This window comes from Osmerus eperlanus, chromosome 7 (assembly GCF_963692335.1).
Source record: "Osmerus eperlanus chromosome 7, fOsmEpe2.1, whole genome shotgun sequence".
NCBI lineage: Eukaryota > Metazoa > Chordata > Actinopteri > Osmeriformes > Osmeridae > Osmerus > Osmerus eperlanus.
The window spans coordinates 5,531,935-5,602,433 of NC_085024.1; the positions used below are offsets into that span (position 1 = coordinate 5,531,935).

Below are 70,499 nucleotides of genomic sequence, written 5' to 3' on the forward strand. Positions count from 1 at the left end.
GATGTCATTTAGAACCAGAGTCTGCGCAATAGTGATCGGGTGGTGGAGGTATCGAGGTCCCACCCATACACCCACCCTACTCAAGCACACAAGGCCCTAACCCCTTTTTTATATGGTCAAATAACGAATTCAAAACAATCTGATCCGAAAAATGAGCACTTGATCAGACATCAGTCTGAAAAGATTTACCTAAAATGACAGAAAACATCTTTGGAAAGAAATATTAGACATTTAGATGTTTTTGTTTGGCTCATGTCCTTTCCGCTAAAATGGAGGGGACGGGTCTAATGACCTATACTAAATCCAGCCACCAGGGGGCGAACGAGATGTTTTGGCTTCACTTTTCAGAGCTGTTGTCCATTCTTTTTACAGTCTATGGTAGAACTCTTTAAAAGTGTGAATGAATTATTCCGCAGCGTTTATGATTTCAGATGTAATTTGTGATTACTGTAACTTACATCAGTGTACAATATACCTACCTAAAATACTTACAAATTTTTAAAAAAGAAACAAAGCTAAATATAGGCTACATGAACATTCATTAGCTGCAAGTTATACAGACAATCATAGAAACATATATTATACAATTAAGTTGCCTCGAGTTATCCACCACTATGCTACTGACAAAACATCATAGTTTTTTTTATACATGTGAGGTAGTTCCTTCTAACAAGCCCACTTTTAACTGTTTAATGTATTACACTTTTAACTGTTGAGTGTGAAATATAATAATTTTGTATAATATGTCATAATATGTTGTTTACATTAATCGATTCACATTGTGTCTCTTCAGTGAGAGACTTGCGCATTAACCAGGGCATAATAAGCCCCCTGTTTGGCCATCAGCTCGTTGTGTGTGCCCTGTTCAGACACCTGGCCATTCTGGATGACTGCTATCATGTCAGCGTTCTGGATGGTGGACAGACGGTGGGCGATGACAATACAGGTCCGGCCGAGTCGGGCATCATCCAGAGCCTGCTGTACAATCTGGGACGAAAAAGAGAGAGATAGAGAGTCAGAGAGAGAGAGAGAGAGAGAGAGAGAGAGAGAGACAGAGAGAGACAGAGGACACGTCATTGTAGAGTGTTTGTGGATCCAACTATGTGTGTGCAAATTTGCTCTCCGGCAAACCAAATACAAGCTTTTGCTTTGAGAGTTCAGGACAGACTCCTAGATGATACTCACTTTCTCACTCTCCGTGTCCAGGGCGGAGGTAGCCTCATCCAGCAGCAGCACCTTAGGCCGTCGGACCAGAGCCCGGGCGATAGCGATCCTCTGCTTCTGCCCTCCTGACAGCTGGGCTCCCTTATCCCCAACTCGCGTGTTGTATTTCTGACAAAGCAACATTTCTCATTCGTATGAAGTCGTACGAACCTAACCTTCGGGATGATGTTTGACTGTTCTGATAACGTCCTATGCTGCGGCATGTCACATTGTGTCACATGTTTACCTCTGGAAGGCCGAGTATGAAGTTGTGGATGTTGGCACTCTTGGCCGCTTCCTCGACCTCCTCCTGAGACACCTGTCTGTCGTTGTCTCCATACTGGATGTTCTCTGTGATGGTGCAGTCAAACAGGATGGGCTCCTGGGACACCAAGCCCAGCTGAGAACGCAGCCAGGCCAGATTCAAGCTCTTTATGTCAGCACCGTCAGCAAACTGAAATGGGGATACCAAAAAAAGCGAGACGCGGACGATTCAATAGACGTTTGTTTCTTGCTTTGGCTAAAAAGTGTCTGCTAAATTCCTAAATGATATCAAATACATGTATTAAGAAAAAAAAAGGTCGGATCATGTTTAGGGGGCCTGTACTGAATGGCAGGAGATTCCCAACAGTGTGTGTGCTGTGTACTGTTCCTCTGATGGGGAGGAAGCGTACCACTTGTCCCTCAGCCGTGTCATAGAAGCGCTCCAGCAGCTGGACCGAGGTGCTCTTTCCACAGCCGCTCTCGCCCACCAGGGCCAGCGTCTGGCCCGTCTTCACAGACACATCCAGGCCCTGCAGCACCCTCACATTCGACCGCGTGGGATAGGCAAAGTGGACGCCGCGGAAATCAATGTCCCCTGTGAAGTCTGACTGGGAAAAAAGAAGCAGGCAGAGAAAGAACATCAAAGAAGCATCTAACTTATAACTATAGTCTATAAGTTATTATAGACTATATATCACCATAGTTATAGCATATCTTGTTCAATAAAGCCATGAAAGGCCCAAAATAGATATCATAGTTTTCCGTTTTTGTCATAGTTAATATGAACTAATGAAATGCTTGATGACGTTTGGTGAAGGGTTTTGTGTCGCTCACTGGCTTCTCCCCCTTGTCACTGTAGATGTCGATCTCTGGGCTCTTCTCCAGGAGGTCTAAGATTCTCTTCGCTGAGGTCTTGGCTTTTGCAAAGTCAGGAGCAAGAGAGGAAGACTCTCCGATATTCATGGCAGCAAACACAATCACAGAAAACACACTGCAAAACAAGAACATGGTTGTGGTTATCACACCCACAACTCTAGCTGTTGTGTAATTTTCAAGAACTGGTTGTACCAGAATACTTACAGGAATACATTTTCATATTCGGTGTGGCAGTGAGCAATTAACCAGGAGCCAAAACGGAAGATTGCTGCATTGACAAAGTAGGGGATGGCTTGGGCCAGGGCAAATGTTATGCCATACACAGGAGCTTTTATCAACCCAGATCTGCGGTGATGAATTGAAACATTTTATTGGAATCCTTTTTAGTTGTTTTTGGTACTCTGTCAAAATAATTATTCTTATAATGTCCATTACTTAATAAAGTGCAAACCTTACTCATATGGTTTACGCAAGCTCTCCATGAACTTGCGAAAGAAGACATCCTCTCGCGTCAAAGCGACCACTGTTTTGAAGTTTTCAACAGTCTCAGTGGATATCTACAAAACAAACATCACATGTAAAACATTTGTTTTCTCAGTCTCGCCGACTTGCTATCTAATGGGTTAAAACAGCCATCGCTACCTTCCCAGACTGCTCCAGCGCCCCCTGGTCTTTAGAGGCATGTCCCGCCATGGCCCTCATCTGGATGAAGTTGGCACCGATGAGGAAGGGCACGCAGGCGAGGATGAGGAGGGTGAGCTGCCAGCTGTGGATAAAAGCCACCACAATGGCTATGGTGAGAGCACACACCGTGCTGGTGGCCAATCCCAGCCTTGACCCGGCCGCCTACAAAATGGGATGTTGCCAGGCAGAAATCATTACACTGTACTGTAATTCATCCGAAGAAGCACCAACTAAAAAGATGCGTACAAAACAGGGACGTGAGTCAGTGCTGAGATTCCCGCTGCCACTCAAGTGATCTAATACATGTTGATCACCGATTTTATGACAGCCGGAAATGGTTCTCACCCCTTTAACCAGAGATGCGTCTGTGGCCAGTTTGGTGGTTAGGACTCCCACGGCATTCTCATTGTCATCAAACCAACTGATCTCCTAAGGAAGCAATCTCAGTGTCAGACAGAAAGAACTCACAAGTTGGTGTGTTTGTATGATTGTTTCATAAATACAGTGAATAGCTCTAGTCATTTAGAAATAAGTAATGCGCTTGGTCATGCCTGTCTCATCATAGCCGTGAACACCTGACTTCTCAGCCTCATTGTGAGAAGTTCGCCTGATTTACCAAACATGAATCCCTGGGGGAAAACACAGATCATGGATTTACCACACAAACTTTCTATACAGTAAATACATAATACAAAGCCTGTGTTATAAATAAATACACAATACATTTATAAATAAACAAACCTGTAAGAAGAATGTGACAAATGCAACCCCACCAATGAGTAGAAAGAGTAGTGAAAACATCAGGGTTCTTTGTCGTTTCACCTCTGGATCAACCTCAGCAAAAACCTACAGAGGATCAATTCAAGATCGTAACGTCAGGCACTAACATCAAACCACTGTCTTTTAATCCCCCCAAATGTTTTATTTTCATACGCATGAATAGGCAGACACCCACTCCAATGATTTTGGCAAAGAGGATGGCAACACAGGGATATGTAGCCCCTCCAATGAGACTGGACAAAGTTCCGACCAACAGGTAGGGCCATTCTGGCTTGTTCAGAGCCAGGATCCTGGTAAAAGGGACATCCACCACTTCCTTGTTTTTCTCCTTCTGCACATTAAATCATAACAAAAATATCAGCAGATGAACATTAACCGGAAAACGTTATTATTTGTTCTTTCAGTGAATGATATGTTGTTGGTCAAGCTTTGTCACCTTCTTTTGTTTTTTTCCTGATTTCTTTTTTTTGCTGTTCCTTTTGGACGACTTTCTCTTGAAGCTTCTGTTGATGACAGAGTTATGTTGAAACCCTCCATTTTGGGCCGTTTCCTCACCGATGATCTCCTCATCCATATCCGAGCTGTCAAAGGACGAGCCTTCATCAGAGGATTCTTCCTCACAATTTTCATCTGGTTGTCCTTTTGTCTACACAAACAAGGGTTGAGATGTCAATGTTGGGTTACATTTCATGTTGAGAATCTGCTGCTGTACACCATCTGTAGATGCTCAAGCCATAAACAAACAATTAACAGAATGTAAACTACAGCTCTCATGATATTCACCAACTGGTTAGGGTTAGAGTTAGGGTTACAGTTGGGGTTAGTCAAGAGTCATTTAAAATGTTCTAATAGTTTAGTATTTATTGAGCATTTGTAGATAATCTACAGACTAACTATCTAAATGAAGGCTACCCAATATTGTTATAAATTGTTGATAATAAAAAAGCATGGATGTTCCTTTATCTTTGATTTAAATGTTTTTTGAGAAGAACAATTCTGAGTGAGGAACAGAAGTGTAAAATTTGTAGTGGCTTTTTACATTTTACCCTTCTGTTCCTCAACTTTTGTGAAAAGGAAAAAAAGGTGTAGTGGTCTCTTAGATTTTTTCCAGAGCTGGTATACTGTAGTGTACCTGCTGCATGACTAACGAGTAGTAGATCCCCTTCTTGGCCATAAGCTCCTTGTGAGAACCCTGTTCCACCACCTGGCCGTCACTGAAGCCAGCGATCACGTCCGCAGTCCTGATGGTAGACAGGCGGTGGGCGATGACGATGGTGGTGCGCCCAGCCCTGGCCTAGCGAAGAGGAGGAGAAACGGTTCATCAACAAAAGATGATCGTCTGTAGATGACTTCGAAAACACACGTCTGTATCTTGGATGTTGTGTAATTATGGTCATCTAAAACACACGGTAGGATAGTGCCCGCATGCATGTGAAACACCACTGGGAGATTCACATGGACACGTAGGTTTTGAGACGGTCACAGTAGTGAGGTTTACCTTATCCAGCGCCCCCTGGACAATGGACTCACTCTGGGTGTCCAGAGCGGAGGTGGCCTCGTCCAGAATGAGGATCTTGGGGTTCTTGACCAGGGCTCTAGCAATGGCTATCCTCTGCTTCTGGCCCCCGCTGAGCTGGGCCCCACGCTCCCCCACCATGGTGTTAAGCTTCTGTGTCACAGCCATGGGATACAACACTTATCAGACGGGTGAAACCATGTATAGTCATGTTACGACATCTTGTGCTCCGTTCTATTTTCTCTGGTTATAAATTCACAAATAAATGTGAATAACAGACAGCGGGACCTTTGTTTTAAGTTGTCTTATTCTAGACAGTAGTTTAACCTTTGTGCTGCCTTCGGGTCACATGACCCAAAGGTTCATAACGAACCATCGTTGTGTTTACCCAATTTTACCCAAAACAAATACAAATAATTTTCTTTTAACCTTCGCAATGTGGGGGGTCTGAGACAGCCCGACGGTTAAAAGAAAATGCTCACTTTGTTTTTGTATGCGGTAAAGTTGTCGCAATACGACGGTGGGTCACAACGACTGATGGGTCAGAATGACCCGAAGATAACACAAGGGTTAAAAGGTCTTGTCGTTACTTCTTTTGTGTGGGAGCTGCTCCACTCACGTCGGGTAGCTTGGAGATGAACTCGTAGGCGTTGGCTTCCTTCACAGCACGTTCGATATCCTCGTCTGTGGCGTCCTCTCTGCCATAGCGGATGTTCTCAGCGATGGTCGTGCCAAACAGCACCGGCTCCTGGCTGACTATGCCGATGTTCTCCCTCAACCACTTCACGTTCAGGGAGCGGATGTCTTGGCCGTCCAGAGTTACCTGGGATCCAAACCATTCATGAGTACTTCACACACAGACACAAACATTCATCCTCCTCCCACAAGAGACCGCCAGAGCACTGTTTTACATTCCTCTACAGCCTTAAATAAACAAGTCCAACCAGAACGGGGGAATGCAACACAATCAGGTCAGTGGAGTTCTTTTGTCTCCCTCCCTCACAGCGTGTTCTGGTGCATACCTGTCCCTCATCAGGATCATAGAATCGCTGCAGCAGCTGGATGGTGGTGCTCTTCCCACAGCCACTGGCCCCCACCAGAGCTATCGTCTTCCCGTGAGGCACCTTCAGGTTCACTCCTTGCAGAATCTATGGAGCCAACCAACGTGTGATGTGACGATGTCAGCAAGGCATTCACAGAAAGGACGTTTGAATGTGGGACGGATGTCTTGCTGTGGTGAAGTAATTGCCTCACTTTGACAGTTTTTCTGGAGGGGTAGCTGAAGTGGATGTTTTTGAATTCAACGTCTCCCCTCACAAGGTCTGGTTTGTGGCCCTCCTTTGAACTGCTGTCGATGGGGCGGGGCTAAGAGACCACCAGCACATATTAATATGTGTTAATGAATTGTAAACAGTTGTAAATATTTAGGAATTGATTGATTGATTAGACTTTGATTGAAGTCAGTAGTAGTACCATGTCGATAGTTTTGTAGACCTCATAGGCAGCACCACGGGCTTTGGCAATGCTCTCCAAGTTTGGAGCACCCTGGCCTAATGAAAAAGACCCTATCATCACCGCAAAAAAGACCTGGACAATGGATCAAATAAAGTACAATTAGATTAGATGTCAGGCAATGTGAAAAGTTAACAACATCACAGGACTTGGACGAGGATGTCTGAGAGGAGGCTTACTGTGATAACTTTTCCAATTGAGTAGTTCTCAGGTTCGTCCACGGAGAGCTTTGTTCCATACCAGAAAGCCAGGGCATAGGCACCAAATATTATGAACTGGGTGAGACCCATAGATGCATTAGTGGTGATTGCCTTTTTAATGCCAAAGTTTTTTGCATCTTCCAGATTTTTTTCGTACCTAATAACAAAAAAGTATTTAATGGAGTAAGTCTGAGTTACCTATGGTGGTGAATAAAATATAGACATTTTAGGTCAAATGTTGTAATAACTTCTCCACAGCTTTCTTCTGTCCATTAAAGGCAACAACTGTCCTGATTGCCACGAGAATCTCCTCTGCCACTGCTCCTGCCTTGGCGTAGGCCATGAGCTCCTTACTGGTCAAACTGGCAAGAATCTGAAATTAAGCATCAAATAATCCATCACTGAATCTAAATTAATCTGGTTTTAAGGTAGCAGCTGTGAGACACTTTCAATCCAACCTCATATCTAAGTCTATTTGCTCCTAACACCTGTGACAAAAGCTTGTAAAATGGTTATGCTTTATGTAACATAAACGTTTGGGTAGAAATAAACATCTTTAACTTTAACTTCATTAACTAACTAGGGCAGCAAAGCTATTCCTGAGGTTGTTCACATTTCTCAATTGAACAAAAGAAATAAACACAAAGGGCAGTGTGGTTGCAAAAGATACTAATCCACAACCAGTGCCCACTGCAATGGTACATAAATGAATTATTGGGTCTTAGGGCATGTTGTTGCCTTACTTTGGACCATGCGGCAGCAGAACCCGCTAAAAGAGGACTGACTGTCAGGATGACCAGGGTCAGCTTCCAGCCAAAGACAAACCCGATGATGAACCCAGTCACAAAGGTGCAGAAGAACTGCACAAACACACATATCTTGTCGCCAAGTCCATCATTGATTGTGTTGATATCACTAAAAGAGGTACAAGCAGATGGAATGTCCCTTGCGATTAATATCCGTGTCGTGTTGCATAACAACCCAACATGATGATGGAATCAACATGTGACAGGTTTTCACAGATCACGTGATGCCATGTGAAAAGTGTACATACAGAATGTCTAGTATTGTGTAAATGATCATTCTGGATTAATGTCATATAGTAACTTACTCTGTAAGCCTGACATTTAGCACACCAATAGGGTGTGTGTCAAACCACGACATTTGTTGGTGTAAAATGGCATGGAAGTACTTCTCCCTGATCCGTTTGGTCTGTTTAGTGGCTGTTAGCAAAAACAGCATCACCTGAAAAGTCCCCAGCAGTAAGGCTGCACAACCAATTCCAACGAAGTAATATGCATGTCTGCAAAAGAAAACCAACCGTTGGTATACGGTTGGTAAATAACCTATGTATTTAAGATAATCATTGTTTGCACTTACTGTGTCATTAACGCCTCAATATCTACTCCAGGAATTGCAAGACACTCCGTTGAGTTCAAGATCTCAAAAGTAAAATTTCCTATTAAAATGGACAGATTCACAAAGGGACAACAATATAATTGCAATAACCACAAACTCTAACACAATAATCCCAACACTTAGCAAAGCTTGCATGGGGCACTGTAGAATATCTTTTATCACAAATTCAGCTGTCAGTCTCGGGCTCAGTCTGTCTACCTGTTAAATTCAGTTGTTGTCCGCTCTGCACAAAGCTGTCAGTCATCTGCCCAAAGATGACGATCATGAGGGGCAGTGCTATCCCGTGTAACGCAGCACACACTAGGCCGATGATCATTAGAATGATCTCCAGGGGAGTGGCGTAGCGGAACTATAACACATAACATACACATTTCCATATGGGGTGAATAAGATCAATATATGTGGTTATCTGTTCTTATCAGGGGCGATTCTAGGATCAGACCTTTAGGGGTGCTCAGCCCCCAATGAGAATGTGACATGAATACAGTGCTTTGCAAAAGTGCTAAACCCCCTTGCTAATAAATCCCTAATTTCACTGGATAACAATTAATACATTTATGTATTATTATGCAAATTATTGAATGAATGAAAAAACTATGAATGTCCCTTCATGAACGACCAGCATCAAATGATAATAAACAATAATAAACAATAATAAACAATAATAAACAATAATAAACAATAATAAACAATAATATTTTTCTATTATTATTATTTTTAGGGGTGCTGAGATTAAATTTAGGGGTGCTTGAGCACACCTGAAAAGAGTCGCCACTGGCTCTTATTTAATACACTGTGTGTATTATAGGGTATCATTTATAAGAGACTTACCAGCTGAAAAAATCCCACACTGTTAGCGGCCTCTTTTGTCTTTTTCTTCTTTTTCCTTCAAAAAGAACCGCCATGAAGGAAACACTTGTTTTCAATGAACTCATAACACGTTTTGTGTGGTGAGTTAGGGGTTACGACAATGACCACATCCAGTAGCTATCAGCAAAGTAATTCTCCGGCAGAAATTCATATCATTATATACAGAGAAATGCAGCAGCGCGCTTGACCATTTCTTACCCAAAGACACCCTTGCCCCTTGGCTCGATGCTGACTTCTGGGAGATCTCCATTTGCATCCTTGGGTGGCTTTTCATCCTCAGCAAAGGCCAAGTTTGGGTAACCATCCAATTGTATGGCTTCGAGGTAATAGTCAGTCATGAATATAAAAAATGTGTTTATTAAATTGGGTTTGAAAATTGGATTCTTTATGTTTAAATTATTTGTTCAGTTCTAGCTTGCGTTGTGGTGAAATTCTGGGATGTAGCCTACTTGTTGAACCGTTTGGCATCTCCTCTTTTGGAGTCAACAGATCAAATCGGAAACCAAGTATCTAGATAACAGTTAAAGTGGATATTTAAACACAATTGTCGAATAAAGTGTTATTTCATATACCTTAAATTAGTCTTATACCATGGTCTGGGTGAATAATCGATTCTGATTGTCTGATATTGTCCAATATCAGGTGATATTGGACACCTTGTCGGGCATTATCCCTTACATAAATGACTTGATTGCGTCATCTACAATAACAAACAACTGCATATAAATGCCTACCTGCAGCATCATTCAATAAAAGTAATTCTAATTTTATTTCCAACTTGTTATGAAAATGTTGTATGTTTTGGAAAATATACACATTTTTATAAAATAGAAGAACCTTACCTTTCATGGAATAAGTGATGCACTCTCGTTAGTTTGCATTCGTTATTATTTTTATGATAAACACTATTGCACACATCACCATTAACTATGAATTTGGCAGCTCTAAGTATCCTTAGAGGGCTGCGACAATTTATAGGGAAGTGTCAAGGCATTCATGTCGTCATCCTGACATGCTCTGGTGTCAAATATCTTTAAACGGTTCCGTACATGAACAGTAACTGGATGAGAGGTCCTTCCAAGGTGTCTTATTGGGTGTGACTGCGAGTCAACATTTTCCTAGAACACTCATTGCGGAGCAGAGGACCAATCAGAGTGAATGGGCCGTGACTCGAAGAGAGCAAGACATTATAAGCTGCGGCTAATAATTCTTTCATTATTTTTCATTATTTAATGTCGAAATGCTTATCCAAACAACGTCAATCCCGGCACTGCACTCAATTGGGTTATAAAGAGGACGTTGGCAGAATATGAACTTTGCAGAGTTTCCAGTTCACACACATATTTCTGTCATTATGAGCAGTGTTGGGAATAACGCCTTACTGTAACTCCACTACTTTTGGCGGTAACTAGTAATGTAACTAATTACTCTTTTCAATTAAATAACGCAGTTACATTACTGAAATTTAAATGGGCTCGTTAGTCGTTACTTTTTTCTTGCATGAATTCCCCAATTTCCTGTTTTTAATCTAATTTACAAGTTTACGGCGACGCAGTGTATGAATGAATCAATCCGCATTTTAGACTAGCTCACACAATGGCCGACAGTTCGGACCATGCAAGCTTTTTGTCATGGAAATATCGACATTATTTTTCCCTTGTCCAGATCAAGGGAAAAAATATACTGGTTAGTTGTAGTTTGTGTTTAGGTGCGAGAACTTTATCCACTGCGAAGAATAGTAATTATAATCTTCACAAGCATCTAGTAAAACAACACGCTTCTACAAAGCTAATCGTAAAAGAACCCAGTGCTAGCTCCGCTGATCAAGCAGTCGGAGCCACTTCATCAAAACAGCCGAGGCTTGATTTTAAACAGAAGTATTTCCAGTCTCTAAGCCAGGCAGAACTAAACAGACTGATTGCCAGGTATGTTGTCAAGACATGCGACCTATGTCAACATTTGAGTCCGTTGCCTTCAGGCAAGTAATTAGCAACATACAATGATATAACGTTTTACAGTTGTCTTGTCCCACTCTGTGCCACTGCAACACAAAAATATTATAATTATCTGTGTGCGTTAATTTGGTAATAGAAGCAGGAATTAAAAGTAACGCAAACGTTACTTTCTATGGAAGCAAATCGTTACCAAAATTCAAATGCAAATGCATTTCCAGAAATGCATTTGCATTTTAAGAATGTGACTGCGTTATTTGACTCATAAATGAAATTAGTAATCAATCATCCTATTTGCATTTTAATTTTCTTCTTCAAGAGTGCTCAATCTTTCACTTAATTAAAATGAAAAAGAAATAGACATTTGAGATTTAATTTTCAAAACATGCCCCAGCAAATAGATACCAAAATTCAATTTGAAATGTAAAATTTGAAAATTAAAATGCATTTCCAGAAATGCATTTTCATTTTAAGAACGTGGCTGCAAAATCGTGACCACAATTCATATGCATTTCCAGAAATGCATTTTCATTTTCAAGAACGTGGCTGCAAAATCGTGACCACAATTCAAATTCAAATGCATTTCTAGAAATGCATTTTCATTTTAAGAACGTGGCTGCAAAATCGTGACCACAATTCAAATTCAAATGCATTTCCAGAAATGCATTTTCATTTTAAGAACGTGGCTGTAAAATCGTGACCACAATTCAAATTCAAATGCATTTGCAGAAATGCAAAATGAACGAAAAAGCATTCTGAGCGGCGCAGCAGAGTGACGTCAGTAGCCGCTCTTCTTCAGCTCCCTGCTGACCGAGCTATCCATCTTGTTCGGTAGGGGGCGGTGTGCACATCTGCATTGCATTACATTGCAAATGTGCCGGGAAATTGATTGAATTGCCGGGTCTTTAGAGCAGCGTTCCCCAACCGGTGCCCACCGGTCCGCGGACCGGGACCGGTCCGTGAGTCATTTCGTACCGGGCCGCACAAAAAAGAATTAATAACATTATTTCCTTTTAATTGATTATCAGAGTCTGAAAGACGTTTTATTCTGAAAAATGACCTGATTCTCTCCTTCTCCGCGGGCCTTTTCCCCTGAGCAAAAAAGCTCTGCAAAGACGTGTGTTTACTCATTTTTTAGCAAGTTTGTGGGCTTTATTGAACGGTATCATGCGCGTCTCTTACTCTTGACACATGACAAGTGATAGTTACCACTCAATGAAGCCTGTTTGAGACAACAACTCTATCGGTGTTTTGGATGAAGGCTATCCTGAGATCGCCACTAAAGCACTGAAAACCCTGCTTCCATTTCCAACATCAAGCGGGATTTTCTGCCGTGACAGCAATCAAACAACATTTTGGAATAGGCCTGAACTGGATATAAGGAACGCACTTCGGGTGTCACTGTCGTAGCTTATAGGCACATACAACAGTGGGACTGACACATCGAAAGCTAGCTATTAACAATATAACGATGGAAAACCAGGCTAAGAAACTTAAAGATGGGTCAATTGAAAAAACGGCTTATTATTTTACATAAAACTCCAAAAACTATTTTTCGCTTAAATCAGCTAAACTAAGTGTGGAAGTCACTAACTAGGATCACATCAAACCCAGAATGTACATGCATTAGCAGCGCAGCTGTCCAGGGCCTATCTTTCCCCCCAGTCCGTTCTGCCGGTCCGTGAAAATATGTCTTACATGAAAGCGGTCCGTGACGCAAAAAAGGTTGGGGACCGCTGCTTTAGAGGACGCATCACAGACCATGGCGCTCCCTCAAATTGTGCAAACACTTAGAATTAGCTGAACAGGTAGAATCTAATAATATATTTGAGTCTGATGCCCGTGGCCGAGTAGAACAAGTCATAGAGAGCTTGGCTGCATACTCTGCCGTCACAGATTTACACATTGTTCATTGTTTGACATCAAGTTGCTCAGTCTGTGATGCGTCCTCTAAAGACCCGGCAATTCAATCAATTTCCCGGCACATTTGCAATGTAATGCAATGCAGATGTGCACACCGCTCCCTACCGAACAAGATGGGTAGCTCGGTCAGCAGGGAGCTGAAGAAGAGCGGCTACTGACGTCACTCTGCTGCGCCGCTCAGAATGCTTTTTAGTTCATTTTGCATTTCTGCAAATGCATTTGAATTTGAATTGTGGTCACGATTTTACAGCCACGTTCTTAAAATGAAAATGCATTTCTGGAAATGCATTTGAATTTGAATTGTGGTCACGATTTTGCAGCCACGTTCTTAAAATGAAAATGCATTTCTGGAAATGCATTTGAATTTGAATTGTGGTCACGATTTTGCAGCCACGTTCTTGAAAATGAAAATGCATTTCTGGAAATGCATATGAATTGTGGTCACGATTTTGCAGCCACGTTCTTAAAATGAAAATGCATTTCTGGAAATGCATTTTAATTTTCAAATTTTACATTTCAAATTGAATTTTGGTATCTATTTGCTGGGGCATGTTTTGAAAATTAAATCTCAAATGTCTATTTCTTTTTTCATTTTAATTAAGTGAAAGATTGAGCACTCTTGAAGAAGAAAATTAAAATGCAAATAGGATGATTGATTACTAATTTCATTTATGAGTCAAATAATGCAGCCACATTCTTAAAATGCAAATGCATTTCTGGAAATGCATTTTCATTTGAATTTTGGTAACAATTTGCTTCCATAACTTTCCCTTGTAACTAATTACTTTTCTATGCAGTAACTAGTAAAGTAATGCAGTTACTTCTGAAATAAGTAACTAGTAACTGTAACTAATTACACATTTTCGGTAACGTTCCCAACACTGATTATGAGAGAGATCATTAGAGAGAGATACTGCTTTAAAATTTGCATATAAAGTGCAAAATAAATTCCAATAGAACAATGAGGGTTAATGGAAAGGTGTGCCCATTGTTGGGAACACCACAACTGTCAATACAACATGCATTGGTCTTTTAGTGTGAAGAGAGTGAACTGCTTGTTCTCTGTAGTGTTATGTAACACACTTGGAGTTTAAGTTCAGAAGTCTGTGAACTCTCACAAACTCTGATGAACTGAGAGGCAATGAATTAGTCGATGATCAGGTTTATGCAAGATACGACATGCACATGTTTCTGTGTTAGTGTGCATGTGTTGTCAAGAGATGGAATGGAGATGTCAAGCCGTCTGTCTAGAATGCAGAAGCAGATGTTATCCGTGATAAAACAGGTTTTTCTATGTGTGTGTTGTGATTTCATTCAAAGATTAAGACCACCTGATGAACTCTGATCTACTCATTGCATAATAATACAATATGGCACATTCAAGATTTAAACAACTATTAGTCATTCTTATGTAATAATGTATGGAAAAACAATTTGAGTGCTCATTGTTTCATTTTTAAATCAATTCAAATAACATATCATACATTATTATACAGCCAATATTTCAGTTCATACTGTAGATCAGGGGTGGGCAAACGTTTTGGCTCAAGGGCCACATTGAGCTTTTGAAACCAAGTGAAGGGCCACATACTATATGCGTGACAAAACGTGAAGCCTTTGTTCTTTTTCACGTTGACACACAACTGCTAGTGTACTATAGTTGTACATATTGTGGGAGTCAGGTGGCTGAGCGGTGAGGGAATCCGAAGGTTGCCAGTTCGATTCCCGGTCATGCCAACTGACGTTGTGTCCTTGGGCAAGGCACTTCACCCTACTTGCCTCGGGGGAATGTCCCTGTACTTACTGTAAGTCGCTCTGGATAAGAGCATCTGCTAAATGACTAAATGTAATGTAAATGTAAATATGCTTGCAGAACAATTCTGTCACTGTACCATCTCTACCCTTGTAACAATCAAAGTCACAGCCACAAAAAGTAAGTGCAAACTTAAAAAAACGGTCTGTTTATGACAGCATATTAAGGAACAATTCTCATTTCACCTCCATTGTGAGCCATATTTACAGTTCTCAAATCATCTCAGCCCACATAAAGCACCACAATCTGAGCCAGTTATTGTATTTCTTGCTCTTATTGTATTACTTGTATTGTAATGATAATAACTAGAGAGGAGGGTACAATTTCTGGGGAAATTGTAGGGTGTGCTTGCTTGCGTCGGTTGCAGAGGGGTCCATTTTTTAATGAAATTTTTACAACAGATATTTCTGTAGGCTATATTTAATATAAAAATGCATACTTATTATTTATAAAGATTACATAGATTTAAAAGCATAATTTTTTTGCTGATCATTTACAACGCAAAATACTAAGAGTGAAGTGTACAATGAAATAGTTGTCTTCTCATTTCCCCTGCAAGAGGGAATGGTGATCGGCTTCATCAGCCTCATACTTGAATCAAAACGAATACATTTGGCAGACCGGTGTAAAAATGGTTCCTAATCTCTATGACTTAAACGTCCATTTAAGTTTTTCCTTCAGGCATTTAGCTTACTCATATTGCATTCATTCATTAATAAAGAACTACGGTGGCCGACATGTGCAAACGCCGACATGTACAAAACACAAGCAAATTAGGAAAACATCTTCATGAATTTGACAACACATGTCACACATTCGACATGCATTCAGCAAACGCGCTGCAAATACACACAACACAACCAAATACATAAACGCGCTGCAAATACATAAACGCGTTGCAAAAACGAAAGCACGCAAACCAAAAACGCTGCAAATACATAAACGCGTTGCAAAAACGAAAGCACGCAAACCAAAAACGCTGCAAATACATAAACGCGTTGAAAAAACAAAAGCACGCAAACCAAAAACGCTGCAAATACATAAACGCGTTGCAAAAACAAAAGCACGCAAACCAAAAACGCTGCATCCAGTTTTCACAACGGAAGTTGACCAGGCCTCTAGGGGGAGCGCTAAGTGGAACAGCTTGATTTTCGGCCCCACGGAGCGAAAGAGAGAGAGCATATGAGAAGTTTGGACCAACATCGAAGTAAAGAGGCGACACAAAAAGGTTAGTATTGATTTTTACATGTGGCCCTCCTCTTTTACAGTTTTTCAAAAGAGCAACTTCGATTTTGGTCCCATTTCCAAAACAAACTAATAACTAAAAGCTTTTTTGTTCCTCATGAGAAATAAGGCATATCTAATGAATTTCAGAATTTTGGGACAAATGGGATGCATCTGGCATCACTTTGAAAATGGGCAAATTGGGGCGTGGCTGTAGAGGTTTAAAAGGCTACCTCTGCCTAGACTGACATGCACCAACTCAGAGCATTGAGTTTCACATCCTCCTTATTGCACTCACTCTTATTCCCATAGCTATTGTGGTCTCAAACAAGCATAACTACATGTGGCCGACACATCAAACCACATTTTTAGTCAATAGGAGTCATGGTTCATACGAAGATATTTGTACATTTTCAAAATGTTCACCGTACATGGTGGACTGTATGGGTCACCACTGTATAGTTTCCCATGATAAATAAGGCATGTATAGTTTCCGACATTTTAGAATGATGGGGTGGAAATTCCATCACTTTGAAAATTGACAAGTGGGGCGTGGCCGTAGCACCTCCTATGGGTAATGGTGGGTCATTTGTAGTGTGGTAGTTACTCATGGCCTATATACTATCAATGTTTCAGGATTTTGAGGACTTTTTCTAAAATGCATTACCATCAAGATCCACAAGGGCCTTCACTTCAAGCCCACAATGTCCTGAAATGCTGTGTGTGCGTCTTGCCAAGCTTGCGCGTGTGTCAAGGGAACAGAATGTGTGTGTGAGAATGTGGAGCGCGCGCTGAGGAGCAGAGGGAGAGAGGATTTTTGGAAAAAGAGTTGGACTTTGAAAAACTCGTGAAACATAATCAGTGATATTAAAAAAAGTTGAATAGATATCAAAAAGCTGATTTAAAAAAAACAGTTTAGGGTTTTGTCAACATTTTAAAGTTTAAATGGTGGCTGTAGCTGAAAGATTGAGGAAGAAGAAGGATTTGAAAGTTGAAGAAGTTTAAGAGGATTGAGAGGATTTGAAAAAAAACTCAATTGGAAAACCATGTTAAAAATATTGAAGCATTCCAACAATAATATATATGTGAGAGAACAAAGGTTGTGCTCTTGCCGAAGGCAAGCACACCCAATAAAACTAACAATAACAATAGGTTTCCTCCTTACGGAGGAATCCTAATAAGATATATGTGAGAGAACAAAGGTTGTGCCCTTGCCGAAGGCAAAGCACACCCAATAATTGTAATACATGTTCATTGTCAGATGAATGGGGACAAAAGGCCTGTATCCAAGTGCATTGATGGATAGTTCTCACTGCAATAACCATCACCATAAAAAAAGCAAAAGGCTTGCTATGCTTTGCAATTTTATGTGCCACTATGTAGCTTGCCTTAGTTACCGATTCTTGAGTAGAGGTCTGTTTAGTAAAAATATTTTGTTGGGCTTTTAAGTTTGTGGCAAGTTTAGAGGCCTTGCTTGCCTTTTCCTGAGAGGACAGATTGCTAGCGTAGTTAGCATGCTTGCTTGAAAAATGACTGAGATTGTATTCCTTAAAAACTGCAATATTTTCTTGGCATATCAGACATACAGCCTTCTGTCCAACATTAGTGAAAAAGTATTTTGGTGTCCATTCTTCCTTGAACACACGACTTTCAGAGTCCACTTTTCTCTTTTTCGCCGCACTCATTTTTCATGTCAACGTCGTCAAGAATGTAGTAAAAAAAAGTAATTTTTAGGCCAAATATAATGACATTTAATTAGTTTAAAAAATGGCTTGTGGGCCGGATTGAAGGGCCCCGTGGGCCGGACCCCGTACTTTGCCCCCCACTGGATTTCCCAGAAAACCTTTGATCTAGAACCAAGGCTGGATTATGGACCGGGAAAATGGGGCCTGGGCCCAGGGGCCTGTGACCATTAGGGGCCTCAGGCCCATGAGACAATATAACATGAATCCAAAATGTAGATTGATTGTGCTTAAATATATGGACCCTTTAGCCAATCAAGTGACCCATGTCTGCCCTTTCAACACCTCAACCCTTACCAGAGCCCAAGACTCCACCTAAACTCATACCAGGGCCTCCCAGCTCTGCCTAAACTCATACCAGGGCCTCCCAGCTCTGCCTAAACTCATACCAGGGCCTCCCAGCTCTGCCTAAACTCATACCAGGGCCTCCCAGCTCTGCCTAAACTCATACCAGGGCCTCCCAGCTCTGCCTAAACTCATACCAGGGCCTCCCAGCTCTGCCTAAACTCATACCAGGGCCTCCCAGCTCTGCCTAAACTCATACCAGGGCCTCCCAGCTCTGCCTAAACTCATACCAGGGCCTCCCAGCTCTGCCTAAACTCATACCAGGGCCTCCCAGCTCTGCCTAAACTCATACCAGGGCCCCCCAGCTCTGCCTAAACTCATACCAGGGCCCCCCAGCTCTGCCTAAACTCATACCAGGGCCTCCCAGCTCTGCCTAAACTCATACCAGGGCCCCCCAGCTCTGCCTAAACTCATACCAGGGCCCCCCAGCTCTGCCTAAACTCATACCAGGGCCTCCCAGCTCTGCCTAAACTCATACCAGGGCCTCCCAGCTCTGCCTAAACTCATACCAGGGCCCCCCAGCTCTGCCTAAACTCATACCAGGGCCTCCCAGCTCTGCCTAAACTCATACCAGGGCCTCCCAGCTCTGCCTAAACTCATACCAGGGCCTCCCAGCTCTGCCTAAACTCATACCAGGGCCTCCCAGCTCTGCCTAAACTCATACCAGGGCCCCCCAGCTCTGCCTAAACTCATACTAAGGTCCCCTGACTCCATCTAAACTCATACCAGGACATACCGGGTCATAATACAATGGCGTATTAGGGCCATTGGAGGTCTAGGAATCACATCGCTCCACTTGTATGGTCAACCTCATCACACCACAGACATCGCCACTTGCTAGTATGTAGCCTACTACGCCTGCAGAAATTATACTTTTATTTTGGATTCAGCTATAAGGAAATACCTTTAGCCCATATTAACCAGATTGTCATAAGCATCCGGACTTTGTAGAGACATTGCCTTGAATTGGACTTATTCAGAAGGAAACAACATAGGACTACTGATCTGGATGAGTAGCTATAGCTTTTGTGCAAATGTGTGACTTCTTTTCTCACATATTTGTGATTTTATAATCTCAGAGAATCTCAGAGATTTTTTCTTGCAAAATGATTATTAATATTCGTTTTTTCTACATACAATGGCCCTAATACGCCATTGTATAGGTTTATGACTATGTTGTGTTCATGTTTGTGAAGGTCAGGTGAGTTTTTTGTGGGGGATGGGGGTTACAAACTGTACACCTGTACACCTGTGCCCTGGGGCCTCTTAGTATGTAGATCTGTCTAGAACCCAGTTTATCAGTAGCTTTCATCCTCAAAAGGAATGATGACTCACAAGATAGTTCAGATAGACCTGTTTCTTGTAAAGATCTCCTGATATATTACAAAACAGGTTTTGGAGTGACATGGACATTCCATTTAATTCATGAATTCCATTATTTTAATTTCAATCCCAAGTGACGTACAAATAGTGTTTGTAGAAAGTACAGCAGAAGATCAAGGATCAGAAGTGCAGAGTTCTACATCCTTTAGAGGATAAAGTTAAAGAACAGTTTGTATTTCCTAGCCACATCGCAAAGTACAAGTTTTAATAATATCACTGTATTATGATCCTTCACATGCAGTTCTTGCATTGTTTTTGGATGTGGAATTGTAAATGCACAAACTGAAACTTAACACAACCTCACACACTCAAAATAATGTTCATATAATAACCCTTTAAAACTAAGTGCCATAGAATTTGGACAAACTCCAAAGGAAATCATTCTCTTTACCATTGCCTGAACTCTTACGAACTTGTCGTTTGCTACTAGTGTCTATTTCCTCACAATGACTTGATAAACCTTCACCACTAGAGTGCAGACTCCCCTCACCTTTCCAAACAGTAAACATTAATTTAATTATTGATGCATTATGAATAAAGATTCCAGAAAAGACAATGCCATGTTCATGTTTAATTTTAAAATGGATATTAAATATTGTTAATTTTATATTCAAATTATTTGTTTTAGCAGTCTATAGTACCAATATAAACTTATAGCCTACTGTACATGTTTTCTTAATCTCAAAAGTGAGACAAGTCAAATAAACTCAAAATTATCGAGTTGTATTGTGCATTTTATAACATGTCTTTAGGAGTCTAAAGCTGGTGTAGTATAGTGTACTGTGTGCAATTGTCTTCTCTATAAAAATAACATAATCATAATCTACTCAAGAGCGCTTAGTCACATTCCTCAAACATCAACTGCTTTCCCAGGCCAAGGTCAATACACCGTTCTGGGGACAACAGTTTTTAAAAGCTATTTCAACTTTGGCCTGGTTACACTGTACTGTAGGCCTATATGTAGACATTTCCAAGTGACATCATTTAAATTTGATTTCCCCTTACTGTCTAAAATATCAAGTATTACTATGAAACTATCAGATCCATTAAAAAAAACGGAGAACATTATTTAAGTGTTCTGATATAAACACACAAATTGAAATCAAAATGGAAATGAGTCCTCAGTAAACCTTGAACACCCTTTTGAATTCATCAGTAGGTAAAGATAAAGAGTAGCCTGGGCCAACTCGAGTCTACTCAGATGCAAACCTCAACATTTACCTATTTCATTTGTTTAATGTTTAATTAAGTAAATTAACCCTACATTCAGGGTCACAAAGAGAACAAAAAGGAAACAATTTCCTTCACCGAAACCACCTGTCTGCTTCAGTTTCAGGTGTTGCAACTCTCTCAGTGCGTAAATTGTCAGTGGCACTGTGGGTAATGTAGTCGCTAAACAAACTAAGCTGGTCCTTTAAAGGATATAGCCGCTTTGTTTTGAACTGCTAGTCCCAAAATGCTACTGTTTTCATAGCAAACAGAAGCAACAGTTGTAACGTGAAGGTGTCTGATTTTGTGACACTCCCTTCCCATAACGAAAAAGTTGGTGTAGGATGACTATATGATGATTCAAACTTTATTACAAACGCTTTGAAGTAAAACTGTCAACGTCTTTGGAGTTGTCTGATTAAATGGTGAGTGGAATGGACTTACTTCCTAAGACTTTTTTCCCGATGATTTTAATCATTGTAATAGCCGTATTATAGCCACACTATTATAAAATAAATACCACAAACATCTGCTCCGTAGATTCAACAGCCTAATATGTATAATAATTTGTCAACTAAAGAACTGTAAGAACACAAAACAACACGCGTAGTTCGTAGAAAATACTAATCAAGTAATAGTAGAAAATCCAGTATTTGATTTCTCCGCGCACGTTGGACCATTGTTTTATTGTTTATATGTCGGTGTTTGTTTAAGCTCTTCTCACAAAGCTTCGGCAAGCGAGAGAACAGGTGCATCCTGCTGTATTTTAACACGACTGTCAGATTCGACAGGAGAGTTCAACGCAGATTGTGTCCTCGTTACAAGCTGGTTTGAGACACAACTGATTGTTTGGTCGTAGACAAGACGAACCTGTTTTTGTGCAGTGGTGTAAAAAACCACGTTATTAATGACTGACGCACTGTTCTTGTTCATGAATGGGAAGGCTCCCTTTATACAAAGTGACAAAAAACTTCCAATGATACAGGATATTGATACATATATATCAGTGACCTGTCAAGGATAACTCCTTTACACAGAGCTGTAGTAGCAGCAGAAATGACAGCACAAAACACTTCCTCTTTAGGAAAGTGGCTGTTGATTCAGAATTAAAATATCTCAGATGGAACTATCCAATTAGACCGGACTAAGGTCTAATCTCAAGTAAAACATATTACATCATCAAATGTGATGTCATAACGTTCTTGTATTGCAATGCTATTACTTTATAAATACTGTAGCCAGTAATAGTGTAGTTAGACTGTGTAACACTACTGTGCATAAAAACAATGTTTCCATATTTGCAGATGCAAAGATGGCAGCCGTCAGAGCAAAGTCATTCCGCCGTGCTGGAAGTCTGATGAGGAGCAAATCTGAGGGCACACTAATTGATTTAGATGATAATGGAACACTTAACATCAACAATTTGAACGGTAATACAATTTGCTAAAAAGTGATGTGTGAAATATTGTTACACAAATACGGAAGTCGCCTCAACTTATGTGTAGTCTTAACATTTACATTTGTGAGGTAACTTGCATAAGAGAAATACTTTGATACAAACATTGGATATCTTTTCAGGTAGTTACATTTCACATCATGTGACAAAGCATTCTGAGTGGCCAGTTTTACAGCCAGAGGTAAAGCACAAAACTCAAACAAATCCGTTCTGGAGCAAGTTGTCTGGATCCAACCCATTTCTTGATGACATCGTACACACAGATGAAAACAGTGGCAGTGTATCGATTCTGCAAGAGGATCCATCCGCTCTTTTTGGTGGTGTCCATGATGACACCTTAAGCACATCCTCAGATGAAAGTCGTTCAACCCATTTTCTGGATACCAGACATAAAAACTCCAACCAGTTTGGTAGGTGGAGAAGTGCCTCGGATATTCTTGATGACCTGGAGAAAAGGGAGACAAAAAGGGAGAGTAGGGATAGTAGCCTCAAAATATCTGGCTCATTCATGAACCCAGATTTTGAGTGGTTAAAGAATGACAGAGAGGCCTACAAAATGGCGTGGTTGAGTCACAGACAATTGACAAGGTCATGCCTGGACCTTGGCCTGATAAGTCAGAGTCCAGGATGGGCCCAGACTCAGGCTGCTGACTCCCAGGTGATCTGCAAGATCGGTCACGCTGGAGGGTCACTGCAGCTACCAGACACTGACATTAGTGTCCATATCCCAGAAGGCCATGTATCCCCTGGGGAGATTCAGGAAATCGTACTGAAAGCCATCCTTGAGCCTCCCCGCGGCCTTAACAACAACTACACGACAACCATGAGTCCTCTTCTGGAAATGAGAGTAAACAACCTCAACACAAAGGAATGCATCACGCTGGAGATGAAAATGGCTGGGGATGTCAAGAAGGACCCTTTGAGTCAGGTAATGACTACTTTCGTGGGACTTGTGTCCCACAAGAGAGAGGGACCTTACCAAAAGGTAAAAGACTGTTACATTTACAAAAACATTATGCAGATGAAGCTGCAGGACTTGAAGTCACACTTATATGTTATTGTCTGTGCGGAGGCCTCGGTTATCCAGCCCCCTGCTACATCAGTTTGGGATTATCTGGACCGCCACATCAACTTGGCTGTTTACGGCCCAAGGTATATCCATCCTTCCTTCAAAGTCGTCATAGTTGTCTCTTGCCACGAAAGCATCCCACTGAGACTTCCATTCTCAGACATCCACAGGGGGAGCAGAAATCTTCCACCTCTTGTGCTGCAGCTCTGGGGGAAGCATCAGTTCATGCCAGAGAAAATGGACGACCTGAATATCGCAACCAACATCACTGATTCAAAGTTTGAAATCAAGGATGAGGACAAAAGAAAGGAGGTGAAACAAGGGCTACTCAAGCTGGGCAAGGTTCTTCATCTGCCACTTGAGCTCACCAATGTTGGTAGCGGGAAGATTACCTCCTTCAAACTGAACCTCCAGCTACGGGACTCAAACTGTGTGACCCTGACACAGTTCCAGGTCCAATCCCCTGCTGCGGCACCTATTAGGTCAGAGAAGCGAGGCCCTAGACGACCGGACCAGCGGAAGGAGATGGGCAGATCCTTGCCCATCCATGAGGAAGCTATTCAAGAATTCCCTCAATTCCAGTCCAGACCTGTGAACTTGCAGTGGTACGGCGTGGCTCTGAAATCAGTGATCCGTCAGCCACGTGTGGCGTACCTTCTGGAATACTTCAAGGGGGACACGGTGGCCCTCCTGTCCAGGGAGAAGGTGAGGTCAGTGGGCCAGTCGAGGGTGAAGGAATGGTACATCGGTTTTCACCGAGGGAAGACTGGCTTGGTTCACTGCAAAAATGTCAAGCTCATCACTAGAGACCAAGTGATTGACTTCACTGGCATCAACGTGACCACCGATGTGCTTCTGGAAAACATGACACTGCCGTTTAAGAAGCTAACCTACATGTACTCAGCCATCCAGAACCTCGTTACTGAACACATTCCCAGCTGGAGAGGGTTTGCCGACGCCCTGGGTTACTCTAACCTGTCCTTGGATGGGATCACAAGGAGGCATGCTGAAACAGAGGCCGACCGCGTGGCCTGTGTGCTGGAGAAGCTGAAGGAAGATTGCCATGCGGAAAAGAGCCTGAAGAAGTTCCAGCATGAGCTTATGATTGTAAGTACCAAAGTTAAATTGTATTTTTTCTAGGCAAATATTTGACACTTTTGCCTAATGTTGATACCGACTTTGCACACAAACAAGTCAATGTCTTCACTTTTTTTTTTAATGTCCTCCTAGGGTCTGTTGAAGATTGACGCTCAGGCCCTCGTGGCACACTTGATTCAAAACACAGTCATCTTGTCAACAGCAGTGGAGCTTGGTATCAGATGGAGGGAGATTGCTGAGCGATTGGGAAAGCTCACCAGTGCCCAGATAGCTGGCTACGAGGCACCACATCGAGGGAAGGGTGGAGAAGTCAGTGCCCAGGTCAGCTCCCATGACTATAGACCCTTAAAATTATCAATCAATGATACACCTCTAACCTCACTGTTGTCTCAGTTAGTATTCTCTTGTTGATAGTTCTTCATCTGCCTTGTCCCGCAGTCCATGTGGAAACCTGCCTATGACTTCCTGTATTCCTGGAGCCTGCGGTATGGGAAGGGATACAGGGACATGGTCCAGGACCTCCACTTGGCCCTGGACAAGATGAAGAGCCCCGTCACCAAACAGTGGAGGCACCTGACTGGAGCTCTAATTACCGTGAACTGTCTAGAGATTTTCCAAGTCTCTGCATTTCCTAACCCTAGAACTCTGAGGACTTGATGAAAGATCTTAGTATGGCACTAGGTGTCTTGTCACCAATGTTTTTGTTGCAATATGGAATTCTACCATAAAGGAAAACAGTGTTAAGTTATTTAATGCTTTTTTTGGTCACATACTTAACATCGATTTTGAAGTCATGACAAGAACCATATAGCAATACTTTCCAATGTATTCAGATACTTGCATTGTACAAAATATTACTGCCCTCCCTTTATATTTCATAGGAGATATGGACCTGTTACATTCACTATAACTTAGATTCAGATGATCAAACTGTGTCAATGAAGTAAGAAAACATTTATACAGTGTACTCTTAGTCAAAGACTGAAAACAGCTGAAACCAGTTTTGTAATGTTCTGTCTTTTTGGTTTGATAAAATGTGACACAATGCCCTGTTAGTGAAGCAGTTGGACCAGCTTTGACAACACAAACTTTTTAGTTCTTATTGCCTTTTTTGTATTTTATGCTATGTTCCTTAAACCAACCCTACTATTCACTTAACATTCTTTATCTTAAACATTATCATGACTTTAGAATCTGTCAAGTATTTATGATAGCTTTGGGTTGTAAACCATGTTTCACGGATGTGTTAAAAATATGAAAAGCTTATTAACTGCCAAAGGCAAACCTCAGTGTTTAGAGTGCTGCTGTTTACTCTGTGTCTTAAAGATGCTGTAAAGTGGAATTGAAAATGAGTTTTATGTTCATCACACCACAGAAGAATGTGTTGTTAACTACCAATCCAAATTCGAATGAAAAAAAAACACGACAAGTATGTTAAATTAGGCTTTGAAATTGTGAGAAAATCAGCAGTCTTCTCTGCTTGAGACGGGGGGGCATGTCGCCTGAAGGAGCTGAAGCTCCGCCCCCTAAAATGTATTGAATTTATCAAAAACAGCAACACTAGCTAAATCAATTGCAGATATCAGAACAGACCTACCTGCAGTCTCTGAGTGTTTTATGTGTTAATTACTTTGTCTTTGCATCGTACCAGCTCAGTAACAGAATGCAACCGTCTGTGATCTGACGTAGATAGTCGCTGTGACGTAGATGGGTTGGGATTTTGCCCCGCCTATACAAAATCTGAGCTGAAAACGGGAGAGAAACTGTTCAACGGTCTAACTCCACATTTCAGTGCGACAAAGTTTTCGCTCTTGCACATGCTTTCAGGAACTAATTTCACACATATATATAATGTACTGAGAAGCAAATCATGGAATTTGCTTTACAGCATCTTTAAGCCCATCCATTAATTCATACATCACATGTTCTCAGTGTTGTCTTCTCATAAAAAGCATGTGTGCTAAAGCTCTTTGGATGATATTTTGGTACAGGAATGAAATGTATGATAATGTGTCCAGGCAATGTCTGAGAAATTGTATTTGACAATGAAGGTTTGTGAAACTATATTTTCTTCAACCACCTTAAATGTTAGCTCGGTGTTTGAAGTTTGAATAAATATGACCCAATATGTAGGCTACAGTATACCTGTTTAGACTGGTCTGTTCTCGTCAGTATTAAAGGTAATTGTGAAGCAAAATATGTACATAGAGTAGATGCAAACTTAACAGTTAAGGATATTTATAACTTAAAGTCATAGTCTATGCTAGTTGGTCTCTATTTCTTGTTTCGTACAGCTTTGAGTTGTACCTACCCTGTGCTAAGCAGCAGGTAGATGTCCCACATTGCATTGTGAGAATGTCAATGCACTTTATTTTGGTCTCAAACTGTCTACATGAATTATTATTAGGACCTTGTTGCTGTCTGCATTGACCTCAATACAGAAGTCTGTCAAAGGAGATGGTTACAAGAGTATTTAAACTTTCTAAAACATCTTGCTATTTTGATCACATGAACAGAGAATATTCTCTTGGGTAGACACCTGAAATATCTAATTCACTCCCAGCCCTCCAAATCATTAGTGTTGAACCCGTCCTTGAACCTGTGGACCTGCTTTCTATTTACTTTCCCCAGTTCACTTCGTTTGACTTTCTCCTTCGTGTTGATCTAAGCCAGTTTCAGTGTGCTTATTCCTTATCACTAAACCAACCCTGAGCTCAGGGTTGGTTTAGTGGCTCACCTTTTATACCTGACAATATACCTCTATTACTGACAACAGAAGACCTTATTTTTGTCGAGCCCCTTTGATATTCCACACAGTAAACCAAAGACGTGTCATTAGAACTGGCATCAAGAGAATCCATTAAGGCCCTGCAACATTATAATTCAAGGAGATACTCCTCAGTGGGCACAACATTTCATCTGATTGATGGCTAAAACTCTGGCAATAATTGGGTGATCTCATTCATCACTGCACTGAGATGGAAGTTAGCTGAGCGCTAGCACAGATAAGGCTGACCAAGTCAACATTTTAGCGTGCTAGGCAGAGGCACAAGGAGCAATCGGAAATTAGAGCGTGGTAGCGCAGCTAAGTGTCTAAGCCAAAACTTCAGCTTGGCCTCTCATGAACTTTGCTACTCCCAACTTTGACTGTGTGGTGCACTTTGTTGGGTGACATGGTCACATGAGGCCCTCCATCACTACCCTGGGGTATACCTAACTGCCAACCTAAAGCCTTTTCCCATAAGGCTTCAGTATAGTTTGTAATCCATGTGCACCTAAAAAGAAGGATAAGGATGGCAAAACATGCTGGGATGTGTTCCAGTTCTCATTGACCCTGCAAATTGGAGTCCACCCTTCATATCAATTAGGGGGCATTCGTCAGAAAAAAAAGCAAGACAAAGAGTTTCTGTTCTAGAGAAAAAGTCGAGTCTGGGTGAGCTAGAACTTCACAGCTATGACACAAAATCCAATACCAGATATCCGGTGTCTGTCTAAAGCAGAACGGGGACCGTATAGAGATTAGTTTCCCTGTGTGCACCTAGATGTGAGTATCTTAGACTCAAAGAACAAAACTATCAAATTGTTACAACCTCACTGCCTATTCATCCCAACTCAGGACAGTTGTCCGATGTGACAGGCTGGGGAGAATAGTGTCAGATGGGATTTCAAACTGCTTGTCACGATTTCAGCACACATTAGGCATTGATGTGTCCAAACACATTCTGGTATGGCTCTTGCACTGACTCAAACTGTGTTGCCCTACCTTCCAACGTGTTTTAAACATGAATCTTTAAAAACATTTTAATTTGACACAAAGTTTCTCAACTTTTTCTTGAACTACAGACGTTGAGAAAGGTGGGGATATAGTGTGGAGACACATTATCCTCTAATCAATCGCTTTTTTTAAATATAGGAAACATGTTCAACCATGCTCAACATTCCACATGCTCTTAATTCTCAGCAACATGTAGATAATCCTAGCCAGATTATTACAATAAATATCCACTGCATGTTAGTGCATGTTAGTTAGAGTCAGCTTGCTAATGCTTTATCCTGTAACTTTTCCAGTGGACAGCTTTAAAGCAAGGCAGGTAGTGCCATAACCTGATGGGCTGTTTCCTGAGATGGAGCTGGCCGTGACACTATTACTTTGAGGGATCAAGTTAATGGCTGCAAAACATCCCCTGGCATCCTATATGTTCTGTTCCAGTCAACGGCCATAGCGATGAGTGAAATTTAGAGACGTCTGTTAATAAACAAATGAGAACACACAGTCATTCTGTGTTTTCACACATCATTGGACATGGCAAGAATCCTATGAAGAAGCCCACATTTTCCTTACAATCTGGCATGATCTTTGCAGGGATTGTATGTAACATGATAACGATTAGGCCAGAAGGACAATAGCAATAGTGTGGCAGAGTTATACAACTTTCTTTTGTGATCTGTTTACATGTTTCATAACCAGAGGTGTCATATTACAGTCTCCGTCCCATTACACCTTTCCTCAACCAACAAAATGCTAAACTTACTTTGTAGAGATCAGCATTCTTTTCTTCGATCACAGTACATGTACTAGTTTTTATTCATTCGTTTGCCAAACACATAGTTATTAAAAGAAGTGCAGAATTTATGTGTAGATCTGTTAATTTATGCACTGTATCATCAAACAACCTTGATCATGGAGACAGTTCTTTTCCCATTCACTGATTCATTTACTTGATCCCCATGACCCTATTTTGATGTTGGCATTATTGCACATCATCATCATACTACTCATTGACCTCGCAGTCAATCATTTCATTCCGTGTCTTCTCTGTGGGCACATCAACATTGGCATTCGAACTGCTCAAATTTTGTGTGTACTGTGTCTCATAAAGCAGTCCATGCTGTCTATATCCCTTTTCAACAAGTCTAAGGAAAGAAGGTTACAAAACTGCCTGTCACCACCAAACCAAAGCAGATTGCACAAGAAGTATCTGGTAAGTATTCCCTTCAGCGCATTGTTAACGAGGGCGAACCTGAGTGGAGGGACTTGACCCATCGCAGTGAAACCAGAGGACCAAACCGAGTCGTGCCCAGGGCAAAGTGACAACAGGATGGCCCCTCTGCCTCTGTAGATCCCCCCCTTCTTTCAGATGCAGTGAGGCGGTGAACTTTGCGACTAATGAAATATGACCACTTTTGTTGAGGGAGCTTTTTATAGCATCCCACGCAAGGGCCGAGCATGAAGTGTCAGCTCATTCAGATAGCAGAGCTTATCACAGTGAACATCGCTGTCTGTATAGGGGTGCGTGCTTATGTAATGTTGTATCAGAACTTAAAATTAGACTTTGCTTCGGGGGATTGGAGGATAGGACTCAGGGAGTGAATGGATGTAATACCTATACAACCAGATCAACTTTGAATGAACTGTTGAATATGTGGGGTTGTAAACAAAAACAATGTTGTTATATACTGTAGAGAACATCATTCAGGCCAGTGAAGGCTACTCTGACAATATTGTTAAATTTCCTCCACTGTCACAACAAGGAACTAATGGAACTGATCACCCCTACAGTGTTTAATGAAGCTATGTCAACAATAGTATCGTTTGTGTAAAATTGTGACTGTAAGCCATCCTCAAAAAAACATTTAGCCACTTCCCAAGCAGAAAGACCACATACCCAGTGTATAAACACTATTTACCCTTTTTGACACATTTCTCTGGTCCATTCAGATTTATTTGCTAAAGTCTAAGCACACCTCTCACTTTAAGATACAATTGTCACCATGTTGTCATTTATGAAAAACACTGCCGTTCAATAAGTAAACTCAAACCAGTGCAATTCAAACATCCGTAACAACCAATTATCCATGTGTAAGCACTAACAAGCAAATATATTCAACAAGCAATCAGGGGTTTGGAATGAATACAAAGGTAAGCACATCTGTACTTTGAAATCATGGATGCAAATATCAGAGGAAGAGGCAGAATTGTCAGAATGAGAGGAGGTGGACAAGGGAGAGGCAAAGGAAGAGTAAGAAGAACAACAATCTCAAATGAGATCCATGCCACACTATGACAGAAATCCCTATGACAGAACAACCTTCTCCAAGACATGGAAGAAGCTTGTGGGGACATTGCTCTGGAGTCTTGTCAGGGATGGCTCAGGTTTTCAAGGGCATTTTTCCCTGCTGTTTGGCTAGAGAAAACATTGCCTTTGATGTTGAGGAAAATCTCTGGCCTGTCCCTGGTCAGAGACAGGATACTGACTAAGAATGAACAGTATTGTAGCGTACTCAAGCCCTGTTACCCAGGTAACAATGATTTGTTTATATTTCCCCAAATTACAATTTACAGCAATGAATTTGTGTTGCTGAATACGTACCAGTACTACTATTTGTATACTGTGACCACTACAGTAACAAGAGCTCAAAATGCAATTGCTGTATAATGTAAATAGAAAACAAACAGCATGTAAGAAGGACAATTGCAGTATTTGTGAATTTTATGATTTACATCATATCAAACTCATGAGGTGGAACATATCTAAAATTCAGGGACACGTTATAGTCAATGGTTCTTGAAAACCTTTTTATAATAGTGTTTTCAATTACCCCCAGCAGTGTGTAAAGGGTATTCAGAAGGTTGAATTTGTGTGTATTTTGAATGCAAAGTTAGGTTTATACGACAGATAATATGGTTTTGACTACAGTGTTTGATTTTGGGTCAAAAGTCAAGGGTTTGGCCAAAACTGTGTAAGTAGGAAGATGTGTGTTTAGAGTTTGGAGAAGACACAGTACACATTCAAGAAATGTGTCTTAACAATTGAGAAAAACGGTAATATAATCAACTGACTGGCAAGTTAAATGCATTTTATTTACTTAATATCCTAACTATTTTTGGAAAGCTTTACACTAAGATATAAGAGGCCGGAAACGTCACGTGACATATATGGTTGGTGATGCTGCAGCCCTTCAAAGGCGAGTTACGACCCCCCCCCCCACTCCTCCTGACGAAAAGTTCACGAGCAAGGATGGTGACTTCACCGTGGATGTAGTCGCTATCCTGATTTCAGTGTTTATATGATCAGCATCGCGTTCATCAATAAGTTTCATTTTAAGAGGACGTTCCTGAGAGGAAAATGTATTTCTCTAGATGTAAAGTTGGATTATTCCCTCTGGGAGATGATTTGATTCCATCGAGTGAATTTGGAGCTTTTTGGATTATTTATTTTGGTGCAATACAAACTACTTGCTGCTCTTTTTGACCAGGAGGGGTAACCTATTATTTGACCACCACTGAAGGAATGATGTCCGAGAGAAGATGTGTAGCAGCCGGAAGATCATCTGGAGTTTGGTGGCGCTCTCGGTTTTGGAGATGGGACTCGGTGCGTCCAGTATCATCCTCGGTGTGGTTGGCATCATCCGAATCCCAAAGGCAACTCAACTGCAGTTGGGAGATGGATCGCCTTTATGGAGTGGAATTTGTGTACGTGAAACAAACTGTTTATTGTTAAAATCTTTCAATGTGTTCGGGGATTGATTCAATTCTCATGTTTTACTTGTTTGCTTTGCAGTTCCTCGTCTGTGGTCTGTGTGGGGTGTTATGTGCAAAGAAGAGGTCAGGATTGATTGTAAGTAGTTTTAACTTTAGCTAACTTCGATACTAAAAGTCCACTCAACTCGCACTAAAAAAGGTTGCTATACAAACATTTGTACAACAGAAGACCGAAAACATTTAGCAGATAGTTCAATTTTCTGAGTAAAAGGATGGATAGAGACCAGTCTTTCTTTCTCACATTATGACCTGAAAACTATTTTCAACTATACAGCATCATCTTTTAAAAAGCCTCAACATCATTTCTCCATGTGTGCCTTCCTCCATCTGCCAGATGATCCTGTTCTCAGCCTGCTGCATCTGTGGACTCATCGGTGGGATCCTGAACGTCCAATTTGTACGAGCTGCGGCCAGACGTCCCGACGCCCTGCCATCGCTCCACCTGGCGTGTGTGGTCCTCGCTTGCCTGGGCATTGGAGGCTGCATCCTGTTCACCTGGCTCACCTGCCGGCTGGCCAGCAGCGAGCAGCAGAGGATGTTTCTGGAGAGGGAAGTCTCACTGCACCACTCTCACGAGATGAGCGACAAGGTGAGGTCCACACTGCAACAGTGCCTCTATGTAGCCAAGGGCTTAGGTTTCGTGTTAACATTAGTGAAGAAAAACGTTTTTATTAATTATTACCCTGTGCTAACACTTCCGCTGCCCACCGTTAATTATTGGTGGAGATATTTCACTGATCTCTGGACATAGATAGGGACATGTCCGCCCCTAAACCTACCCCTTTGTTTATAGCTACAGTAGGATCACATCTGCATGGTGCACCGTGTTTTGACTGGAAATATCCAGAAGTGGAGCACCAGAAATCAAAAGGGAGGGACTGTACTGTGGGACCATCTATTCCGAGCAACTTTGTCGGTTACTGCTCCTGTTTATTGTGTTCCTCCAGGATCAGTATTCCGAGAGGTCAAGCATTCCCCAGATCTCCTTCAACGGCAAGTCCTCACCATCCTGATGAAGAAGCCACCAGGAATTAACTATATTAGCAGCATGTATGGATCTAGCATCAAGGATTGTCAATCTATTGACAGATGCTGGCGGTATTTTGGGTCTTGAAAGATGCATTCGAATAGCGTCCTACGTCTGAGGTTTTGAAGCACAGGGAGATATGGCTATGGGTCCATGGAAAATGACCATAGCAAACTCAGAGATTCTAGAAGTTGACGACGTGAGGTGGAGAAAAGAGTTCAGTCAGTCATGCAGAGTCATGTTTCAGTACAGTTCTGTGAAGTAATTTACAGTCATATATTTCAGTGAATGCATGCATGTCAATGTAACAGATTACTTTACGGATAAAAATAGTGGACTAGATGAAGCTGAACCTCAAAGGTGACTCCCTATAGACTCTAAAATCCAGACCTTGTATATGCCTATTTTAAAACAATGGAAGACCTACATTCTCAGTGATCTAAGGAGCTGAACCTTATTCTTATACAACGTATGACATACCTCAAGTGGCTTTGCATTTTTGTGTGCACGAATGTACTGTAAAAAATGAAAAGGAGGATACCTGTCAATCATGTGTTCTTCAATTGTATTTTACAGTCTGTGGTGGGTTTTTATTTGAAAATGTCAACAAAAACTACAATAAACCCACTCACTCATTACTTCTACATCAGATACTGTATGTTCTATCTGCATTTTTGCAGATGTGCAATCCATACAAATGTGTGGTTACAAATGTAGAGTACACTTCAGAGTCAGATCACTAGATGGAGCCATATGTCTCTTGTTTACGTAACAAAAACCGCTAAGGAATGTTATAAAATCTGACAACGGTTTGGGAGTGAAATTGTAAACTGACTTGTGCACTCTTGGGTTAAGCTCAGAGTAAAAATACCCAGTAGTATTCAGAGACGTGTCCTCTGAGGCAAGGCAGAGCCAACCAAGGAAAGAGATATTCCATGAAGTGATGTTTATGTAGTCCCTAACTGCCTCATCCATGGCTAAGTGAGAATACAGATAGTGTCTGGGGGAGCCCTTGACAGCGGCCAGGACTTCATGTGGAGTGAGACTCTACCAAGGACATCACGTTCTCCATCAGGACACTGGACAGGGTGAAACCTCACAAACAACGCTCACCTCAACAGCTCTGTCATATAAATCTGTTGCCACAATGATCCAGGTGGGATCCAAGAGACTCTGAAGACCACAAGGTTTTCTTTTCTCAGGTTTTCCTAAAGAAAGAAATCCAATTGCTCACCTGGCTCTCATCCCAACTAACTGACGGATAACAAGAGATCTTCAAATCATTCCGTTCCTGCATTCTTTTCCTGTGTGAGAACTTGGGGAAGAGCTGAGAGCAATACATCAGTTCCTCTTTATCATTGTTATGGGTTGTTTTATGCACTGTATTGATTGTTATGAATCAAAACTGTAATCGAAAGATTCAGAACATCCCTAGTTGTTAGACTTCAGTGCATTTAGTTGTTTGTTCTACTGTGGTAAACCCTTACGTGTCCGTGATACTATACATCTTGCACCTAGATCCCAACTCTATGTGTTCCGCGAAGCACATCAACAAATCTATCAATAAAGTGAAACATTCTTATTGCACCTCTTCCCTTCCAACAGTCTCAGAGTAGTACTGATCTAAGGATCTAAGGACCATAGTATGTCACAAGTTAGACCATGTTAGACCACGTGTCTTGCAGGACTGGGCAGAGAGGAAATGATGTGTGCTGCTCTCTTTTCCTGACTTACCCAGGAGAGAGGTCATTCCTCATGGTCTCTCTACAGCGGGACAGGACGGTACGCTGATGTAAGGCCAGGAAGGAATCCTGGAGTCAGGCACAGAGTCAGGACCCACACTCCCTTGGAGGTGACATGTGCACAAATCAGGCTGCTATCTGTAAAGATTACTGTACTCCTTGAGGTAAACACACACACACCCCACACAAGTCCTGACCTAACGGCTGTGGTTCATGTCTTTTGTGATGTAGTTCTGTACGATACTCAAAGGGTACAGTTGCTGGTGTAAGTATCTTTTTAATTATGGTTATGGTTAGGTAGGTATTAATGTTTTTGGATGCACTTATTTGTGTTATTTGCTCCACTTCAGCCATATGGCGAAATAATTAGGCTGAGTGGAGAATATGCCGAGACTGGAATTGCAGTGTACTCTCAGTCCAGGAGGGGGAGACATTGCACTGTGAGTGAGTTAAGTTGAACTACCTGTTCAAACTGTTAAAGCTAGGATGTGTAATCGTTTTGTTATACTGGTTGAAGGTCTATTCACATCCTGATAGCCATCAATAATTTACAAATGTCTAAATGTGAATATATATATATCTTCTGTGGAAGGGACAGGACAAAATAATTATCAACCAATCATTGCATTCGGTCCGAATCCTTCTTCGCAACTTGTTCGTGCAGACAATCTTACCAACCTGCTTACCAAATTTTGTGCTATCGAAGCAATTTACTAAAACCCTTGGATAACTGACCTTTGACAAAGAAAGGTTAATGTTTGTAAATGATATGTGGTCATAGATAAAGATAAAATCAAACAGGAAATGCATGCATTCTACTGAAACGACAGAGGCTTTTAAAACACTTTCAATCTATGTTAACAAAAGCAGAAATCATGAGAAAGGTTTCAGAATCAGATCTCCTTTCCAGTCTGTTTCATGTTTTCTTTTCTTTCCAGTAATCCACTGTCACTTCATTGCTCTTAGTTATGAATTTTAATCTACAAACTCTACAGAGATTAATGATTCCTTCATAATCTTTTGGAATTTGTGGGTTTACAAAAGCTCGTCAAAACTCCACTTTACTGCACAGTGCTAGCCTGCCATGGAAAAGAGCCATTTGGCTCAGAGATTTGATACTGTTTTACAAGCCTCTCCTTTATTTACACAAATGGAGCTGAAGTCATTTTTCTAGAAAAATAAGAATGCATTTATTTCATTAACAAGAAGCGCTGGCCCCCCAAATCATTGAAGGCCTACTGCAGGTATGCTTGCTTTGGCGAGCGTTCTATACAGAGAAGTGGCTGCCTTGTTAGTGTGTGTAACCAGAGCACTCAGTGGCTGATTACTGTCTTGGAGCTGGGCTTTGCTGAAGCAGACAGCTTTGAGAGCCATCCACAAATCACTGTTATACACAGAAGCATTCCTCTGTCCTCTTGGGTATATAGGGCTTCATTTGGTTCCCTTCTGTGATATATGCTGGGGGCAAGAAGTCATTTAGCTTTCAATTTATTAGCCTGTTGATTTATCTTCTCTATAAAAGTGCTGGTGGCGTTCTCAGCCGCCCCCCTTTGTTGAACTCACTGTAATAATTTGATGACAGATGATGTGAAAGCATAGAAAGTTCAACAATTAGAAAAGTCAAAACAAACATGGGTTTACAGTTTCTTTGGCCACACTTAATCTGTCATTCTGGTGGTTGAGGTGTAGTGTGTACCAGATTACCGATGGCGACCTCTACCTTGGAGCCCGAACGCTCACAGGGAATACACAGCAACAGATCCTGATAGTCTCACGTTTGTCAAACCAAGTATGTCCTCCTGGCCTTTTGAAGCCAACGACCAATACGTCAATCTGTCTTTTATTGTGTCTGTCTGTGTGCTGTACCATACTGTTTAGCTAGACATACATTGAATTAGCATGAGAACATGGTATTAGAGTGTACTGTAACGTTACTCTATCAAGGTGTTCACTACAAACTGCAGATGGTGACATTACACAGAGAGAGAGAGAGAGACCGAGAGAGAGAGCGAGAGAGAGAGACAGAGAGAGAGACAGAGAGACAGAGAGAGAGAGAGAGAGAGAGAGAGAGCGAGAGAGAGAGAGAGACAGAGAGAGAGCGAGAGAGAGAGAGAGAGAGAGAGAGACAGAGAGAAAGAGAGAAAGAGAGAGAGAGAGAGAGAGAGAGAGAGCTAGCAGCCCCTGTGTGAAGTCAAAGTTGAAGGTGGAGTTGAAGTCTGAGGTAGGCCAAGGCATGTGCTCCTCCCAACCACTGTTTGGACCATGCTACCAGGAACACCACTGGGAACGATCCACATCGACTGATGAATGACTCACAGAGAGAGAGTATTTGGAAGAGTGCTTTGATGAGTAATTCTTATGGTTTGCTGGGTCACTTCCACATCCTTGGGCTTGTGTCCGCTGTCTCACTTTTTCCATCAGCCACAAATGTATTACTCAATGCTTTCCTTTCCCAAAGGGACATACAGCCATAGTGAACTCCTTGTATTTCTTCCTGTCCATTACCACAACGAGTCCTTCATTTAAGGGTTATCTACACACACACATATACTCACACAAACAACCTCAGAGATTGAATTCCTTCACTGCCGTACTCCCTGTGATAAAGCCTCAATTACTGAGATATCAGGTCATTTAGCAATGCAGTACCCCAAGCCAAATCTTTGACTCGCTTTAATTCTCTGAAGTAATATATGTGGTTATTTTCGTAAATGGGACCCCTTCCCATCATGCTCTGGGAGGTTTTGTCAGGTGTGCTGTGACCGGCTGGGGGCGAAGCAGGGAGGGTGTTCGCTGACAGGTCTTGCTGATGAAGCAACCACAACTCCCAGTTACTCCAGTGATCTAGGAAGCAGATGGAGGCTAGCTGGTGAGAGATGAGAAGGGATGAGGTTTGTCAGAGAGGAGGGATGAGGTCTGAAGGAGCCACCAGGAATTGCAGTTCATTATCGTGCGTGTACGTAGGGAGGCACAAAGTGGCGTCACACACCACCACGACACCAAAGCAGTTATTTTGATAAGTGAAAATATTTTATTATGCATGGCCGTAATGTTAAGTGTTGTGACTTCAGAGAATATATATATAACCGCCAGTGACTTTCAGAGAATATATATAGAATTTGCAAACAGATACATGATCAGTTAGTCCATTGGAGTGATATTTGTCATTGGTGCCATCACAGCGGTAAAGCAGTAGAGCTCTCCTAGCGAGTTTTCAGAGTCATTGCTCCTTCCTGTGAAACAGACACATTCCTGTTACCTTCCATGACCTTCAGAGTGGCCAGCAGATGGTCATCAGGGCTGGGGGGCTGCAGGTGTCCACGCTCCAGTAAAGCAGGGCCAGTAATGGCTTCCACAGACACTCCTCAAACCGCCTCAGCTGCCTGGGCAGAAACATAACCAAACGCTCACACACACCACTACTGTCGTATTTGTTTGTATTCTCGAGATCGGTTTCTGCTCGGAAAAGACCACACCCTGGATGTCTTCGGGTGTACAGAACACAGAGGGGAATCCGAGGAGCACAGTTCATGTTGGCACGGTTCCAGCGAAGAGGACACCTCCTCAGAGTACGCAGGCTGGCTGGGGTGGATGACTCACACCCAGGTGGGTGGTCAAGAACCCTCCACCTTAGCACCAGTCATCACACACACACACACAAATAAACAGCGGCTTAGCAATACAACGTGAAATGCAGTAAATGAGTGTGAATTGAGATTGGAGAAGGGAAGCCGCCCCTTCAAGTGTGCCTTTCAGGGCTAGTTTCTGGCCATCTAGGATGGCCAGAAACTAGCAGGGACGGAGGGATTCCCGTTCCAAAAACAACACGGTTGGAGGGGTAGCCTATTGTGCCCCTGACAGATTGATCTGACTCGGGGAGGAGTAGGTCACCTCTCGCTGTCACACTGGGAAGAGCGGAGGTGAGCGCCCGTCTGGGGGAGAAGGGAGAGTGCACAGCTGCGGTTCGGAGGAGAAGCAGCGTTGTCACTGCCTCCCATAATTTAAGACGGACTGCCTGAAAACGAAATTCTTTGAATCTCTTTGAATTTATCACGGTGCACTGTAGGCTTGTTGGGCCTGAGGCCACCTGATCTGCCTTCAGGATATCAAGGGAACGCCGAGTGATTCACATGATTCACATGATTCACATGAAGGCTCTCACACACAGGCTTCTCTCACACGCTCATTCTTTCCCTGTGTCTCTCTCTCTTTTCTTTTTGTCTCTCTCTCAACTAGCTATCTCTCTGTATCTCTTTCACTAGCCATCTCTCTTCTCACACTCCCTGTGTGCCTCCCTCTCTTTTCTGTCTTTTCTCTCTCTCTCTCTCTCTCTCTCTCTCTCTCTCTCTCTCTCTCTCTCTCTCTCTCTCTCTCTCTCTCTCTCTCTCTCTCTCTCTCTCTCTCTCTCTCTCTCTCTCTCTCTCTCTCTCTCTCTCTCTCTCTCTCTCTCTCTCTCTCTCTCTCTGTAGTCATCTTTTTTCTCACACTCCCTGTGTGCCTCTCTATTTTCTCTCTCTCCCTCTCTCTCTCCCTGTGTGCCTCTCTCTCTTCTCTCTCTCTCTCCAGCTGTCTCTTTTCCCACCCTCTACATGTATTTATCTCTTACTTACTTACCCTGCCTCTACATCCCACTCTCTTCCTCCTTTCCCTTCTATCACTTTGTCTCCCTTGCTCCGCGCTCCCCCCATCCCAGAGGCGCGAGGGCAGGGACACCACTGTGTCTCCCAGAGTCGTGGGGCGACGAGCCAGCAGGAGCATCCGTCCTGTACCTCTGTTGTTTTTGGCGCAAGGCTGGGGACCCTCCTCTGATGGGAGCACTCCCTGGGCCTTACACCCTCCCCCAGCCCCCCCCCCTCCACCCCCACCCTCGCCTAACCCTCAGCCTCCACACCTCTGCCCAGCATCCCCCCTGTCCTCCATTCATCCTGGTGTGCAGCTGGAGCACTCTGGGTGACCCCCCTCTCCCCTCGCAGAGCGCCCATTAAGAGACTGTGGTGGGAGTTCACTCCTCACAGCACTTGTGGCTTGAAGCACCACTCCAAAAAATATGGTCCTCAATTACATAAGCCCCCATGACAAGCTTTAAGCCTGCGCGACAAAGATTTAAACAACTGCTGCACTGCAACATGCAGTATATCAGATATTAGAACTAGAAGAGTTGCTTCACAGTACACGACTTCTTGATTAACAGATATCAACTGGGAGGGATGCGATGAAATTCGGTGTACAATTTACAGGAGCACCTGTTGATATCTTGTTGAGATTCTGCTGCATAGTAGTTGGACCGTAGAACAGGGTCCAGCTAGCTGTACATACACAGATTTTTCTCCTTAGCGGGTCACTGCCTAGGCCTCCAGCAGTAGCGTATGTGTTTGTGTGTGGCTGTCAGATGGGTTGTTTTATGGATGGCAGGACACAGTGGCCCAGTGACAGGCTGCAAGCTGTCACAGTGTGGTTAAGATGCAGAACATATTGCATGGCATGCCACCCAAAAGCAGGTTCTGTACATTTCTAACCTAACCTTAAATCCGTGACAAATCGTAGAATTAATATTGGTGTGTGATGATTACATAGCCCAGGGCAGTGGCCATGACAACACTTGTTGCCTTATCCCAAGCTGTTTGTTTTTTTAATATATATGTACTGTGCTTTTAAAAGTTAAGAAAACATACCTTAAAAACAAAGATTTTGGAGGAAAAAAGCTTTTAATCTATTGTCTCAGAGGGGAGAATCACTCAGGAACAATAAACATTGGCTGCAGAGTCAGTTTCCAAAGCCCTCAAGGGAAAGCCTCTGTGTGTGTGTGTGTGTGTGTGTGTGTGTGTGTGTGTGTGTGTGTGTGTGTGTGTGTGTGTGTGAGAGAGTCTGAATTCCTCAGTTAAAGGGGAGAGCATACCGTCGGGATACCAAGTCTCTCCAGACCCAGCCTCACCTCTGGCTTCCAAGCTGTGAAAACATGCGAGAGGGTTTGTTGGGGTTCAGTGACCAATAAGGTGTCAGTGTGTGGTGGAGCGGTCTGAGAGCCCCACAGAGCCACTTTAATGACACAGCTCCATCTAGGAATCTACAATCTCATCTTCTAATCTCTCTTTACATACACATACGTTAATGTACCAAATAGAATCCGTTCCAGAAAGATGGGCCATTAGCTTGTGCATTTCAAACCTGATGTCACTGGACACATGGGAAGAAACATTGTTTTCCTGTAATGTGGCTGAATGAAAAGCTAATGGTCAAGAGTTCAGAGACAGGACTTCTTTCAGCTCTGTGAAAGCCATAGAGCGATTAGGCTCCCCAGCATCAAAGTGCTCTGTTTTTAAACGCTTTCTTTACAGCTGACTTTAGGAGCCCTGGCCTCTCACATCCAGACAGGTTATAAAAGGTTGTTTTCATCCACGCCTCCCTAATCTCCACACCCCACATCCTTTCGCTCTGACTGCTAGGCTGCCGCCATCCAAACCCCACTGATACCATGTCTGCTTTTCTCCTTGGAATGTGACATTTTGAAACTACTGAGGTAATTGCAGAAACCAAGAGGGAAAAACCCTGTCATCCAACACGTGTCCTGACCTTTTCAGCTGATAGGTCTGATTGGAGTTTATCCTCCTGAACGCTCTTTGAAGACAGGAAGACAGGGCCCCTGTCTTTTGTCAGCCTTCGCAGCTGATCCATCTTGCCTTTTTGGCGTTTGACTCTGTGTGGTGAACTTAATGGAGTGAACATGAACATCACTGTCAACAGGGAGACACTCGTGCGCATGGAGAAACCGGGGTTTGTTATTTCAATAGATATGTGAGTAGCCTGATATGGAGGAACAGTGGAGCAGTGCTTTTCTAAGACTTAGGAGACGAATACCAGTAGATGCACAGGACTCAGTGGGTCCGAAGGGCCCTTCCTGCTGCTGCCAGTGACAGAGCGGTGTGTGCCTTGATGTGACCTGAGGGGAAGGACGTTAACGACACTCCATGGTCAACCGTGACTGTCATGTCAAGCTGCATGAATCACTGTCAGATGCCTATTTCAGTACAAAGGTAGGATTCTGTTCTTTCTCCATCTCAAATGTAACTGGGGCATGTTTGTTTGTTCACTAAAACATGTCAATTATTTCATTCTGTTCCTTTTCCATCTTTTCTATTCCAATGGTTGATCAGCCGCAATGTAAAATGTCCATTAAATAAGTAGAAAGAAAGAAATGATCCAGAATCAGGAAAAAAGAGGGTTAACATCCCAAACCAGACCTGTCATGCTAGACTGTCTTGCTTGACTCTGGCATTGGTCATTGAAGCATGACATCACATTGACTTTCAAGCAACCATCAGCAGCTAAGACTTTGAGGACAGCAAAGGAGATAAATAGGTTAACCCCTTTAGGGAGCCTCTTTCTGCTTAGCCGTTGGTAAGTAAGGACCTATCACGGAGTTCTAACAATAATACAGAGCACTTCTACCTACAGTATTCCACTGTGACAAGCTCCATCCCCGACTCGGAGGCTCCGCAGCTTATGAAGGACCTTGTCTTTATTAAAAATCAACACCGGTCGAGTCTGTGTGTCCTCTGATGACATCATATTCTCATGAAGCAGCTGTGTTTTCTCAGAGTCACTTCTGCAGGAGAGAGGGGAACACTGAGGGGAAACCTGCCAAAAACAGCCCGAGCTGCATAGCCCTCTTTACATATCAGCATCTGTACTATCTCCGAAAAACACAACGTTTCACGCAGCACTGAAACATTCAGGGTGTATGTTGTGCAACAACGTATGATGTTATGAATGTGGTTGCAGTACACAGAAAGCCATACTGTAGGAGGGATCTTCTCTGGGTTACAAATATTTAAGGGATCAGCATTTTGGAGCTACAGAAGCAGATCATGTGGAGTCACTGGAACCAGGTAACTGTTGCTCTTGTGTTGGTGTGAATTTAGTTCAGCACCATGGACAAGGCCTCAAGGTAGATTCACCTGCAGAGGGGAGGGGCCCTCTTACTGTCGCTTTGTCTTGATGTAAATCAGGGGTTTGCTGGTTAGAAATACATACCACATTATCTTTTTACCTGAGGTAGAATTGATTTCAATGTTGGGATTGTAAGCACTTATAATGTACTGCATACAGTTTAAACACTTCAATATGACTAAATAAAACTTTCAGAATGAATTATAGTATTCAGGTCATGACTAAAACAATCCTTTGTGTTGTGGATACCTTGAGGTGTACCCATGAACAATGCTTCCTTCTCACTTCTCAGCAGAGATGCAAATGGTTGTGCGCTGGTGTTGTGACCTTTCACCTTGCCTGCCCCTCCTGCTTCCTGTTTCAGCTGGTGCTCCTGTGTACTAAAGCCCTCCAAATCCAAATAAGGTCATCCTTCAATAACACAAGATGGAAAATGCATTATTTTCATCTTGGATTTGAAAAAGTAGAAAGTATGAAAATAATCAGATTTGTTGTATATCTGATTATTTTAACTGACAGAATGACATAAAATGATAAGGTGTGTTAAATAGGTTTATTTTTATTTTGTTAAAAGCAGATACAAATTGTGTCTTAAAACACTTAAATGTTAGTGCTTGAATTTTATGCCCTCTTGTGGGCAATATATTTACTGTACACAATACGTTTTCAAGGGAGATTCAGAGCTTATGCCCTCATGCAATATTTGCTGACACATCCTGCATCTCCTGTACTTAGACAAAGCTAACTCTCATAATCAAATAGAATGAGTCTGAATAGGCCTTATAATAACTTAACGATGTCTTTCAACTGAATTGTGTATGTTTTAGGTTGAAGATGTATTCATCTCAGTCATAGCATTTTAAATTGATGCGTTGTCTTTAGAATAACATGAAAGAGGTTATGTTTCATTCGTTCTGCCATGTGTCATGCTTGAAATTTAAGCATTTGGCATGAATTAGTTTTTCGTCTGGTCTCTGCAGATTTAGATGGTGTGTGGTGGTCACTTGGATAGTGGACAATTGTGCATAGGGACAGAACCGCGCGAAATGACACTGATGGGCTTTATAGAAATTTAACACTATTTTGTATATATTTTGTCTAAATTTAAACCTTTCACTTTATCTACCAACATAAAACCTATACCTTAATTAATTAATTGTTTTTCAGCCTATCGATTGCTTTCACTTTACAATCAATTAATATCCAATTGCCCACTTCATTTTATTTTTCTAAATAGGCTACACAGTAATTGTCCCACCTAATGCGAGGTTAATTTTGATGCGAGGAAAGGGTAATACTTTTAAAATACCATGAAAATATTTTACTGAACCTCAACTGTTGAAAAAGAATGCTCATTCAACACTGTCTCTGACTTTGTTTTTAGAGGACCAGGGAGAGAAGATTCTGATAGTTCCTTGGCTGCGCCCACCCCTCTTTGCACGTAATTCATTTTCTTGGCCAATCCTCTCTCTTTCCAAAATCTTTACGCCATGCAGACTATAAGAAGTCCGTTAGTTTCTCAAGTATCAGAAAACATTCTTGCCTCGGGATCTCATGTATGGATTCTCTAGTATTATCAAAGACGGCGAGACTCACAGCTGGGATTATCGCTTAATTTAATGCAAGCAACGTTTCGGACATTCGCTCGTCATATAAGAGAGGGTGATGTCTGAGGAAATGATGGGGGAAGAGTCGAGCTCCCCGGTGTCTCCAGTGGACAGTCTCAGCAACAGCGAAGGAGAGCTGGAAAGGCAACCGAAGAGATGTGGGAGGAAAAGGAGATCAAGCAGGAAAAACGGGGAGGATTCAGATAGCCCGACCCCTGGGAAAAGAGGGAAAAAGTCCAGCAGCAGCAGTCCACAGTCTTTCGAAGACCTACAGACGCAACGAGTCATGGCTAACGTGCGCGAGCGACAGAGGACTCAATCACTCAACGAAGCTTTCGCTGCTTTGCGGAAAATTATTCCCACTTTGCCCTCAGATAAACTTAGCAAAATACAAACTCTTAAACTTGCGGCCAGGTACATCGATTTCCTCTACCAAGTTCTGCAGAGCGATGAGTTGGACTCCAAAATGGCAAGTTGTAGTTATGTGGCTCATGAGAGGTTAAGCTATGCGTTCTCTGTATGGAGGATGGAGGGCGCTTGGTCCATGTCAGCATCTCACTAGCGTCTGAAGAGCTGTAATACAAAATGGTATGCTCTGTTTTCCAACTCATTGTCATTTAAGACCAAAAGTGCCAAACATTTCAAGATAGTCTAATAATGTCTCGCCAATAGAAGCAAGTCATCTACATAATTTTACGATAACTGAATGATAAATTGATTATTTTTCCAAAGAAACCTGGAGTGCATACATTTATTTTTTGACAAGGTATAGATTATTTTCAGTTTCAATTGTGCAACAATTACAAATGGGCCTATGGCTGAACTTCCATCACTTGATTGTTCTCCAACTCATTGCATATAAAAGCAAATCCATTTTTGTCCAACTTTTGTTGGTGTGCAACAAGAATTAATGCAATTTTCTGATCTGCAGGTGACAGCTGATTCTCCTCATCAACTTGACGGGACAAATCTGGACTCCACTGCTGGATATATACAAAGCTCCGTTATATGGGAGACAGCTATTTAAACCAAAGAGGACATCGCGAGAGGATCTTTTTTTTTCTAGAAAAAAGGCCCACGAAGGACCTGCAATTGAGTGCGAGCCTACTACACTACATTCTGATGTGTTTCTTTATTGTTGACGACGAATGTTGGAAATGTATGTTTTTATACATGCCTCTGGGCTCTGCCGTGCGTTATTTTCTGTGGAAGTCAAAGTGCATCCAAGCAACTGTCTCAGTTTTTTGTGAGACTGTCAGTATTGGACGGCAGCCCGTATTGGTTTACATGTGGATCAATCCTGTGCAGATAATGTAGGTTATTGTTTTCAGAATTCAACTATTTATTTATTGAGGACACCTGTTACACGAGGACTTGGATCATATTTCTGAAATGCATTCCTTTTTATTATCGTTGTAAATAGATGTATATTTTTCACAATAAAGACAATGATTTTGAAATAATTTGCTCTTTGCTTGATTTATCCTATTTATTTACGATTTTTTAAATCTAATAAGGCCACAACTAAATCCTGGAAAAAAAATGTTTTTATACAAAACATTTCATTGATGCACGATAAAATAAAAAAATAAAAAGTAATTAGCCTATTGACCCAAAGGTCTTTTTGACATCGTAGTTTCCTTTACTTCTCTTTCGTCCTGTTCTTTTTAATAATATCTGTAGAAGTATTAGTAGTATCGCCATCTAATTTGTAAATATCATTGCCATTGTAAGAAGCTATTTAGTATGTTGAGTGTTGTAGCCTACTTGAAAGTATTGTTATAGGTAATGTTAGGTCACTTTGAAATTGTATTGATTATTGTTGTTGTTATCATCATTATTTGTAATAGCAGTTGCAGTATAGGCCAAGCAGTTGTGAGAGGAGTACAATGTTATTCCTAATATTATGGAATATGATATTGGGCAATTCTTGATCATGCAACTTGATCTTCTTGTGATGTTGAATGGTATTTCGCAAAATCCCCTGCTTATTAGCACTAGCACTATTATGGTCTTTAGGCACTACTATTATAACGGTCTGTAGATATACAGTATGAGTGTCTATTACCAATTAACTAACTAACATACCAAAATAGTCTATAAGCCAAACAAACAGGCCTACGCATATTAACCTTTCTGAATGTAAGTCACAAAGAAACACTGCGTGTTTGGCAGTTGCTGCTGCACACCTACTGTATATTTAACGGTTGATCGAAAAAGTTGTATTTTAATATTTGATCCGTTAATTTGCAATCCTGGGACAGTGTTTAAAACTCCTAGTCCTCCTGAAGTCGTTGCATCAAAGCACGTGTCCGTTTGAAGGTGTGTAATTGGCCTGCGAAGCATGTATGGAATTCCCAGATGTCTATGAAATTTAAGGCGCCTTGGGAAGGCCTGTTGAAGGTGGAATATAGGTTAAAGTGTCTTGTACACATGTTGCTGTAATGGCCAGAGCCAGCTTACTTTAAAATCACATAAGGGTTTGATATGGATTGGAATCGCAGTGGGACTGAAATACTGTATATGGTCAAGTTATATAGGCCTACCTGAAGCCTAAAATCTCCATGTAGAAAGTTCCCTCAAGAAAAAGATTCGACGAGAAGAGCAGGTAAGCCTAAAGAAACCTTCAGTGCAGGTAAAGAATAATCGACTTATCGTTTAGACAAAAAATATTGTGTCTCGAAACCAAGACATAAACTGTGTTATGCAACATAAAACAATATGATTAAATATGAGTTCCTTTTCACAGAGAGGAGTTGGCAACTGACGCGATGCAGAGGCACCGAATGAAACCTATTTAGAACAGATGTTAGTATTTTAAAAAAGTCACGTGAAATGAACAGATGTTCAGATGGAATGAGGTTCGCCTTTCAGTGAATTGCTCGTCAGAAAGACTTGAAAATAAGTTCGGAGCAGGCACTGTGGTTCTGTACAGCACAACATTGAAACCGATGAAAATCTAAGAAAATGGATTAAAAGGCCCCCTACCTGCGACGGGCACTAGGCCCATCTCCCATAGGAAAACAATGAAAAGTAACAGGCTGCGCAGGAGTTTCCTGGACCTTAAGGTAAGAAAATGTCTCACGTTTGAGATGTAAACGGTATAGGTTAGTATACAATTTGTACCTTTATCAGTGTTCATGTATATATTATTATTATTATTATTATTGAGTCTGTGACTGTGAGTTCAAGGCATCAAGCTACCACTATACGTCAACTGTTGTGCAGTCGACCACAGACCCATATCACACTGGAATCATAAATCAAGACACTAAAAAATAAATTTCACCCAATGTCAACCTCTAAGTGGCCCTCGAATTATTAGTAAAAGGCATTAGCAGGGTATGCAGTAAGCATGACAGAAATATTTGAACCGGAAAAATGTTATATCATTTAGGCTAATTTCACTGACTTTCTCTGATAAAAAAAAATTAAAAAATTGTGCAGCAAACATTTTAGTGGGAAAACACCGAAAAAATAATTCTATCACGATATCGCTTCTTGTTAGCGAAAGAAATAACTGCTGACAAATAACTAACCAGTTGATAAAAAAAGCTTAGGCTATCCGTAAAGGATTTTTTAAATCACTTAGATTAGGCTACCCGTAAACGTCTGTCCTGTAGGCTATGGTATTCAAGAATATTATGCTTTAAACTAGATGGAACAGTTTACAAAGTAGGCTATTAAGCTACAATTGTTGTTAGGCCTTTAACAATGTTGTTAGCGCTGTTATTATTTAGGCTACACCATTTGTTTCAATATTATTGTAATAGGTTTTATGATTTGCATTGTTGTTGATGGAAAAAACATTCTTGTTAGTATTATTAGTCCTGCACTAGCATAATTATATGTAGAAAAACTAACTTTTCTTTTGGATCGCCATAAGGTGTTCAACAGGTGTTTTCTTCTTGATATGTCTCCTAAAGGATTATCATTAATTAAAATGCAATACACCTTTTCATACACATATCGAACATTTGTTCATTGGGTTAGTAAATGTATTAAAACACATTTTAAAACACATTCATGGGGATGGGTAGAGCTTAGCGCTAAAGCATTTGACTGCAAGAGGTCACAGGTTCAAATATGCCACTGTACTGTAGGTTGCATTTAAAGTCTGCCAAATGAATGTAGGCCATTGTTATTGTAACTTTGCCAAATGTGGGAGCAAGATGGCAGCAGGTGCAGAGCAAACTGAAGAATGAAGCAGTACCTTTGGGAGTCATCCTGATGAGATCTGGATGTCAAAAGACTTAATAAGCGATTGTGATTGTTAAGCCATGTAATGTACATAACAGGTATAATGCCAATGAATGCATGATCATGTGCAGGAAGAGAGAGCAGAGCTGGAGAAGGCAGTAGTAATTGTATTGTAACCTAGATAGGGCATAATTCATGTAGACCCAGGGAGGGACAAACTCACAACAAGCCTGAAGCATCCAGCAGGAAAGCAGAGTCTGTTGATTGTCTGAATACCTAAAAAGCCTATAAATAATTCATGCACTCATATCAGTGAAAAAGCCAGCATATTTGGCACGCATGTGAAATGCTTGGGCTTTCCACAGAGTTGAATGAAAACTATCTCAGTTTAAGTTGAAATGTAGCTGCAGAGTGTTCTAAATACAATCATTTTTGTTGGGACTACCAGAATCAGCTGAAAGCAAACTTGAAAAAAAAAGTTCTGACAAGCGTTACACTGAAATTGTTTTGGTGCATGAAGTTTATTTCAACTCTTACCCTCTTAGTTTAAGGTGGGTGAGGAACCTAGAAACTGGGCTAAGAGGCAGGCCATGCTTATTACAAAAGAGTCAGTCTCATCCAGCAGAAATGAATAGTAAAGCCTCCCTTTCCCTCCTAAAGCTTGGTTCTGCAGTATGAAGTCGAGGGGGAGGGGCAGCCACTAAGTTACTGTTGGATCCATTGGGCTTTGCTCTTGCTGAAAAAGTGTGTCTGCTGAGGGCGGTGTGCACACAACGTAGAGACGGCTACTTCTGCTATTAGTTGCTGAAGTACTTCAGTGTAGAGCCACAAGGAGAATTTCACATCTATTTTCCAATCACACCAGTTTATGTCAGACTTCAAAACACAACAATGTGGGGAATGTTTTTGGTAGATTTGTAAAACACTGTTAAAAACAGAGACAATTGTGAAACTAGAATTCACAATAGAAGTCTTTCTCTGTAAGCAGACAAGTGAACACACAACAACATTGCACACTGCAATTCACTGTCACTATGCTCTTGGTCTGTTGAGACGGTACCCGAATGAACAGTAACACGACAAAGATGCTTACACATGCTATATATACCACAAACCAGCCCTCATCTAGAGGTTGGATGCTTGTCTTCCCACAGCAGTAGCTTCACCTGGCTAGAGGACAACCAAAACAAAACATGCACAGATATTTTCCAAGACCTTTCTTCTTTGATTTACAGGTCTCCTCTCTGTCTTACAGTCTAACTGAGAATATTTCTGATACTATATCTTGTTAGTCTAGAGAAATACTGGTTTTCATTAGGATTGCTCCCGGATTTGTGAATCAGTGTTGAGGTTTTTTTTCCATCCGAAGAAGGTTGGTGAGAGAGCAGTGCAATATAAGGTAGCTTACACCACATTACAACACCATTTTCAACCTTATCAGATTGTTTCCTTTTATAGAGCATTAATGGATATTTTAAGATAGAGAGAGATACATTGCAACATATATGACATGTTTGTCCTTTTAGTAGGTTATAAATAACAAATGAAAGGCCGTGTAGCAAATTCAGTGTTGAATATTGAAATGAAGGAAGTACATTTAAGCTACAGAACTGAACTAGCAGTCCAGTTCTTGAGATTGTTACAGAGAATGGTTTGCATATTTCAGTGGTTAAAGACCATTCCAAATGAACGTTCATTTGAATCGGTCCCGAAGTCTGTGGACACACTGTAAGTATGTTTAAGGTTGCAAAATTACAGCTTTAAACAAACAAAAAAAATCACCCAGAGAGAAACCCCTATTATGTCTGTGTTCCATCACAAGGAATGGCACATTTGTAATCAAAAGTGACACAGTCATTGAAACATAGCATTGCATCTGATAGCATGCAGATCTAACAGGCCCCTCTCATACATGTCCCAAGGACAAGTGAGTGACTGCTACCCCTTGTGTTTAAGTTTTGTGTGATGAGTGCCACCCAAGCTCCAGACCAGACATGGATCAAGGTGTTTCTGGAGAATACACAATGATGTCACAGACAGGAAATGGCAGGGGATGACTTGGCACCTTTTGGAGTTAGCTAGGCCGCCATTGGCTCAAAAGTCACTCTGGAATAATAAACAGGCAATCAGGAGTCAGCATGAGAGTACACAATGGCATAACAGAGCTTCATGGATAATAAAAGCAGATTTTTCACTTCAGGGCGATGATTATTTGTGTTCTCCGGTTCTCCATAAATAGAGGGCCACTCACAGGAAGTATAAACACACAGATGAAGGGAAAGGCGGTTTCAGTCCAAAGCAATGATTCTAAATGTTCCTGTTTATGTTCAATCATGTTGGAATACATATATTTAGCCATAGTTTAAGTCATAGTTTCAGCATGAAAGAGGAAAGATTATTTTCTGAAGAAGTAAAGAAAAGGAACACCTTACAGTTGTATGTAAACTGTTTGTCTCTCTTTGGTTTCTCCTTTTGCTGTGTAATCAAATCTGCATTTTCAGCTAGGCACAGAGAGTTGGTGTAGTGATGCGTTGAATGCTTTTCCCTCACCGAACAACTAATACACTGGTACAATAGAACAATATATATCCTATGACAAACCAACCGAAACATATCCTTTTTAGGAAAAGAGATCCCTGACTGTGGCAGGACACAATTTGTTCCTATATGTGTTCAAATTGGCGGGCCCCTTGTCTTTAGCCCTGGGGTGAGGGGTATAATGACAGCAGCTCTGGCTCGGCCCCGGCCCTGCTGCTGGGCCCCTTGGGGCTCCGGGCTCCCTGGGTGTTAATCCCCTACCTTCATTAACCTGCTGGCCCACCGGCCACCCCAACACTGCCCACACTGACACCCGTGTCACTCTGATAATTGATGTGTTGTTACCTAGCGTCACAATGATCTCCTTCTTCCTTCCTCAGTGTGTCAGAAGCTTTAATTTGAGCCAATTTGAACCAATCTCTGCTAATGGGAGTATACAAGGAAGCAGAGAAAAGTGGGCTGCCACAAACAGCAACATCTTGATTTTATACAGCAACATTTGGAGGCTAAAAGTTTAAGCAATTTACTACAATTGCCAGTATGACAATGATATATGGTTTCTCCGAATGCACCAGCTGGTAAATACAATGCAAAAGACCAACTAGTACTCATCATTCAAAGTACATTCTGTTTTTTTTTATTTACCATTAGGGATGAGCTACAGAGGCACATTTTTCCTGAATTAAAATAACAATACGATTTTCAGGATTTATGGTGCAAAGTGTGTGGTTTCTTGGGGAGTCCAAAAGTCAATCTCTGACTATTTTTTCTGGATTTTTATTCATACAGTAATTATAGATAAAGAAATTATTTGCGGCAGCTCTCCAGTCTTTAATGTGCTAACTATGACTCATCATGTTCATTCACTTCCCAGCAGGGCTTTGGTGGGTGGCTCAGGCTGATGAGTCATCACCCATGGCAGGAAGTGGCCCCTCTATCTACGTTGGGACCTGGTCAGGTGACCCAAGCCACAGGAATACCATCAAACAGGACCAAGAAACAAAAAACACATTTGATGGGGATTTTGGAGAACATTATATGAATAGCAAAAATAAATAAATTGTTAGCATCTAAAAGAGGCACCTCGTGTAATAAAATGATTAACGTGACAGTCCTAACCACAGCTTAAAATACAAGTTTATAGAAAATGAGAGAACAGCCAAGGTATCTATTAGATCAGAATGTTTGTAGAGTAAATTCACGGGGTCAAGAGTGTAGAGCTGGAAGTGTGCATTCCTGTTAAACAGTCCAGAACGTTAGACATAATACCACAGACTCCTATGTCTTTTTGTACCCTGATCCCTGCGGGAAGCTCAGTTAAGAGGACCTGCTATCTCCCTCCTCGCATGTAAAGACGACGTAAAGCTTGACTTATCTCCCTTCTCAATCACCGTGTCACCAGGGTGCAGTCTCCGTGCTGTAGGATAGGAGGGCCTGGCTGTTTGTGACCTCAGTGGTAAATCAAGTTCAAAGCAGGCCGTCGTTGGTTGGTATCTCCTTACATCGGAGCCATGGGGGGACAGTGTGTTTGGTCAACCTCTGGGCTCCCCCTCTGACTCCCAGCACAGCCAGGGCCCCACCAGGGGGTACACCAAGTTAGGTGCGAGTGTATGCCCCTGAAGTTCCATCTGATAAGATCAAGGTGCTAACTGTCCAGGTCCACATGACTTTCAGTCTAACTGTGGAGTTAATCTAATAATCTTTTTTTTTGTTGCATAGGCGTTTTATTCCTGTTAAGGGTGTTTGGTTTATTGAAAATGAAAAAAAAGTCCTTCACATTGAAATAATGGCCCTGATTCCAGTAAATTACATCAATGACATTAGAGGCGTGTTGTACTGTATGAAACAGTAACCATGAACAGCTAGGTTCCTGAGGACTGAGTCCCCGTAGGCTCCACACTCCCCTGGATAAACACGTTTCTCTTGCCTTTATTAATTCCACTGACCTTGGTGTCACCTTGGATTAGGGGTTTATGAATGGCTTGGGTTTCAAGAAATGTAAGCGATGAAAAGGGTTAAAGCAGCTGGCATGTGACCAAAACAGCTTTCTGATAAATATTCGAACATTAAACTTTTTTGAGAAGCACACTGCTGAATGGTTTATTCGCTATTATAATGGTTAATGGTTAAATGCTAACCCATCATGTCTGTGAATCCTTTGAAGGTCTGTGAACAACGCCATTGGCCAAAGCTCGGGTCCCCCTCCTGTGGGAAAAAGAAGCAGCACTGCACCCAGGGTCTAATGTTCGGCTGTTTTCGAAGCAAACGGTCTGGTAGTACTGATTGTGTAGATTAGCTTGTGGAGAGAAGCGGACCCTCACGCAAAGTGTGGTCTGCGGCACAGCGTGACACAGTCATTACACAAGAGCAGAAAGAGCCATGCAATTAGGTCTTGTTCTAATGTCACACAACATTAACTCTCTGTGGATTTAGACCCAAAGCAACTACGTCCTATGGGAAGAAAAGAGTAGTCGTATCTGCAGGATGGTTGAGTAGCTAACCTTAATCTTATGATTACAATACAGTAATGTCAGTTCAGTATGTCATTGTTTAATCCTTTCACCTTTAGGCTTTGATGACAGTTGAGATGGCAGTTATTAGAAATGGGTATTTAGTCTTGTATGTTGTTTCACCTAATGTTGAACCATGTGGTATTTATTTTTCATTATAATTTGGCCATTTGGATGTAATGTCAAGTGCAAATCCATGCTGTAACCAAAATAAACCTGACAATCAAAGAACGTGATTGTGTGATTGTTATTATAAAGGTCTAATTCTCATGTTGCATAATAAGCACTTTTCAGATAAGTGGATGGGACTGGTTCAACGGTATGTACCACATGTCAGCTTTTCAACTGCCTCCAAGTAATTCTCTTTCTTCACACACAACCTTTCAATAGTATCGTGTTGTTGTTATGATATTGGTGTGTCTCAAAGTGAAATTATTTGGGGTTCCCTTGCCTGACCCTTAACACTTGCCCTTGAGAGAGGCGAACGCACATAGAACATATAATGGCTCCTTTCCTGTGTTGTAAATTCAGCAGTAAAGCAAGGTAATTAGGGCTGTCATGGCAACCAAGCCCAGCAGGCCAGCGGTGCCGTGAACGCTCGCAGAACTTCAAACGGTATCAGACTACCGGACTGCTAGGCCCGGCGCAGAGGCCCTGGTTCCAATTAGAGAACGCAATGTTCACAGTCTCTCTTCAGATTCAAGATCAATATGGAAAAATAGAGGAAAGCGGAGAAAGGACCCAGGCCAGTCCTAGCCGGACCGAGCCCTCTGGATTTCATTAGAGCCAATTATCTTATCTGTTTCATCTCAACGCTGACCCGAGGGTTGGCAGGCCGTGCGGCTGGTTTCTCTGCAGTCTCAGAAAGCCTGCAGCTAGCCAGAGGCCTGCAGACTAGGTCATTAAAACACTCCTGCCCCTGCCTCTAGTGATAAAATATTTTCATGCTTTTGTAAACAGTTTACCTCCTTTCAACCCCCCAGGACACAAAGAGAGCCAATTTTTATTCTCAATATGTAGTTTTTTCTGTGCGGTTTTGGCTTCTTTCTTCCTTTTTTCCCATGTATTTATTCATCAAGTTTTTTTAATCTGTTGCTTATTTGATGATTTAAACTCATTGGGTAAAGATAGAAACGTTTTCAATTATAAATAAACAAACATCAGGTTGCCTTTGTATCATTAAATCTCCTTTCATTAAATAATAATTTATATAATTCAATTTCCTTTCATTATATTGTAAAATGAAATACGAAACAGTTTTATATTTAAACAATAGATTTTTTTTTCTCACAAATCAGTTTTGCTGGGTTTGGTCTCTGCAGGTCTCTGATTTCAATGCGTTTGGATAATGTCTACCAGTCTTCAGCCCCAGAGCCTCATGCCCTGCATCCTGGAAAGGCTTGGTGTTGAAGCCTGGCCACCTGTTCAAGCAGCGTTCACTCTGTAGGCCTCACCCACGTAGCTTCCACACAGGGAGACCGGGAAACACCAGCCCAGAAATAACATGCGGCGGTCATGCTTTCTGGCAAGCATCTTCAAACAGAATGTCAAGTGGTGCTCAAAGCCTGCCACTGATGGACCCCAAAACTCACCCTGCACTTGTTCTTGGGACACATGAGAGGTGGAGTTGGGCCAATTTTTGTAACCGGGCACAATTTGGCTGCTCCGTCTCTAAGTTTAGAAAATCCAAGGCCTAATCAAGGAGGGGATGCCCTGGGAGCAAGATGGGTCTGGTGGTGGCAGGGGGGGGGGGGGGGTGGCATGGGGGGCCCCATGGACTCGGGGCTGAAATTGAGAACCTACCTCATCAGGGGCTGGGGGTCCCTGGGACAGAAACCTCCCTTCATCACGACCACGCTGGGAAATGCAGAGGACAGCAGGGTCGGCGGAGGCACCCCGCTGTGTGCCGTTACCATGGCAATCATCCCACGGGCCAAGGAAAACAAATGACAAGCACAATCATATGAGGTGTAATCACCAAGGTCAGTTGGCAGCAATGTGCCTTCCCCTTTCCAGTCCACAGCCATTCCAAAAGAGACAAAGCTCTATTTAAGGGTAAATTGCTCAATAATGTGGTCATTTTTTTCACTGTTTCTCTGGAAATCAGGAAAGCTTGGAGGATATGCTCTAGAGACTTCACGCGAGCAGCCATTGAGAGATTGCAGTTCACCATATTTACTTTCCGGTTCTTTGTACTGGGCGCCCTGCAGATGGAATCTAGCATCCTCTTCAAGGGAAAGTTTATGACTTATTAACTGTCAACAGTTCATAACCTCTAAGGAGCTATTAAACTTCCTCCTTTGGCCTCAACATAAATGCCCATGTTTGATTTGGACCGAGATGTTGTTTAAATGTTTTTGCTCTCTCAAACCCTCCAGCACAAGTGCAACAAAATACTCCTATCAGGGTAAACATCAGGCCACCTTGTTGGGATTAAGACACACATAGTTAACTAGAGAGGGTACAATTTCTGGGGAAATTGTAGGGTGTGCTTGCTTGCGTCGGTTGCACAGGGATCCGTTTTTGAATGACATTTTTACAACTGATTTCTGTATATTTTATATGAAAATGCATACTTATTATTTATAAAGATTAAATAGATTTAAAAGCATTTTTTTTTTTTGCTGCTCATTTACAACTGAAAATACGAGTGAAGTGTAGAATGAAATAGATGTCTTCTCATTTCCCCTGCAAGAGGCAGCCTCATCGTTGAATCAAAACGAATAAATTTGGCAGACCGGTGTAAAAATTGACCTAATCTCTATGACTTAAACGTCATTTTAAGTTTTTCCCTTCTCGTGATATTTTCAGGCATGTAGCCTACTCATTGCATTCATTCATGAATAAAGAACCCCCTTTGAAGATTATTCTACGACGTTACCCGGCAGTAGAAGATGGAATCGCGATTCAAACAGTACCATCTGCTAACTGAATATGCCCCCAAAATAAGCTTGACATTTATTTAGTGGAAAATCGCTCATTCATAAAAAGCTCACTGGTAGCGATCATTGTCAGTAACAACGCAAAATGCGATATAGCCCTGTGTGGAGAAGCTGCCCCGGTAAATTCTACTACTACGGTACAGTACTAGACTACTGCTGTGTTCGTCTTGGTAGCGATTGCGTTGGTTGAATTCGATTTAACGTTCCGTTGTACGGTTTAGGCTGAAATTAATTATTTTCATGAACAGATTGACAAAGTTAAGGCTGTGGCAATGAAGTTCAAGTTAGTAGTCAGATAGTTTCACCTATTGAAAGACTTTTGATTTAAGTAAGGGGAGTGCCGAACATGTTCTGTCGCCGTTTGACTTCCTACAGCTGTGTAGATGTTTTTGTAGTGTGTCTCGCGTAGGCTACAGCGTTGCAGTGAGCAACACTGGTTTGAAACCACAGGTAATGATAATTTCACCAACAAATCGTTTACTTGTAATGTCATAATAAATACTACAACGAAAATGTATTTGTGAGAAATGTTTATTTTAACGATTGAAAACAGATGCATCATAGACCACTGTAGTGTGTGTTGCCCGGGCAACAGATGCTAATGTCATGCTAATGCTTCAGTGAAATAGTAGACTACCGTTTCCGAAAGTAGATGTGGGCCTACTTCCTTAATAATATAAGCTAATATTGTACATTTCACAATTGTGTTTCACATCACAAAGTAAAATGAGTAAATAGTTATCACCCTGGCCTCTTTGCTTGTGGCGTTTCTGCAGCTGCCTTGCAGTAAAGCTATAGTTAGCCTAGCTATCCCCCAAGTTAACAGATGCGAAACGAATGTTCTGCTACAGGTAGTCACGCGTGTTTTCGTGACGTTAGTGACGTAGTGACGTTAGTAACGTCAGTGACTGTGGCTAGCAAATTAGCCACCGTTAGCTTCACTTTTCGCCACAAAAACTTAACTTCAGCCTAAACCATGCAACGGAACGTAAATAAAAATACAAGCAACTCAATCGCTACCAAGACGAAACTTTTGACACCTAGGTTGTCTATGTAGGCCAAATATTGACAAAGATTTAGGGGGGCAAAAATAAATAATAATAATAAATATATATGTGAGAGAACAAAGGTTGTGCTCTCGCCGAAGGCTTGAGCACACCCAATTATGCATGTGGAACATGTGAACAACACAAATACTGGAGATGAAGTTCCAGTGAAGAAACACTATATTTTGGCTTCGGATAGGTTTTAAATCACAAGCTTACACAGCAAAGCCTTTTTTACACTCCAAAGCCTTTTTACTCTGAATGGTCGTCGGAACAATCCCATTTTTACAGCTCCGAGTCTGCAGGTGGGTTTCTAATACGTTATGCTGGAGGTATTTGGATAGCTTTGACAGTCTGGTCAGTCGATTCTACGGAGAAACTCGCCACTCCCAAGTTTAGCGTATCTGCAAACTGCAGGAGATCGTCATTCAACTCTAAGATTTATTGATGTTTTATTTGTCTTTTAGAAAATGGTGTCACTGGTGTGACCGAATCATTTATCACTTGCCAAAATCAGCTAAGACGAATAATTGAGTCCAGATGTAGCTGATTTAAGCTCGATACCAGGGTTCATTTCCTGTCTGTGCTTTGTAAGACAACCTATTACACCTCCAAGGGAGCTGCAGAGCAGACAAGCCCAGTCTGGACATCAACACCAAGCTTCCTCAGGTGACAATGTTAGAACAGAACAACATATAGAAACAACATTCGATTCTTGTCTTGAGATAAGATGTTCAACTGTGGAGCGTGTGAAGAATTCTAGATAGACACTTGAACAGTGGTCTTGATTCACTGCTGAAAGAGTTTAAATTGAAAAGGAAATTGCCCAAATAGGTTTCATTGAATGACAATTGTACAAGTGAATTGTGAAATCTACAGGGTACAGTACATGTAGATTATGCTGCTAATTTAGATGCACACATTTTCAAATACACTCCATCCCAAATACACCCTCTCACACACACACCCATACACGCACACACTCACACACATGCACGCAGTAGCAGCTCTCTGGTTTATTTTATATGTTAAATGATCTGGGAGGCTATAACTCTCCGGCTGCCTTGAAAGCATTCCCTTCCGGACCCCCTGCTCATGTGGTAGTGATTAGGCTGTGAGGGCAGGGCCACGCAGGTGACTGATGCTGAGTGACCACTCCTGTGCTCACGCTAAGGCTAATGAAGCTAGGAATCGTTGAGAGACCCTGATTTACCGTTAGAGTATGAGTGTGAGGTCCTGTTGCGAGGTCAGGAGTGCCGGACTATCATGCTGAGCTAATGCTGTTTTCTCATCGATGATTCCTTCATTAAGTAAATGCTCTACTTTAGCCTTTGATAACACACCCGAAATTGAGTCTGTGGATGAAAAAAAGCATACTATTCCAAAATCATGACTGGGCCAATGGATTTCCTCAATTTCGCAATAGTGTATTCTTACACCGGTGATAATGAAATGAACCTGAAGGTTTTACTATTGTTGTCCAAGAAGAGATGTATTTACGCACTCAATGAAAACTAACCTCATCTCTTTCGGCCTGTTTGACATGTTAGTCTCAATCTAGGTACACCAGACTATTTGCTTTTCAAAACAAATATACAACAGGAAAAAGAGGTTTCTTTGTACCAAATCAATCTTTACAGGGATGTCAGGATTGTTTGGAGGAAAAGGTAAATATTACAGTGGAGTGGCCTGGGGACTTTAATGTAGTGTTTATACTGTAATTAGTCTTTGCAGAATGAGAATTCCTGACAGAGGTTCTGAGACGGCATGGCATGATAAAATAAACTCAGAACTGCACTGTTTCAAGACAACCTCCACAGACCATAAACCAAGACATCCTCCATGGACCATAGACCATAACCACTCCTTGCTAATTTTCAGAACGGGTGGTCAACTTTTTTTCTTCATCTATTTCTTTCTGTTCCTTTCCACTCTTTCTTTCGAGCTCTCGCTCTCTTTCACTCTCTCTTTTACTCTTTCCTTCTCCTCACATGTCCACCCACCCTTCATTCGTTCGTTTCCACCCTGTCCATCCCTCCCTCGTTCCTCCCTGTGTTTGTGCTCCAGCTTCCTGCCCTGCTCCCACCCACGGCGATCTCAGGTTGGAGCCCTACCTTCCCGCTCTCAGCAGGCCCCTCCGGACACCCAGTCGATGACACAGGCTACAGCCATGCGTGCAGAGTCCGACGACTGGGGCTCACTCTGAAACGTGTCACTGCCCACCTGAGCAAACAGAGGTTCAGGGAACCAGGGTGGAGGTGGTGGGGGAGGAAAGGAGGGAGGAAGGGGGGGGGGGGGGTTGTTGGGGGTGGGAGGGGGGAGGTGAGGAACCAATTGGTGAGAGAGGGCTGGCAGAGTGACAGCCAATGTACAATAACATTAGTCTTCCGCCTTGGCCCAGCTGAGAGCTCCTTCTGGACACAACTCTGCCTCAACTTTACTTGTGTTTTTTTTTCTTCCCCCTTCTCTTTTTCTTGCACGGAGCTCCCTCCAATGGAAACACATTCCTGTCATGCCTCACTGCTGTTCCCTGTTTAGATTTCTCATTACAAACAGTATTACACGCCTGGGCTGGGGCCGGACACAGCACCAGCCAGCGAGGGGCTGGGGACCTCAGCTCTGCCCCGTGCCCAGATCAGAGGTGAACGAGTGGGCCTATCGCTTTTACTGTCCGAATCATTACTGCTCATATTTTCCCCATCATTCTGCTGGACTTTGCCAGCATGGTGGGTGAAAATAACAGTCCCTGTCTGGCCAGTCTCAGCGTGTTTTTATGATCTTTTACTGTTTAAACTGTAGATGCCTTAAGCCTCCATGAATCGATGTCTGCCTGCTTTTACAACATGGAGACAATGAAATCAATAAAACGTCTTTCATGATGCTTAGAAAAACACAGCATCGTCAACATTTATGAGAACAGTTTTGTTCCCTTTCGTGAGAACTTACATAGGCCAAATTCGACCTTTTCATCTCTGACGTTCCTACAGTTATTTTGAAAAATGCTGTACACTGACTGTCCAACTCCCCGACGAAACGATTTATGAATATGAAGTGGATCTGTCTTATAGGATGCCAGGTCTTTATGGAAAGCAGACCTATACTTCTCCTCCAGACACTTTCATCTGCTTCCAAGTCCAGCACCAGAGGCCCAGGAGCCCCCATTACCCCCCGAGGTGTTGGCTGTTGCTGACTGACACCTGACAGTCTCCCGTTCTGAGATCATGAGCAGGAGGAGAGATCACAATATCCCCAGGGCAGCACAGGGTACCCAGAACGTCTGTGTTCACACACTTTATTAATGGTGTCATATCCTTAAAAAAAAAGAGAACAAGCTCCAGAGGTGCTTTGTGAACCACAGGGTTTGATTTTCTCAAAGAAATGAGAGAATTGGTTGTGAGAAATAGAAGCCTGTTGCTCACAGTGGGTTCCACCCCACGTAGACCCAAACATCATTTCCTGTTTTCATCAGGTTGTTATCTGAAGCCAAACCAAGAAGCTTTGCACAGCAAGAGAGCAAATGCCCTTTTTTTTCAAATCACAAGGAACTTGAGCTTTTCGTGTTTATATCAACTCTGGAAAGAAACCTGAAATGGTGAGGTGTTTAGAACCCTCCTCCTTCATGCCAGAGAAAGGTTTGCAGGCAATCTGTTACCAATTTCCTTCAAGCCAAGGAGCTGCATTCTCGTCTCCTGCCAATCTATAAACGATAACAAATGTGGACAAGAGCCTTTTGAAGGCTGATGATGACGATATCCTTACAAAAGAGAACCTTCTGTTATCTCTCAGACATAAACGTGAAGGAGATTTATTCAAGACTCTTTCCCAGCTCAAGTCGACCAACAGATCAAAGTACCTGTATTTAGTTCACATGTACTCAAATCAAAATGTGTTCTCATGTTTCTCATGCTCATCGAAACAACCACCTGCATAACGCAATAATCCCACTTCATAACAGTCACTTTCTAAATCCAATCCAACTCCAAACCAAGCACATGCATATGCAGCCCTTACAATGATGTCATACAGATTTAAGAGGAAGTTCCCTCCAAAGGAATTTGAAGCAGTTCAGTCCATGTCTCAAATCCAGCTCTCCACCAATGCTGAGCAGAGGAATAAAGACCAGTAGCGACCACCTGTTGCCCCGTCACTTCCTCTATGCGCTTGGCACAAAGCATGCTTGTTCACGCCGGATTACCACCAGCCAGGAAGAGGTGGCAGTGCCAGCTGAACTTCATGTGCGTAACCGGGGCTAGCTTCAGCGCGCCACAATCTGCGGCATCCTGTGCATTTAAATCACATGATCCCCATAGTGGTTTCCCCCCCCCCGGTTTGTCCAAAAACAACGCCAGAGCTCGTAGAGTACGCCAGAGTAGGCATGCCTTCCTGCCTGGTCTTGGTTCCACGTTCTCAAAGTAGACACTGGGCTGAAACAACAGCTAGGGCAAAGAACCAGGGTGAGGCTTATGTCCACTCAGTGGCTGTGCCCACAAGTAGTAGCCTCTATGTTGGTCTGAAGTAGTGTAGTTTCCTGGTCATGGAATACGACAGCAAAATGTAAACCATTGGTTTTTAATGCAAACCACTAATTTGATCCTGACATTTACAGTATTATGTCAATTATGGGCTTGGATGTCCATGTATCCACTAATCCAGCAGAATCCAGGTCCTCTTGGATAGAGTTGAACTCTAGCTCATGCACATGAAAACAGAAACGTTTGCCATCTTCACACTGGTGCCGGATTCATGAAGTGACTCGGGTTCACTGCCAGAAGACTGCTTTTAGAGGCGTCTTTCTCACCCTGAACAGGAATAGAACATTTATAATGATGATTTAACATTCATCCATTAAAATATCTTCTGCAGCTGCACAACGTTGAGCTCATTTTTGGCAGGCTGAAAAGTCGAATTTCACCTCAGTAAATTTGCAAAAGTCAACACCTTACCGGCATGCAAAATTAATGTTGGGCCCACAGTACTCGGTCATCGTTCACACTAAACAGGACATGTGGAGTATGGTGCATACTGGAACTTGGCCATCTCTGAACCAATCACAATCTAAAATGTAACACTACTGCTTTCAGAAAAAGCACACAGACAAGAGAATTTGGGAACACAATTCCTGTCTGAAGACTGAAAAGCTTAGAGGGGGATTCTCTAAAGTATACGAGGACTAGTGACTTGGCACAACATCTAATGCTGCCTTCTAAAAGAAGATCACGACCTTAATCGTCATGTTGTCTAGAAGCCTGCGCTACAAGCTGTTTGTGTTAGATATTGAGTTAGGCACATCAGCATTCCACAGTGCTAGGTTTGATGTGGGCCTCTGTACTTGGCAAATGAAAACAATGTGGAGGACGAACAGGCATTTTTCAAGCAAACATTTCCCATAATTTGTTTGTTTGTTTTAATTTTCTCAGAGATTGAAAAAATGATATCTTTCTTTTTTATCTGAGTATTATTTTACTATTAGGAAAATCGAGAGACCTCTCCAAGACTGACTATTTAAACATCTATTATCTACAAACATATACGATGATATAATCGTATAATAACATGAAAGATCCCCTTGCTCTGGCTCAATGAAGGGATTGAGTGTACTCTCGGTAGTTCAAGGATTGTGACACTAATTCTCCTTTTCAAGGCATCTTGATTTCTGACAGCTTCCTAGATCTATCCACACAGGGTGAAGTAAACAAGACTAAAGGTTACACTATGAAGTGTTGGAACATACTTTCTCATGGGCATTTCTCATACCTGATATATGGTCGCATGGAATCCAAGATGAGATATTGAGTGTAGCTTCTCGGTAATGTGTTTGAAGGATGACGTCATTAAAACATTGCACAGATGAATAAACATGGCGTTGGGGACATTCACAGTGGTTGGAGCCCTCTTTTCCCCCGCTGTCTCCAAGATGCTGTGTGCAGTTGCACCAACACGTTGGCCCTACGTATCCACACACAGATGTTTTCCTTTGAGATTGGCCATTGGATGATATAGTGGTGTGTAGCATGAAGGACAATCAACTCCCCTGCACGCAGTTGCCTCAGGGATCTCTCCCTGGTCCTTTGCTTCATTCTCTCAATATATAGTGATAATGAGAGAGTCCTTCAGCCTTCCTTGAAAAATATGTCTCCAGAGTCTCACTGCCTCTGGTTGTAGGTCCCCCTGCTCCATACCATGTTAGACACTACACTGAACCAACCTCAAACCTCCAGGATAGTTTTAAAATGCTGGTATCCTATGGAAAGCCATGAATTATTTAAAGAAATTAGTCCGGCACGAGTGAGGACTCAAGAGTTGTGTAAGATGAAACACTGGTTTTATGTTCTTTTTAGAAAGAGGACCATTTTCAACCTGAAACTTGAGCTAGGCCTGAGAGATATTTGAGAACACGGTAATCCTTTGGAGAAGGATTGCTATTTAATCATGAAACAGCATGTCACTTGATGAAGGAGATTTTGTCAGGGCATTATACGAGTTTACTCTGTTCCCTGTTGGCTGAAGCCTTCGTTAACACATATCATTTACCATGCCATGTAGACCATGAGACAGGTCCCGATGCTCCGTGATCACATAGGCCACAAACGACTGGAGCAACTCATCTGGAACAAGAAACGGTTTCTTGGCATGGGCTCGAGAGAAGAAATCCCAAGTCTTACGAGCCCTGAGGGTGTTGTTTCGCCTGGCGGTGCATTCAGGCAACACTTACAAACACGTCCTGTCCAACTAGCTGGAGAGCGGAGGACTTGCTTTATGGGCTGTGGAACGTGGTGGTGTGAGGGAGGCGGGCACGTAAAAGTGCCGGGCCGCAGGAATCAAAGAGGGAGGGGGGGGGGGGGGGACGGCATCCCAGAGATGCCTGAGCTCCAGGGACGGGGCTCTCGGAGACAGGAGAGGCCAGGTTTGCCTGCCTCTGCTCCCCCAGAGGAGAGGCCACTTCCGTGGGCCATGGGGCTCCTCAGTCTCACCTATCAGCCGGGCCAATCAGGGCCTGAGATAAAGCAGTTCCCGAGAGGCCGACTGGCCTTTGAACATGGCAGGGGTACGAGGCCTCCCCCAGGTCTCTTATCTCATTAAACTTGAAAAGGAATATTCATTCTAGAAAGACTGGCGAGGACTAAGATAACAGAGTGGATGACGCCGGTCAAGAGGAAAGACAGCAGTATAAACCTGGTGTACTGCTCTTCATCCGCTCTGCCCTGGAACCAGGTGATTTATCTCAGGAGAGACAGGGTGATGGAGAGGATTCGTCCTCTCCTGTCTCTCATGTGAAAGGAGGCCCCGACAGTGGTAGTGCTTCTGGGACGTTTTGGATGGAGCGGTCCCTCGTTGGTTTTGGTTGACGTGACATCACTCAACATTGAATTCGAAGAGTTGCTCATCACATTATTAACACTGTGTCAGTCTGTGTGTAACATGATTTCAAAGGCACTTTCGACTGGGATTTCTGTTCTTTTTCAACCTTCCCCAGTATTCCATTACAAAAATATATCAAGTGACAGTTTTTCTCCATTGATGTCATGCCTACAGCCCTCGACCAAACAAAACTCGGTCTCAGAGACAGGCGATCATTCTCAAACAAATTGGAACGCTTCAACAATTGGACGGGACCGAGTGTACATTTGGTTTGACAGTCTGTGAAAATAACCTCAGCCCCAGCCTTGGGGAACTGGGCACACATAAGACTCCAACATAAATGAGCCTGCAATGGTCACCCGCCTGCCAGAGCAAGGGGTGGTCCTGCAGACGCGAGCGCACAAAAACAGTGTCCTTCATCCGCTGCCAGCGCTGTCTCTGCTGCACTGTCCCACACCTCCAGCGTGGTTACGGCACACGGAAAGAAAAACACGCTGTTGTATGACTCCTTCATGAGGATGCCAGCGTCCCAGAAATCCTGACATGCAAGCACAAAATGCTGGAAAATCTCACCTCTGTGCTTGTGGAATTAGCCCACTGTCATCTCCAATTCAGCCTCGCAAGCAGCTGTGAAATGGCAATGGGTACGATCAAACAAATTAGAATAACAAGCTGCTTTAGAGGGATTTTCTTCAAATATAAAGATGTTTACTTTAACGTCAGTTAACGCGGGCCTTGTACACAGTGAAGTTGTCAAGCCAAGGCATTGTGGTAGTTTGACTACAAGTGAAGCTGACAGTTTGACTGTAGTGCAAACCTTCTGAACCCCGCATCAACCAAAGAACTGACTAACCACCAAATGCAACAGGAACACCAAAAGGAGAGCGAGTGCAAATATTATATCCACTATCAATAACTTGAGGGCACTAACATGGTGGGCGGAGAGACAGTTTAGTGTCATATTTTGTCTGGACCATCGGCCAGACATCTGAACCTGCGGCTAAGAAAGTGGTCTTACCCAGACTGCACTTCTTCAGACACAGGCGTCCCATATCCTGCCTCCACAGGCCCGGAGGGCAGGGATCATTAGAGGAGCCCTCCAGCTCATAACTTACCTCAGCCAGGACAGGGAACAGGCAAAGGTACACCTCAGCTGCAGGAGACATGCAAGAAGTTACAGGGATAGACAGACTCGATCTGACTGATAAGAGCTAAAGCCTTGTTCTTGTTCTTTACTTCAAAGACTCATCATCGGCATCCATATAGGCAGGTTTTTATTTGATTCCTTTGAGGGGTTATAGTTATGTCATGTTTTGTATACTGTTACGATCGTTTTGTAGTTGTTGGAGAGTTGTAGGATTCCGCCTGGAGTCTGGAAGGTTGTTCTGAAAGTTGTTCCACTCTAGAAGTGTATCTCTGACTGCATAAACAGCCAGTAACCTGAGATGTTGTAGTCTTTACCCCTGGCTAATCTGTAGGAGATTCATTGACAGGAAGTGTGTCATCATCCTTGTTCTCACACACACATACATACCGTACCCACCCGCACACACACACAATCACATAAGCAAAAACACACATCCACTCACACACAAACACATCCACACACTCACAAATACCAACTGTTCATTTATATATATATATATATATATATATACATACATATATATATATGTATATATAAATCAATGTTCTATATTTGCTCACCTCACGAAGACCCCAAAGCACAATTTAACTCCACAGAGAGGAAATAGGTATGTTTTCTAACTTCCTCCTCTGCTTGGCCACCTTTTAAAAATGCGTGTTTGCTTTTACAACTGGGTCTCAGAGCAGTTAGGGGGGGCTGGGTGCAGATGGATGTGGCTTCTATTATTTTTTCGGTCTTTGTAACAGCTCATTTAAAATCACAAGGGCTTGAGGCCCAAGACAGATGGCATCTACTTAAAAAAGAGTCAGAGTCTAATTTGACTCAAATACTTCCTAATGTGTGGTAACATTACACCTTTTTGAAGACGTCTCATGAAGGTTTGTTTATGTCCTAACATCTTAATAGACTAGTGGTGTCATGTCAAAGCATTATATTCTGCAATGTCTAAGAGGACCAATTGTATCTGCCATGAGGCCCTTATGTAGAACCCTATCCTCTCAAAGTGAAGTATCAGCCTAGCGTATTTGTGCTTTTTGCGAGTAACGCTCTATGTACCCTAAGGTAAGTCTTTTTCCAGCAAGTTAACATAGCTGTGAAATTGCCTAATCTTAGTTTGAAAGTATCAGCGCGTCATCAGCAAGTCATATATCGCCCTCTCAGGAACGAACGCTATCTGGACTGTTCTAATGCTGCCACCAGGAGCCTCTCATGCTCACATCAAAGATGTGTTTATAAAGCCTCTTAAGCCTCCCTTTAAAGAGTTACACAGAGCCTGTGGAAATGAAGAGCTGGCTCAAATGGCCCACTGTGGGAAAAGCAGGGTTTAGGCCCTGCAAACGAGACGTTGATACAAAATCTTAGTCCTAAACATCACAACCCCAAGATACGCCGCTTAAAAGCACGCCCAACCCTAAGACCTTGAGAGTAAGAATTTCCAATTGATGTGTATGGTGTGTAGTGATAAATGAACAATAAAGATGGCCACGGCTACATACATTGTAGGGGAATGAACTTTATTTAAAAAAGAAAAGTTTGTCACACAAGGCAGAAAAGAGAAGAAAGAAAAAAAATGCAAACAGCTATGAACAGCTCAGCGGCCCCCTCCATGGCAGTGAAGGGGTTCTCATTACAACTGAATCAAACGAGCAGGAGAACAAGACCCACATTGTTCAGACTGTGGTGATTTTTACACTAAAACATTCTAACTGGATGATTTGAGTGTACAGTCTAAAACAAACAGATGGAGGTTTTTTTGTCTCTCACAGGAACGCAAATCCCAACACTAACACAACCGACAGTACAAAAGAAACAAGAAGGTTTACAGCTATACAATACATTGATCGACCACTTTAAGACAGTTTAACATGTTACATCGGGCACTTTCAGGGGGTCGAGGGGAGGAGAGAAACCTTCCCCCCCCCAAAAAAAAAAATTTGCAAGGTCCCAACCAGTTTTTTTCTTTTTTTATCGAAGCAACATCAAACCTGCGTGTCGAGGTAAGCGTGTCACCGGGGAATACGAAGGAAGCGATTCCCTTTAAAAAAAGGACTCCCTTAACCATATCCCCACTCACTTTGTAATTCGCCTTGACAGTAAATCAATTCTCAAGCCTGGCCCCTTGGACTCCTACAACCCCGGGTTCTCCTCTCCCAACATTCCTCCACACATGAATCACTCCGACTCCTGGCTTCTCCAAGGCATTTCCTGCCCGGCCCTTTCTCAGTGACTCCTCTGCTGAAAGCTGGGCAGGAACCTGGCTGAGCTTTGATTTGGACCCGGAGGGAGAGAGGGAAAAGGAGATCTGGGCCTAAGACAGAGCCCAGTTCTGGGATTGGAAGGCCTGGGATCTGGCCTGCACACCCAACAAATACAGATTTCTTTTGTTGTCGTATCCCTCCAAACTGCGATTCCATATGAAGTGTGATTTCAGTATTCAAAGTATTGTCTCTCCCTGTGTAAAGTATGTCCTACGGGTGAGTTATCTGTTCAGGTTAAAGGAATACATTCTCTCTCAGATAGACATGAGCATGCTCATTAATTCGGTTTAGCGATCACTGGACACAAAACATCACAGCTTCTTGAAGAACAACAGAGAACGTGACAATTCAAAACATCTTAAATCATCGCAGAATGATAACCTTCAGCTTTAAAACAGTCTGCATTCAAAGTGAATTAATGGCAAAAGAAAATGTACAAGACAGCAACATTAAATGGCTTTCATAACTGTACAACTGTTGGAGTTTTCCAAAGCTCTGGAACCTTCCCTGAAGCTAAATTCACCGTTTACATTTGTCACACGAGCAGACTTGTAACAACCAAAGCAGTTCCTTAGATTTAAAAGAATCACCATTCTAAATTCTCATCATATTATGTACACAACGTTTAAACATACTTTACAGAGATCACTTCACAAAGTTCACAAACGGAGTCCGGGGGTGATGGGTGAGGCTGCAGAGCTGGGGGTAACTGCTCAGGGCAGGAGGGAAGGCCTACTCTGTACAACGGCTGCAGCCCGTGTGTGTGTGCGCGTGTGTGTGTTTGCGTCTGCGAATGTTTGAGTGTGTGATCTCGTCCCCCTCCCCCACCTCTCAGATCATGGCTCTTATCACCAGTCTCCCTTTGACCTGGTGGAGATAGGCCCTCTGCTCCATCTCCAGGCTCTGATCGTCCTCGCTGTCCACCGGCTCCTCCTTGACCTTGATGACCCCGTGGTGGGCGTCGGAGAGCTCCCCATTGGATCCGCCACTGCTGCTGCCGCTCAGGGTGTGCTTCCGGATCACGCCACCGGGAGGCAGCCTGTCCTCCTGCATCCTCTCGTCCCGGTGCTCCTCCTCCTCCTCGGACTCCTGCAGGTGTGCGTTGGGCTGACGTAACTGCTCGATGGACTTGGACAGCAGCTGCGGACACATCGTCAGCACATTTATCCCCGGTGCTCGCAAGTCACATGCTTTTTCCTCCACAATTAATTCAACAAAACATTTGAGCCTGTGTTCCGTGTTAATCAGAAGAACAAAAAAATGTATGCAAAAAAAACACAGTTCTGTTTTCTATGTCAATCGCAAGTGGAAAGATGTCACAGGTCTCCTTTACATGCAATCTTTGCTCATAAATAATTCCTAATAAAAGACAATAAAACATTGTGAACATACGAAAGGTCGACGAGACACCGAAACGCTCATCCTTCGACTTTACTCATATGCTGTACATTGAATGTTTGTGTTTACTAGTTTTGTAGTTTAGCCCCATAAGAAAACATAAAAGACTTTGATAAACACCATGGCAGATGGTAATGTACGCCCTAACACACTGGCTTAGAAAAGTAGGCTTGTTATAAATATTCTCTTCAACTGAGAATAAGCCTGTTTAGCTTTGTATTACTAACCTCTTTTTATACCTCCCTTTAAAGCCTCTAAGCTCTTGTTCATTTCCATTAGCGCCCCTTGTTATTGTTGCAGGTTGTTGCAGGTAGGGCCTTACAAAACACTGCTCCACCCCCACCCCACCATTTCCTCTGCCGTCACCATAGTAAAGTAATTGGGGCAATGATTTAGACATCCTTCTCAGTAAACAAGGAGAGCTCATCCATGATTAGAGCCCATTAATAACCCCATGTTGAGTGCGTCTCTTTGCAGTCTCATTGGCTTGAGTGCTCACAGCGGGGTTGGCTGAAGTGGTTTAAATAAAGATCCAATAACCTCTCCTTGCCTCAAAATACTCCGCCAAGTCAAAGAACACTTGAAGTGGAGTGTCGACTGTAAAAACCCCACTGACAATGAACACACGTTTAGCTCTAAATGTTTCAAACTGTTTGTGGGAATCTCAAAATGGGAACTGTAAGGAAGTGATGTATCA

The 70,499-nt window shown here is 42.3% G+C and overlaps 5 protein-coding genes across 10 annotated transcripts in view; 3 read left to right on the forward strand and 2 right to left on the reverse strand.

Annotated features, from left to right (window-relative positions):
* Positions 1-10,280, reverse strand: part of abcb5 (ATP-binding cassette, sub-family B (MDR/TAP), member 5) — a 10,704-nt gene extending 424 nt beyond the window's left edge. The window contains exons 1-29 of one of the 4 annotated variants that reach the window (XM_062466731.1): positions 10,167-10,280; positions 9,774-9,834; positions 9,523-9,640; positions 9,286-9,340; positions 8,653-8,803; positions 8,416-8,494; positions 8,147-8,338; positions 7,779-7,950; positions 7,284-7,408; positions 7,015-7,192; positions 6,797-6,910; positions 6,578-6,688; positions 6,346-6,471; positions 5,943-6,146; positions 5,306-5,476; positions 4,940-5,101; positions 4,244-4,453; positions 3,983-4,138; positions 3,769-3,873; positions 3,579-3,656; positions 3,373-3,456; positions 2,986-3,189; positions 2,800-2,900; positions 2,548-2,688; positions 2,302-2,458; positions 1,878-2,075; positions 1,451-1,657; positions 1,186-1,332; positions 1-987 (exon numbers count right to left, since the gene is read on the reverse strand). The exon at positions 1-987 is cut by the window's left edge and continues 424 nt beyond it. In XM_062466731.1, coding sequence (XP_062322715.1) covers positions 790-987; positions 1,186-1,332; positions 1,451-1,657; positions 1,878-2,075; positions 2,302-2,458; positions 2,548-2,688; positions 2,800-2,900; positions 2,986-3,189; positions 3,373-3,456; positions 3,579-3,656; positions 3,769-3,873; positions 3,983-4,138; positions 4,244-4,453; positions 4,940-5,101; positions 5,306-5,476; positions 5,943-6,146; positions 6,346-6,471; positions 6,578-6,688; positions 6,797-6,910; positions 7,015-7,192; positions 7,284-7,408; positions 7,779-7,950; positions 8,147-8,338; positions 8,416-8,494; positions 8,653-8,803; positions 9,286-9,340; positions 9,523-9,640; positions 9,774-9,792 — 3,963 coding nt within the window. In that variant the 5' untranslated portion in view covers positions 9,793-9,834; positions 10,167-10,280 and the 3' untranslated portion in view covers positions 1-789. Of the gene's footprint in view, positions 988-1,185; positions 1,333-1,450; positions 1,658-1,877; positions 2,076-2,301; positions 2,459-2,547; positions 2,689-2,799; positions 2,901-2,985; positions 3,190-3,372; positions 3,457-3,578; positions 3,657-3,768; positions 3,874-3,982; positions 4,139-4,243; positions 4,454-4,939; positions 5,102-5,305; positions 5,477-5,942; positions 6,147-6,345; positions 6,472-6,577; positions 6,689-6,796; positions 6,911-7,014; positions 7,193-7,283; positions 7,409-7,778; positions 7,951-8,146; positions 8,339-8,415; positions 8,495-8,652; positions 8,804-9,285; positions 9,341-9,522; positions 9,722-9,773; positions 9,835-10,166 lie in introns of those variants that run through there. The other 3 variants (XM_062466732.1, XM_062466730.1, XM_062466729.1) reach the window with 3 other exon arrangements.
* Positions 10,281-21,195: 10,915 nt separating this feature from the next.
* Positions 21,196-26,994, forward strand: macc1 (MET transcriptional regulator MACC1). The gene is made up of 5 exons (XM_062466733.1): positions 21,196-21,340; positions 22,220-22,345; positions 22,494-24,547; positions 24,671-24,859; positions 24,977-26,994. Exons 2-5 carry the CDS (start codon positions 22,228-22,230, stop codon positions 25,193-25,195), a joined length of 2,580 nt encoding a protein of 859 aa, XP_062322717.1. The 5' UTR covers positions 21,196-21,340; positions 22,220-22,227; the 3' UTR covers positions 25,196-26,994.
* Positions 26,995-31,552: 4,558 nt separating this feature from the next.
* tmem196b (transmembrane protein 196b) lies at positions 31,553-34,646 on the forward strand. Of its 2 annotated transcripts, none has more exons than XM_062466260.1 (4): positions 31,553-32,012; positions 32,101-32,157; positions 32,416-32,670; positions 32,875-34,646. In XM_062466260.1, exons 1-4 carry the CDS (start codon positions 31,848-31,850, stop codon positions 32,881-32,883), a joined length of 486 nt encoding a protein of 161 aa, XP_062322244.1. In that variant the 5' UTR covers positions 31,553-31,847; the 3' UTR covers positions 32,884-34,646. The 2 variants fall into 2 exon arrangements, with proteins under 2 accessions (XP_062322244.1, XP_062322243.1); XM_062466259.1 differs by having other exon boundaries at positions 33,029-34,646.
* Positions 34,647-44,308: 9,662 nt separating this feature from the next.
* twist1b (twist family bHLH transcription factor 1b) lies at positions 44,309-45,867 on the forward strand. 2 transcript variants are annotated; one of them, XM_062466247.1, is made up of 2 exons: positions 44,309-44,873; positions 45,336-45,867. In XM_062466247.1, the coding sequence occupies exons 1-2, from the start codon at positions 44,463-44,465 to the stop codon at positions 45,429-45,431; spliced, it is 507 nt and encodes a 168-aa protein (XP_062322231.1). In that variant the 5' UTR covers positions 44,309-44,462; the 3' UTR covers positions 45,432-45,867. The 2 variants fall into 2 exon arrangements, with proteins under 2 accessions (XP_062322231.1, XP_062322232.1); XM_062466248.1 differs by having other exon boundaries at positions 44,310-44,992.
* Positions 45,868-67,639: 21,772 nt separating this feature from the next.
* Positions 67,640-70,499, reverse strand: part of hdac9b (histone deacetylase 9b) — a 13,610-nt gene continuing 10,750 nt past the window's right edge. Inside the window, exon 9 of the mRNA XM_062466167.1 lies at positions 67,640-69,544. Coding sequence (XP_062322151.1) covers positions 69,236-69,544 — 309 coding nt within the window. The 3' untranslated portion in view covers positions 67,640-69,235. The remainder of the gene's footprint in view (positions 69,545-70,499) is intronic.

Excerpts from the sequence above, each read along its gene's own strand:
- twist1b (XM_062466247.1), top strand. The coding sequence starts at position 44,463 with ATGTCTGAGGAAATGATGGGGGAAGAGTCGAGCTCCCCGGTGTCTCCA. Across the intron at positions 44,874-45,335 it reads ATGAGTTGGACTCCAAAATG|GTGACAGCTGATTCTCCTCA; the intron begins GCAAGTTGTAGT and ends TCTGATCTGCAG.
- macc1 (XM_062466733.1), top strand. The coding sequence starts at position 22,228 with ATGGCAGCCGTCAGAGCAAAGTCATTCCGCCGTGCTGGAAGTCTGATG. Across the intron at positions 22,346-22,493 it reads TAACATCAACAATTTGAACG|GTAGTTACATTTCACATCAT; the intron begins GTAATACAATTT and ends ATATCTTTTCAG. Across the intron at positions 24,548-24,670 it reads TCCAGCATGAGCTTATGATT|GGTCTGTTGAAGATTGACGC; the intron begins GTAAGTACCAAA and ends ATGTCCTCCTAG.
- tmem196b (XM_062466259.1), top strand. The coding sequence starts at position 31,848 with ATGTGTAGCAGCCGGAAGATCATCTGGAGTTTGGTGGCGCTCTCGGTT. Across the intron at positions 32,013-32,100 it reads CTTTATGGAGTGGAATTTGT|TTCCTCGTCTGTGGTCTGTG; the intron begins GTACGTGAAACA and ends TTTGCTTTGCAG. Across the intron at positions 32,158-32,415 it reads AGAAGAGGTCAGGATTGATT|ATGATCCTGTTCTCAGCCTG; the intron begins GTAAGTAGTTTT and ends TCCATCTGCCAG.